Source organism: Oncorhynchus kisutch, linkage group LG10, assembly GCF_002021735.2.
Source record: "Oncorhynchus kisutch isolate 150728-3 linkage group LG10, Okis_V2, whole genome shotgun sequence".
Lineage (NCBI taxonomy): Eukaryota > Metazoa > Chordata > Actinopteri > Salmoniformes > Salmonidae > Oncorhynchus > Oncorhynchus kisutch.
Window position 1 is genome coordinate 6,457,701 of NC_034183.2, and position 70,468 is coordinate 6,528,168.

At 44.7% G+C, this 70,468-nt stretch overlaps 2 protein-coding genes across 4 annotated transcripts in view; one reads left to right on the plus strand and one right to left on the minus strand.

Annotated features, from left to right (window-relative positions):
• Positions 1-2,419: 2,419 nt before the first annotated feature.
• Positions 2,420-37,057, minus strand: LOC109898172 (anoctamin-9). The gene is made up of 24 exons (XM_031832952.1): positions 36,852-37,057; positions 33,468-33,560; positions 31,136-31,258; positions 26,872-27,008; positions 26,664-26,713; positions 25,383-25,441; positions 24,013-24,092; positions 21,865-21,999; positions 21,484-21,577; positions 16,646-16,706; positions 15,006-15,088; positions 14,692-14,796; positions 12,891-13,055; positions 12,511-12,547; positions 12,002-12,113; positions 10,454-10,511; positions 10,232-10,329; positions 9,109-9,305; positions 8,434-8,586; positions 7,738-7,885; positions 5,492-5,614; positions 5,083-5,176; positions 4,748-4,860; positions 2,420-4,317 (listed from the first exon to the last, which is right to left on the minus strand). The coding sequence occupies exons 1-24, from the start codon at positions 36,870-36,872 to the stop codon at positions 4,302-4,304; spliced, it is 2,355 nt and encodes a 784-aa protein (XP_031688812.1). The 5' UTR covers positions 36,873-37,057; the 3' UTR covers positions 2,420-4,301.
• Positions 37,058-59,830: 22,773 nt separating this feature from the next.
• The window catches only part of LOC109886375 (anoctamin-5), a 77,122-nt gene continuing 66,484 nt past the window's right edge, over positions 59,831-70,468 (plus strand). For 2 of the 3 annotated variants that reach the window (XM_031832953.1, XM_031832955.1), the window contains exon 1: positions 59,831-60,060. In XM_031832953.1, coding sequence (XP_031688813.1) covers positions 59,982-60,060 — 79 coding nt within the window. In that variant the 5' untranslated portion in view covers positions 59,831-59,981. The remainder of the gene's footprint in view (positions 60,061-70,468) is intronic. The other variant, XM_031832956.1, reaches the window with a different exon arrangement.

The following is a 70,468-nucleotide window of genomic DNA, read 5'->3' on the forward strand; positions in this document are numbered from 1 at the left end:
GGTCGACGTCGGTGAGATTACAGTATGAGAATTGGGTACTTTTTCACACGCGCTCCATACTACGTCGGGTCGACGTCGGTGAGATTACAGTATGAGAATTGGGTACTTTTTCACACGCGCTCCATACTACGTCGGGTCGACGTCGGTGAGATTACAGTATGAGAATTGGGTACTTTTTCACACGCGCTCCATACTACGTCGGGTCGACGTCGGTGAGATTACAGTATGAGAATTGGGTACTTTTTCACACGCGCTCCATACTACGTCGGGTCGACGTCGGTGAGATTACAGTATGAGAATTGGGTACTTTTTCACACGCGCTCCATACTACGTCGGGTCGACGTCGGTGAGATTACAGTATGAGAATTGGGTACTTTTTCACACGCGCTCCATACTACGTCGGGTCGACGTCGGTGAGATTACAGTATGAGAATTGGGTACTTTTCACACGCGCTCCATACTACGTCGGGTCGACGTCGGTGAGATTACAGTATGAGAATTGGGTACTTTTTCACACGCGCTCCATACTACGTCGGGTCGACGTCGGTGAGATTACAGTATGAGAATTGGGTACTTTTTCACACGCGCTCCATACTACGTCGGGTCGACGTCGGTGAGATTACAGTATGAGAATTGGGTACTTTTTTACACGCGCTCCATACTACGTCGGGTCGACGTCGGTGAGATTACAGTATGAGAATTGGGTACTTTTTCACACGCGCTCCATACTACGTCGGGTCGACGTCGGTGAGATTACAGTATGAGAATTGGGTACTTTTTTACACGCGCTCCATACTACGTCGGGTCGACGTCGGTGAGATTACAGTATGAGAATTGGGTACTTTTTCACACGCGCTCCATACTACGTCGGGTCGACGTCGGTGAGATTACAGTATGAGTCAAAAGTTTGAACACACCTTCATAAGGGTTTTTTATTTATTTTTACTATTTTCTACATTGTAGAATCATAGTGAAGACATCAAAACTATGAAATAACACATATGGAATCATGTAGTAACCAAAAAAGTGTTAAACAAATCCAAATATATTTTACATTTGTAACGGCTGGTGAAGACCAAGGTGCAGCATGGTACGTGTTCGTCATTTATTTTATTTAACTGAACACTGAATAACCAAAACAACAAAAGAACAACCGAAACAGCTCCGTCAGGTGCAAAACACACTAAACAGAAAATACCTACCCACAAAACCCATGTGGGCAACAGCTACCTAAGTATGGTTCTCAATCAGAGACAACGACAGACAGCTGTCCCTGATTGAGAACCATGCCCGGCTAAAAACAAAGAAATACAAAAACATAGAAAAAATAACATAGAATGCCCACCCTAGTCACACCCTGGCCTAACCAAAATAGAGAATAAAAAGCCTCTGTCTGTACTGTCTGGGTACTGTATGTGTGCTGTCTGGATACTGTATGTGTACTGTATGTGTGCCGTCTGGATACTGTCTGGGTACTGTATATGTGCTGTCTGGATACTGTATGTGTACTGTGTGTATTGTCTGGGTACTGTCTGTGTACTGTCTGTGTACTGTATGCATACTGTTTGGGTACTGTATGTGTACTGTCTGGGTACTGTCTGGGTACTGTATGTGTACTGTCTGGGTACTGTATGCATACTGTCTGGGTACTGTATGCGTACTGTCTGGGTACTGTATGTGTACTGTATGTGTACTGTCTGGGTACTGTATGTGTACTGTCTGAGTACTGTATGTGTACTGTCTGGGTACAGTATGCGTACTGTCTGGGTACTGTATGTGTACTGTCTGGGTACTGTCTGGGTACTGTATGTGTACTGTCTGGGTACTGTATGCATACTGTCTGGGTACTGTATGCATACAGTCTGGGTACTGTATGTGTACTGTCTGGGTACTGTATGCATACTGTCTGCGTACTGTCTGGGTACTGTATGTGTACTGTATGTGTACTGTCTGGGTACTGTATGTGTACTGTCTGAGTACTGTATGTGTACTGTCTGGGTACAGTATGCGTACTGTCTGGGTACTGTATGTGTACTGTCTGGGTACTGTCTGGGTACTGTATGTGTACTGTCTGGGTACTGTATGCATACTGTCTGGGTACTGTATGCATACAGTCTGGGTACTGTATGTGTACTGTCTGGGTACTGTATGCATACTGTCTGGGTACTGTATGCGTACTGTCTGGGTACTGTATGTGTACTGTATGTGTACTGTCTGGGTACCATCTGAGTACTGTCTGAGTACTGTCTGGGTACTGTCTGGGTACTGTATGCGTACTGTCTGGGTACTGTATGCGTACTGTCTGGGTACTCTATGTGTACTGTCTGAGTACTGTCTGGGTACTGTATGTGTACTGTCTGGGTACAGTATGCGTACTGTCTGGGTACTGTATGTGTACTGTCTGAGTACTGTCTGGGTACTGTATGTGTACTGTCTGGGTACTGTATGCGTACTGTCTGGGTACTGTATGTGTACTGTCTGGGTACTGTCTGGTTACTGTATGCATACTGTCTGGGTACGTGCCAGAATGTTGACTTAGTCAGCGTTCTCTTTTCGTCTCATTCAGTGTTTAAAATATAATTCCGTGTTCAAAATATAATTCAATAACTCCCACGTTTGACTTTCGGTCCAGCGGCTAGAATTACATGTGGATCCTGTACGTGTTGCCACGTGACCTCTCACCTTTTAGCAGGTTGGCATTTTTCATCATGAATGTTGTTCTGGAGGCAGCTCTGCAGAGTGGTCACTAGTTGGCACAGCCACAAAGTCATAAAATCTGATTTTAAACCAAACTTTAACCCTAACTTTAACCCTCACCTTAAATTAAGACCATAAAGCAACAACATTTTCTCATAATTTTTTTATGTTCGGCCTATAGCCAACAGTAGATTCGGCCTATAGCCAACAGTAGATTCGGCCTATAGCCAACAATAGATTCGGCCTATAGCCAACAGTAGATTCGGCCTATAGCCAACAGTAGATTCGGCCTATAGCCAACAATAGATTCGGCCTATAGCCAACAGTAGATTCGGCCTATAGCCAACAGTAGATTCGGCCTATAGCCAACAGTAGATTCGGCCTATAGCCAACAGTAGATTCGGCCTATAGCCAACAGTAGATTCGGCCTATAGCCAACAGTAGATTCGGCCTATAGCCAACAATAGATTCGGCCTATAGCCAACAGTAGATTCGGCCTATAGCCAACAATAGATTCGGCCTATAGCCAACAGTAGATTCGGCCTATAGCCAACAGTAGATTCGGCCTATAGCCAACAGTAGATTCGGCCTATAGCCAACAGTAGATTCACCAGAAGTGATGAATATACTGTATTAAAAAAAAGTAATGTGACTTGGCCCCCCTTTAAAAGGACTTGGCCCCCCATCCATCCAGGTACAAAGCGATGTTTAATTTAACATATTCATTTGATCCTTTATTTAACTAGGCAAGTCAGTTAAGAACAAATTCATATTTACAATGACAGCCTATCGGGGAACAGTGGGTTAACTGCCTTGTTCAGGGGCAGAATTACATTTTTTTTTTTTACCTTGTCATCTCAGAGATTTACTCTAGTAACCTTTCAGTTAGTGGCCCAACGCTCTAACCACTAGGCTACCCTGTAGGTCATTTGGTCGTATATTAATATCAACGGTGTCTCTTTCGTTAAGTTAAAGTTCATGTGTTATGTCTCATAAAATATATTACATTTCCTGTCCACAGTTGATAAACATAAGTATCTCACTATAACATAACATAACATAACATACCACTACATTGCATACCATGCCACAGCATGCCTGTACTGCCTGTACTGCCTTTACTGCCTGTACTGCCTGTACTGCCTGTACTGCCTTTACTGAACGTTAAAACAAGATGATTTAACAACAGCAAACAAAAAAATAGTGCAACTTCATGAAATATAAAATAAATATATATAACATCTCTGTTACCATTTAAAACAATATTTTATATATATTTTTCTCTCTTATAAGAAACAATAACTATATCTAGGGTCAGAAGTCACATGGCCAGCACTCTGATGTCATCTGACACAAAAAAACAAAACAAAAAAACAGGCGATAAGCGCTCCCTCTCTCTCTCCCTCTCTCTCTCTCTCTCCCTCTCCCTCTCCCTCTCCCTCTCCCTCTCTCTCTCTCTCTCTCTCTCTCTCTCTCTCCACACATGAACATGTCCTCCAACAGTACCGATAATCAGTCACATCTGAGCGGATACTGTGTCCAATGTGTTTTTTCAGACATCACTATGTCAACGTTAGAATTCTCCAAACACTGTGGCGATGTTGTCATACCTCCGATGAGCTGTAACAACCACAAGCACATTCATTCATTTTGAACAACATAGGAGGGAAATAGACATTTAGCGATAACAAATGCTGAATTTGACAAAAGGTTATATAGGGTAAGACTTCCTCTATATCCTCTTCAGAATGCATTATAAGCACATTTATAAGGCCTCATAAGGTATACATTGTGTATTAAAATGATATACATATCATCATTATATCACAGATAGAATCATTTATTAAATTATTTTTATATATTTTACATGTGATAGGGCCACACAGAGGGGACCAGAGACTATTACAGACACCTGTGTTAATGTGAAGTACTCAAAAGAATGTCTTGTGATAGATCATATAAAATCCTTGAAAGATACCATAATTATGGCAGTTTACTGGTAAACTTTGAACGTTTCCAGTAATATTCCCCCTCTCTTGTGAAACCTTACCTGAGCTCTTCCTTCAACCTGTTGAGTTTATCAAAAAGCCTTTGATTCTTGACATCCAAGGGAACGCTGGGAACAAACCAGGCTGTGATGAATTTACATATGACCACCACGTGCTGTAAACAGAGATTACGAGGTCAGGGATGGAAGAAAACATGAATATTCAATTAATAATACGCAATTGGAAATAATATATATATATATTATTTATTTTTTACAAATGTCTACGTTTCAACTATGAAATAAATGGCAAAGTTACTTCGCTCAATTTTTACTGTGAGTCGAGATAAGAAATGGTTTAAAAAAAAAAAAAAACGAGTTAAATATTTCTATCTTACCTCAAAGAGGATGACAAAAGCAAAGCGCACGGCTAAAATGAGCCAGAACTGAGGAGTCAAGCTGTAGTCTTCATTACTTCTATAATCTTTATAACTGGCGACAGAGAGAGAGAGAAAACGCAGACATTCAAATACCAAATCAATGACTAAGTGAAGAATCCTTGGAGAGATCAATGGAATTAACCAAGAACAAGTACTAAATATAAGCAAATGAAAAAATTTATTTTTATTTTTTAAATTATCATTCATTTCCTAGTATAAAGGCACAACTTATGCATATTTATTTTCTTTCCTTATTTCAATCAATTCTAGAAATAATACTGATAAATCCTCTGGATATCCCTGTTTTAAAAACGGACAACATGGACATCATTTTGGTGCTGATTAAGGGCTGGAAAGGGGTATGAACCTGCAGTAGGAGACATTCTGTCCGCTAGGCGTCACCATCTGGTCCGGTGAGAACTCCTTATAGATTCTCTGGTCGTTCATGTACACTGTGGACAGGCTGTTGTTGATGTAGCCGGCCATGCAACTATAGGACAAAAACAATATACAGGAAGAAATGCTATCACTGTTAGCTAACATGTAGCCTGAAGGGCTCACACAACTGGCAACATTTACCATATCTTTTTTTTTACACCTTTCTTTAACTTGGCAAGTCAGTTAAGAACAAATTCTTATTTAAAATTACGGCCTACCAAAAGGCAAAAGGCCTCCTGCGGGGACGAGGGCCTGGGATTAAAAATGAAAAATAAAATAAAATATATAGGACAAAACACACATCACAAGAGAGACACCACAACACTACATAAAGAGAGACACCACAACACTACATAAAGAGAGACACCACAACACTACATAAAGAGAGACAACACAACACTACATAAAGAGAGACACCACAACACTACATAAAGAGAGACACCACAACACTACATAAAGAGAGACACCACAACACTACATAAAGAGAGACACCACAACACTACATAAAGAGAGACACCACAACACTACATAAAGAGAGACAACACAGCACTACATAAAGAGAGACACCACAACACTACATAAAGAGAGACACCACAACACTACATAAAGAGAGACACCACAACACTACATAAAGAGAGACTCCACAACACTACATAAAGAGAGACACCACAACACTACATAAAGAGAGACACCACAACACTACATAAAGAGAGACACCACAACACTACATAAAGAGAGACACCACAACACTACATAAAGAGAGACACCACAACACTACATAAAGAGAGACACCACAACACTACATAAAGAGAGACAACACAGCACTACATAAAGAGAGACACCACAACACTACATAAAGAGAGACACCACAACACTACATAAAGAGAGACACCACAACACTACATAAAGAGAGACTCCACAACACTACATAAAGAGAGACACCACAACACTACATAAAGAGAGACACCACAACACTACATAAAGAGAGACACCACAACACTACATAAAGAGAGACAACACAACACTACATAAAGAGAGACAACACAACACTACATAAAGAGAGACAACACAACACTACATAAAGAGAGACACCACAACACTACATAAAGAGAGACAACACAACACTACATAAAGAGAGACAACACAACACTACATAAAGAGAGACAACACAACACTACATAAAGAGAGACACCACAACACTACATAAAGAGAGACAACACAACACTACATAAAGAGAGACAACACAACACTACATAAAGAGAGACACCACAACACTACATAAAGAGAGACACCACAACACTACATAAAGAGAGAGCTAAGACAACAACATAGCAAGGCAGCAACACATGACAACACAGCATGGTAGCAACACAACATGACAACAACATGGTAGCAACACAACATGGCAACAACATGGTAGCAACACAACATGGTAGCAGCGCAACATGGTAGCAGCGCAAAACATGGTACAAACATTATTGGGCACAGACAACAGCACAAAGGGCAAGAAGGTAAAGACAACAATACATCACGCGAAGCAGCAACAACTGTCAGTAAGGGTGCCCATGATTGAGTGTTTGAATGAAGAGACTGAGATAAAACTGTCTATTTTGAGTGTTTGAATGAATGCTTGTGTCCCAAAATGGGGTCCTACAGGCCCTGGTCAAAAGTAGTGCACTACATATATAGAATAGGGTGCCAATTGGGACGTACATAGCCAGTGACACATAAACCCCTCCCCTTTCATAACAGGAACCACCGATGGCTCAGTAGGTTAGAACCTGTAGTGTTATACATTCATGTATTTATTTACAATTTAACTAGGCAAGTCAGTTAAGAACAAATTCTCATTTACAATGACGGCAATATACCGGGCCAAACGTGCGCCGCCCTATGGGACTCCCAATCGCGTCCGGTTGTGATTCAGCCTGGATTTGAACCAGGGTGCCTGTAGCGACACATCTAGCACTAGAGATGCAGTGCCTTAGACCGCTGCGCCACTCAGGAATGGTTTACCAATGTATGTGGTGTAATAATGGAAATGATCTACGCACCAGGGTTAGGATCAATTCCATTTCAATTGAAAATTGGAATTTCAGATGACTTCCTGAATTGAAATGGAATTGAGCCCTAGCCCTGCCGCTGCAGTCATCGAGTCAGAATGGACAGACGTACTCCGTATCCGTGACCGTTCCATTGGCACACGGTCCATAATTGTAGCGGTATACAAGGCGAGGGATGAAATCTGAAGATATCCCAATAACCAGGCCGTTGGCGATGACTGCCAACACCCCAATAGCCTCCAACACATCTGTCCATACGCCTGAGGTAAGAAACAGATACATTGCAAAGTGAAATTATATAGTATACCTATACATGTCATGGTATTATATAGCTATAACATATAGTTCAAGATGACAGAAAAATATGCAATTTCCAAGCTAACAAGGAAATGGATCAAATGCTCATGGAAACATGTTTTTTAAACCAGATTATCAGATGTTCAGTACACTGTGAAGACCTCGTTTATATTTAACCAGATTATCAGATGTTCAGTACACTGTGAAGACCTCGTTTATATTTAACCAGATTATCAGATGTTCAGTACACTGTGAAGACCTCGTTTATATTTAACCAGATTATCAGATGTTCAGTACACTGTGAAGACCTCGTTTATATTTAACCAGATCGTCTGATGTACACTGTGAAGACCTCGTTTATATTTAACCAGATTATCAGATGTACACTGTGAAGACCTCATTTACATTTAACCAGATTATCAGATGTACACTGTGAAGACCTCGTTTACATTTAACCAGATTATCAGATGTACACTGCGAAGACCTCGTTCATAAACGTTCTGTTTCTCACCGATGTCGTTGGTCTTCTTGGGTACCATCCTGCGCTCCAAACTGACCATCTTGATGGCGTCGAGTCGTATCTCTATGATGTTGTTGATTAATGCCAGCAGGGGAGCCAATGGGAACGCAGCCACAAAGATGGTGGTGAAACTGAACTGGAGGACTGGGGAGGGAACAAAACAATAACATTTAGTCTCAAACTAACTAGGACTTCAATGACATGTACCCACAAAGCATATGGCCTCTGGTCCAATATTCACACTAACACACCACTTACAATGAAGCAATGTATTGGGCATGTGTAGCAGAAAGCATCACTACTGACTTCCTGAGACCCAGGAGGAGCACAGTTTCCTGTGAAATACCTTGGCTTTTCTGCGTCAGTGGTATTGATGGTGCTACTTGAGTGTGTTGTGTTGAACGATATGGGTGGAACTTCCACTCACCGACACATGCATTCTGAGCGGTCCTGTTAAGGTCATTTGGTAGAGAGCATGGCAACGCCAAGTTGGTGGGTTCGATTCCCGGCACCACCCATACGAATAATGTAAGACTGTAAGACTCTTTTGATAAAAGAGTCTGCTAAATGGTATATCATTATATACGCTATGCTAGTGTGGATATTAGAACATAACCTCTCAATAGGCTGAACCCTGACCCCTTGCCCTGGTCATCTGTGACATACCCATCTCCAGGAACTCATTGAAGAGGCTGAAAGAGTTCACGTCGTTGAGACGGTAGTTTCTTAGCCAATCACTGAGCTTGCAGATCTCACACAGCTCTTCCCACCGATTGGTCTGTTGGTCTGCCTTCTTGTAACAGTGGGGACACTTCCTCTGTAGCTTCTTAGTCCTCCGCCTCTTTAGCCACCTGTTGAACCAGCTGTACACAGAGACAGGAAACAGCTCTGAATGATGGACCTGGGCACTCCAATTGGACAGACCATTCGGTATAGGGTCCTGGTCTGGTTTAGTGGGAGCTCTGCCAACCCCTGACCACACACAGATCCTTGGTCTTAGCACTAACTTTATGTCTGTCCTGTTTCATTCATGTCTAACCCAAATCTGTTCATAACAATAAGATATGTAAATCAACTTTCCCTCATCAACATACACTGCAGCGATGTACTTGTGTTGATGTAGAATAACGGGCCTCAGAACTAAGAGATGTACTTGTGTTGATGTAGACTTACGGGCCTCAGAACTAAGAGATGTACTTGTGTTGATGTAGAATAACGGGCCTCAGAACTAAGAGATGTACTTGTGTTGATGTAGACTTACAGGCCTCAGAACTAAGAGATGTACTTGTGTTGATGTAGACTTACAGGCCTCAGAACTAAGCGATGTACTTGTGTTGATGCAGACTTACGGGCCTCAGAACTAGGAGATGTACTTGTGTTGATGCAGACTTACGGGCCTCAGAACTAAGCGATGTACTTGTGTTGATGCAGACTTACGGGCCTCAGAACTAAGAGATGTACTTGTGTTGATGTAGACTTACAGGCCTCAGAACTAAGAGATGTACTTGTGTTGATGTAGAATAACGGGCCTCAGAACTAAGAGATGTACTTGTGTTGATGCAGACTTACGGGCCTCAGAACTAAGAGATGTACTTGTGTTGATGTAGAATAACGGGCCTCAGAACTAAGCGATGTACTTGTGTTGATGTAGAATAACGGGCCTCAGAACTAAGAGATGTACTTGTGTTGATGTAAAATAACGGGCCTCAGAACTAAGAGATGTACTTGTGTTGATGTAGAATAACGGGCCTCAGAACTAAGAGATGTACTTGTGTTGATGCAGACTTACGGGCCTCCGAACTCAAAGACGTTGCTGATGGTTTGTTTCAGAACCATAATGATGGCCATCTGGATGAAAAGGTCTGTGAGGCAGCCACTGGGGTGGCACTGCATGGGGACGAGACAGGAACAACATAGAGCATTTAGCTAGCATCAGGTAAATTTCTACTCCCATTTCAACCGTATTTGTGAAGGATAATCAAATTGTTAGAAATGTTTCAGGATCCCTCACCTCCTCCAGCCTCCACTTCCCTGCTATCCGCACGTAGCCACCAGGGTGTCCATTTATCCTGAGAAGAGCAACCAACATGTCACTACTCTTAACATTGTCCAACTACTCTTAACTTCATCCAATATGTCTCTACTCTTAACTTCAACCAACATGTCACTACTCTTAACATCGTCCAACATGTCACTACTCTAAACTTCGTCCAACATGTCACTACTCTTAACTTCATCCAACATGTCACTACTCTTAACATCGTCCAACATGTCACTACTCTTAACATCGTCCAACATGTCACTACTCTTAACTTCAACCAACATGTCACTACTCTTAACTTCATCCAACATGTCACTACTCTTAACATCGTCCAACTACTCTTAACATCATCCAACTACTCTTCATCCAACATGTCACTACTCTTAACTTCATCCAACATGTCACTACTCTTAACATCGTCCAACATGTCACTACTCTTAACTTCATCCAACATGTCACTACTCTTAACATCATCCAACATGTCACTACTCTTAACTTCATCCAACATGTCACTACTCTTAACTTCATCCAACATGTCTCTACTCTTAACATGTCACTACTCTTAACATCGTCCAACATGTCACTACTCTTAACATCGTCCAACATGTCACTACTCTTAACTTCATCCAACATGTCACTACTCTTAACATCGTCCAACATGTTACTACTCTTAACTTCATCCAACATGTCACTACTCTTAACATCATCCAACATGTCACTACTCTTAACTTCATCCAACATGTCTCTACTCTTAACATGTCACTACTCTTAACATCGTCCAACATGTCACTACTCTTAACATCGTCCAACATGTCACTACTCTTAACTTCATCCAACATGTCACTACTCTTAACATCGCCCAACATGTCACTACTCTTAACTTCATCCAACATGTCTCTACTCTTAACATGTCACTACTCTTAACATCGTCCAACATGTCACTACTCTTAACATCGTCCAACATGTCACTACTCTTAACTTCAACCAACATGTCACTACTCTTAACTTCAACCAACATGTCACTACTCTTAACTTCAACCAACATGTCACTACTCTTAACTTCAACCAACATGTCACTACTCTTAACTTCAACCAACATGTCACTACTCTTAACTCTATTGACAAAGTGTTATATGTGTAACAGTATAACTTTAGACCGTCCCCTCGCCCATACCCGGGCGCGAACCAGGGACCCTCTGCACACATCAACAACAACGGGAACTACTACTTCAAGGTCTCAGAGCAAGTGACATCACCGATTGAAACGCTATTTAGCGCACACCGCTAACTAAGCTAGCCGTTTCACATCCGTTACATATGCACACCTATGTTTTATTCAGCTGCTCGGGGAGTGAAATCTGATCAACAAAAAGGAAGAAACTCCAGCACACCGTTGATCTTTAGGATGCTCCACAAACAATGTATTGGAACTGAAACCTCTCTGGCTCTTTCTGTCTCTTCTCTACGTTCATCAAACACTCTTCATCATACCAGATGATTAGACTGTGGAGATCTCACCTGCCCAGGAAGAAGGCAACGTAGAAGAGAGAGGAGAAGAGGGTGAAGAACTGGAAGGTGAACATCTTGATGGTGAAGCTTCTCTCAGAGGCAGCAAACGACTGATTCTCCTCTGAAAGACAAACCAAATGTGTAAATCGTAACTACACCACAAGATGACAGTCTACAAAGTAACTATCAAAATGCAGTCCCCCTCCAGGATTCTTGCGATTCTGTGATCGCAAAATGTTTTGCAAAACCAACAATTCCCCGCATATTATGCGAGGTTTGCAAAATTTGACAAATCACGGAACTATTTCCGCATAATATGATTTAATCAAGCCACACGTCAACAAACCTTTTCCCTTCATAAACGCATTTTCGCAAACAAATTGGACAAAATCCTTTTATATTGCCATTTAAAATATCCCAATTCCGCAGCAAATCAAAGCCTTTTTTTTGCACGCAAATAATCACAAAAACTCCCCGCGAACTGAAACGTACTTAGAATCATGTAAAATGTCACCAACCTATATCGCAGAGTTTCAGCGACACAATCCTGTTGACCTACAGGAAGAAGAAGAATACAGTCGGATAAAGGGTCAAGTTTAAAAAGGGTAAAATTACAAGCAGGATTACAGACAGGGAAATAGCCATGGGGGCCACACTCAACTGATCAATCTGTACACACACAGACACACACACACACACAGTCACACACACACAGACACACACACACACACACACACACACACACACACACACACACACACACACAGTCACACACACACACACACACAGTCACACACACACACACACACACACACACACACACACACACACAGTCACACACACACACACACACACACACACAGTCACACACACACACACACACACACACAGTGTGTACCCGTGTCATGATGGTGATGGTGAAGTAGTGTAGCACTGCCCCTAGTATCACAGCGGCCGTGTTGGAGTGGTCACTCAGGAACTCCCATGATCCTTCAGCCAACATCACCGTGGCAACCACCCGGAACACCACCAGGGCATGGGCCAGGCCGATGATCAGCAGCAGCTATGAAGACATTCTCTTTAGGAAATACTGCTCAGAACTGTCCCTGTACAGAGCTGTCTTGATACTGCTCAGAACTGTCCCTATAAGGAGCTGTCTTGATACTGTTCAGAACTGTCCCAATACTGCTCAGAACTGTCCCAATACTGCTCAGAACTGTCCCTATATGGAGTTGTCTTGATACTGCTCAGAACTGTCCCTATAAGGAGCTGTCTTGATACTGTTCAGAACTGTCCCTATACTGCTCAGAACTGTCCCTGTACGGAGCTGTCTTGATACTGCTCAGAACTGTCCCTGTACGGAGCTGTCTTGATACTGTTCAGAACTGTCCCTATAAGGAGCTGTCTTGATACTGCTCAGAACTGTCCCTGTACGGAGCTGTCTTGATACTGCTCAGAACTGTCCCTATAAGAAGCTGTCTTGATACTGCTCAGAACTGTCCCTATAAGAAGCTGTCTTGATACTGCTCAGAACTGTCCCAATACTGCTCATAACTGTCCCAATACGGCTCAGAACTGTCCCTATAAGGAGCTGTCTTGATACTGCTCAGAACTGTCCCTATAAGAAGCTGTCTTGATACTGCTCAGAACTGTCCCTATAAGGAGCTGTCTTGATACTGCTCAGAACTGTCCCTGTACGGAGCTGTCTTGATACTGCTCAGAACTGTCCCAATACTGCTCAGAACTGTCCCTATAAGGAGCTGTCTTGATACTGCTCAGAACTGTCCCTATACTGCTCAGAACTGTCCCTGTACGGAGCTGTCTTGATACTGCTCAGAACTGTCCCTATAAGGAGCTGTCTTGATACTGCTCAGAACTGTCCCAATACTGCTCAGAACTGTCCCAATACTGCTCAGAACTGTCCCAATAAGGAGCTGTCTTGATACTGCTCAGAACTGTCCCTGTACGGAGCTGTCTTGATACTGCTCAGAACTGTCCCTATAAGAAGCTGTCTTGATACTGCTCAGAACTGTCCCTATAAGGAGCTGTCTTGATACTGCTCAGAACTGTCCCAATACGGCTCAGAACTGTCCCTATAAGGAGCTGTCTTGATACTGCTCAGAACTGTCCCTATAAGAAGCTGTCTTGATACTGCTCAGAACTGTCCCTATAAGGAGCTGTCTTGATACTGCTCAGAACTGTCCCTGTACGGAGCTGTCTTGATACTGCTCAGAACTGTCCCAATACTGCTCAGAACTGTCCCTATAAGGAGCTGTCTTGATACTGCTCAGAACTGTCCCTATACTGCTCAGAACTGACCCTGTACGGAGCTGTCTTGATACTGCTCAGAACTGTCCCTATATGGAGCTGTCTTGATACTGCTCAGAACTGTCCCTGTACGGAGCTGTCTTGATACTGTTCAGAACTGTCCCTATAAGGAGCTGTCTTGATACTGCTCAGAACTGTCCCTATATGGAGCTGTCTTGATACTGCTCAGAACTGTCCCTATAAGAAGCTGTCTTGATACTGCTCAGAACTCTCCCTATAAGAAGCTGTCTTGATACTGCTCAGAACTGTCCCTATAAGGAGCTGTCTTGAGATGAAGCCAGATTCATCTTTAGACCATAAGTTGTGGGCCAGATGCGCCTTTCAAACTGGTTTCAAACAAGCCATTTGTATAAAAAAAAAGATGCACTCACTATAAGAGTGACCAGGATGAGGACCAAGGTGCTGCGTAGGTAGGAGTGCTTATGTTCCTTAGGCTCACATTCTGCATTGTTCACTATGTCCAGGATCAGCTCCTCCTACAGATAGGGGAACATAGGGTTATTATAACACCCCCCACCAGTTTCACAGGGCCCTATTCCAAGGGGTTCGGTCAGGACATGTACATATACAGATAGCTATACCTATTTCTATTTATTTTTATTGTATTTTATCTGATCTTTTATTTATTTTTTTGATCAGAAAACAAAGGTTGACCAAAAAGAGAATGTGTTTAGTGGGACCATACCTCCTCCTCACACCAGTCGAACACCTTCCATTCACATGTATAGGAGGCTCTGTGTCGTTTCCAGAACTCCAGGAACAAGGTGGCTGGAGAAACAACGACAGCAGTATTGTATCTCAGCGCTAAAACCACAACATATCTGTAAGGTACTACCGTATGCAAGACTACCCCATAACAACATATCTGTAAGGTACTACCGTATGCAAGACTACCCCATAACAACATATCTTTAAAATACTACCGTATGCAAGACTACCCCATAATAACATATCTGTAAGGTACTACCGTATGCAAGACTACCCCATAATAACATATCTGTAAGGTACTACCGTATGCAAGACTACCCCATAATAACATATCTGTAAGGTACTACCGTATGCAAGACTACCCCATAATAACATATCTGTAAGGTACTACCGTATGCAAGACTACCCCATAATAACATATCTTTAAGGTACTACCGTATGCAAGACTACCCCATAATAACATATCTGTAAGGTACTACCGTATGCAAGACTACCCCATAATAACATATCTGTAAGGTACTACCGTATGCAAGACTACCCCATAATAACATATCTGTAAGGTACTACCGTATGCAAGACTACCCCATAATAACATATCTTTAAGGTACTACCGTATGCAAGACTACCCCATAACAACATATCTTTAAGGTACTACCGTATGCAAGACTACCCCATAATAACATATCTTTAAGGTACTACCGTATGCAAGACTACCCCATAACAACATATCTTTAAGGTACTACCGTATGCAAGACTACCCCATAATAACATATCTGTAAGGTACTACGGTATGCAAGACTACCCCATTATAGCATAAAAACAACAACATGGGAGATATTTTAAAGACATTGATAGAATCATCCTAGCCTGGTCCCAGATCTGTGTCTGCTATCTGGCCAACACCTTGTCACTCATTGTCACACCGAACGTCAAGACAATTCCAAGAGTTTAGCAAGAGAGCAGAAACAACCTGGTAACCAATGATTCCTATTAGTACAGGTGTAGGATCTTAATTTGTTGCTGGGAATTTTCAGATGAGAAATGCAGATGAGCTACGTAATTTACATAAATTCAATGAAAACCCACACTAACACATGGTTATATTAACAGTATTCCACTTTTCATGTAACTTCATTTTGACCCGAACCACAGATCAAGCAACATTAATCGACTTAACGTTTAAAATCCTTTTTTGCTGCAAGATTATTTAGTTGCAACAATACAGGTCAAATTGAGATCCTACATCTGGGGTTTTCTCAGCACTGAAAATATAACGTGTCTTTTGGAAACTACTGGAGTATATAGGACTCACCCCATACTGCCATGAACATAGTAGACATATATTTAAGGTAATACCATATGTATAGACTCACTCCATACTGCCATGAACATAGTAGACATATATTTAAGGTAATACCATATGTATAGACTCACTCCATACTGCCATGAACATAGTAGACATATATTTAAGGTAATACCATATGTATAGACTCACTCCATACTGCCATGAACATAGTAGACATATATTTAAGGTAATACCATATGTATAGACTCACTCCATACTGCCATGAACATAGTAGACATATATTTAAGGTAATACCATATGTATAGACTCACTCCATACTGCCATGAACATAGCAAACATAACCGTCCCCTCGTTGTCAAATAGGATGCTGACCTGTAGAGAAAGAGACCACACGTGTTAGAAATCCACAACACATATTTATATTTATTATATTTCTTGTAGCAACAACACACGCACACCAGTTGTGGGTTTGGTGTCGAAAGAAGGATGCATAGACAGAAAAATAACCTCATACCTACTGTCAAAATATGGTGGTGGATGTTTGATTTAATGGGTCTTTTTGTTGTTGTTGTTGCTTCCACTGGTCAACGTCATCATGAACTCTACCAAGCACCAAGGACATTTTAGCCAAAAGAAACCCTGCTTGCCTCTTCCAGGAGGCTGAAACCTTTGGCCGCAAGTGGATCTTCTAGCAAAGACAAAAGCCCCCAACATCAAAAATATATAAAGAACATTTTGCAATGGCCATCCCAGTCTTCAGACTTGAAGCCCATTGAAAACACGGGGGTTTGAATTGAAAAAGGCAGTCAGTCCATAAGCACAAACCGAAGGGAATCCAGCCTCTGGAAAGATTATGTCTAAGATCCCTCTCACAATGTGAAAGAAAAAAATAGGGCAGACAGAGTGGGAGGGTCGTCACGTCTCCAATCTCATTAAAAAATACGGCAGACAGAGTGGGAGGGTCGTCACGTCTCCAATCTCATAAAAAAATACGGCAGACAGAGTGGGAGGGTCGTCACGTCTTCAATCTCATAGAAAAATAGGGCAGACAGAGTGGGAGGGTCGTCACGTCTTCAATCTCATAAAAAAATACGGCAGACAGAGTGGGAGGGTCGTCACGTCTCCAATCTCATAGAAAAATAGGGCAGACAGAGTGGGAGGGTCATCACGTCTCCAATCTCATATAAAAATAGGGCAGACAGAGTGGGAGGGTCGTCACGTCTCCAATCTCATAGAAAAATAGGGCAGACAGAGTGGGAGGGTCGTCACGTCTCCAATCTCATAGAAAAATAGGGCAGACAGAGTGGGAGGGTCGTCACGTCTCCAATCTCATAGAAAAATAGGGCAGACAGAGTGGGAGGGTCATCACGTCTCCAATCTCATAGAAAAATAGGGCAGACAGAGTGGGAGGGTCATCACGTCTCCAATCTCATAGAAAAATAGGGCAGACAGAGTGGGAGGGTCATCACGTCTCCAATCTCATAGAAAAATAGGGCAGACAGAGTGGGAGGGTCGTCACGTCTCCAATCTCAGATTTTTTTTTTTTAAAAGCTCAGTGTCGTTATCCTTGCAAGTATTGAAAACAGGAGTATAAATAAAAAAGATTTACCTATCCTTTTGAGAAATTGTTTCTATTACTTGTTTAACAAAATATCTTTCCCGGAGCAATTGTATCAGTACAAAAGAGTATAATCTTGAAAATATTTGGAGCATACAATATAGCTCAGTATTTGTAGCATTTATTTCACCCACTCATTTTTGCTCATCTTTGTGAAGGGCGGCAATACCTTTGGAGGTTACTGTATTTAAATATTGTGGTTTCTGCTGAACGGGCTAATCCTTTCCACATGAATCTGACATGTAGTTTCCTCTGTCATCACATGGTAATAAGCTTTCAAAAATAAAATAGACCCACTTAAGATTTGACCCACCCCAACAGATCCACAGATGATGAAATCTCTATTACACTCCACACTGCCCTTTCCCACCTGGACTAAAGGAACACCTATGTGAGAATGCTGTTCATTGACTTCAGCTCAGCATTCAACACCATAGTGCCCTCAAAGCTCATCACTAAGCTAAGGACCCTGGGACTAAACACCTCCCTCTGCAAATGGATCCTGGACTTCCTGACGGGCCGCCCCCAAGTGGTGAGGGTAGGTAACATCACATCCGCAACACTGATCCTCAACACGGGGGCCCCTCAGGGGTGCGTGCTCCGTCCCCTCCTGTACTCCCTGTTCACTCATGACTGCATGGCCAGACACGACTCCAACACCATCAAGTTTGCAGACGACACAACAGTGGTAGGCCTGGTCACCAACAACGACGAGACAGCATATAGGAAGGAGGTCAGAGACCTGGACGTGTGGTGCCAGGACAACAATCTCTCCCTCAATGTGATCAAGACAAAGGAGATGATTGTGAACTACAGGAAAAGGAGGACCGAGCATTCTCATCGACGGGGCTGCAGTGGAGCAGGTTGAGAGCTTCAAGTTACTTGGTGTCCACATCACCAACAAACTCTCATGGTCCAAACACAGTAAGATAGTCGTGAAGAGGGCACGACAAAGCCTATTCCCCCTCAGGAGACTGAAAAGATTTGGCATGGGTCCTCAGATCCTCAAAAGGTTCTACAGCTGCACCATCGAGAGCATCCTGGTTGCATCACTGCCTGGTATGGAAACTGTTCGGCCCCCGACCGCAAGGCACTACAGAGGGGAATGCGTACGGCCCTGAAGAGACTATAGATGATAGAGTGGACCAGAGTGGTGGTAGCCCACCACCAAGCAAGCAGGCCAGATGGGAGAAGCAACAGAGTACACCTGTACGTGAGAATAGAGTCTGAGGAGGTGTTTGATGAGCTCATGCCCAACACCCCAACTCTGAAAGGCCTGAGACAAGTAATTTCTGAAAGTACTATACTGCAGTAGTAGTAATGGTATAATGCAGTAGTAGTAATACTATACTGCAGTAGTAGTAAAATGCAGTAGTAGAAATAGTATAACGCAGTAGTAGTAATAGTATAATGCAGTAGTAGTAATAGTATGATGCAGTAGTAGTAATAGTATAATGCAGTAGTAGTAATAGTATAATGCAGTAGTAGTAATAGTATAATGCAGTAGTAGAAATAGTATAATGCAGTAGTAGTAATAGTAAAATGCAGTAGTAGTAATACTATACTGCAGTAGTAGTAATAGTATAATGCAGTAGTCTGCCTGTTAGTTCACAGCCTGATGTATTGTGTAACCACAGAATTCTTATCCACTGTGCTAAAACCACTTAGTTTCAGATAAACCCTGTCAACATCTTTCAGTTGAGTTAAAAAAAAAATCTTTGTACGTTTTTCCAACATTTCAACATTACTCTAGCTTTTCCTGAATGTGACCGGGAGCCCCAGGGGCAAGGCACAATTGGCCCAGCGTCGTCTGGGTTCGGGGAGTGTTTGGCCGGGGGGCTTTCCTTGGATCTAGCGACTCCTAGTGGCGGGCTGGGCGCCTGCAAGCTTACGTCTGTTGTCAGTCACTCAATTCAGGAAAATGGATCGATCTTACAGACAGTGAGCCACGTGACTGTGGCTTGCTACTGTATATAAAGCAGGCAGACAGGCATCAAGACATTCAGTTACAGTTGTATTAAACGATAGAATGGGCAAAACTAGTGACCTAAGCGACTTTGAGCGTGGTCTGATCGTCGGTGCCAGGTGCACCGGCTCCAGTATCTCAGAAACTGCTGCCCTCCTGGGCTTTTCACGCCCGACAGTGTCTAGGGTTTACCGAGAATGGTACGACCAACAAAAAACAACATCCAATCAGTACCAGTCCTGTGGCGAAAACAGCTCGTTGACGAGAGGTCGAAGGAGAATGGCAAGCTAACAGGCGAGCCACAAACAGACAAATAACAGCGCAGTACAACAGTGGTGTGCAGAACGGCATCTCGGAGCGCACAACTTGTCGATCTTTGTCACGGATGGTTATTACAGCAGACAACCACAGCAGGTTTCACTCCTATCAGCTAAAAACAAGAAGAAGCGTCTCCAGTAGGCACGCCATCACCAACACAGGACAATTTAGGAGTGGAAAAAACATTGCCTGGTCCAACAAATCCCAGTTCCTGTTACGTCATGATGATGGCAGAGTCAGTATTTGGCGTAAGCAGCATGAGTCCATGGACCCGTCCTGCCTGATGTCAACGGTACAGGCTGGTAGTGGTGGTGGTGTACTGGTGAGGGGAATGTTTTCCTGGAGCACGTTAGGTCCCTTGATACCAGATGAGCAACGATTGAATGCCACAGCGTATCTGAACATTGTTGCTGACCAAACCCAATAGAGTATCATTGTGATGAGATGGAACGGGCTGTTGGCAGCGTGACTGTACCACGGTCCAATCTGCAGCAAATGTGTGATGCCATCGCGTCAGCACGAACCAACATCCCTGCGGAACGTTTCTGACGCCGTGTAGAATCCAGGGCTCCCGAGTGGGTCAGCAGTCTAAGCCACTGCATTACAGTGCTGAGGCTCCACTACAGCCTGGGGTTCGATTCCAGGCGGTGTCACAGATGGATGTGACCGGGAGCCCCAGGGGCAAGGCACAATTGGCCCAGCTTCGTCTGGGTTCGGGGTGGGTTTGGCCGGGGGGCTTTCCTTGGATCTAGCGACTCCTAGTGGCGGGCTGGGCGCCTGCAAGCTGACGTCTGTTGTCAGTCACTAAATTCATGAAAAATTGCACCCCCCCACACCCCTAAAAAAAATGTATAATCCATGCACTGAACAATTCCGGCTGTTCTGGAGGCAAATGATTTGTATTGATACTTGTCGAGTTGCATTGTTTTTAGAAGAAAATATATATTTTTTACTAATGAGTGAGTGAGCACGTGAGTGCATGAGTGAGTGAGCGTGTGCATGAGCGAGTGAGTGAGCGCGTGTGTGAATGAGTGAGTGAGCACGTGAGTGAGCGAGTGGGTGAGCGCGTGAGTGAGCGCATGAGTGAGCGCATGAGTGAGTGGGTGAGCGCGTGAGTGAGCGCATGAGTGAGCGCATGAGTGAGTGAGTGAGTGAGTGAGTGAGTGAGTGAGTGAGTGAGTGAGTGAGTGAGTGAGTGAGTGAGTGAGTGAGTGAGTGAGTGAGTGAGTGCGTGAGTGAGTGCCTACCTTGGCGTAAAGGCAGGTATCGCTGAGTAGCCACACTTTGCATCTCTTGTCACACAGAGGACACATGATCGTGTTCGACTCACACACCTCCTTTCTACAAGAAAAAACATTATTAACCAGGTGGATGGTTATTACATAGTAATATTACACACACAGTCCACACACACACACACACACACACACACACACACAGTCCACACACACACACACACACAGTCCACACACACACACACACACACACACACACACACAGTCCACACACAGTCCACACACACACACAGTCCACACACAGTCCACACACACACACACACAGTCCACACACACACACACACTCACACTCACATACACACACACACACACACAGTCCACACACACACTCACATAAGTGGCGAGGTCTTGTAGAAAGCCAGCGCGTAGAGGAAGACAATGACCCCTAACAGAGCTGCAGGGAGCAACAGAAGGGTGTACCAGCCCAGCCATAGGTAATACAGAGCCACCTTCTCTCCAAAGTAGTTCCTGACAGGGACAAGATAAAGACAGACAGGTGTCAAGATATAGACAGACAGGTGTCAAGATATAGACAGACAGGTGTCAAGATATAGACAGACAGGTGTCCAGGTAAAGACAGACAGGTGACAAGATAAAGACAGACAGGTGACAAGATAAAGACAGACAGGTGTTGAGGTAAAGACAGACAGGTGTCAAGATAAAGACAGACAGGTGTCAAGATATAGACAGACATGTGACAAGATATAGACAGACAGGTGACAAGATAAAGACAGACAGGTTTCAAGATAAAGACAGACAGGTGACAAGATAAAGACAGACAGGTTTCAAGATAAAGACAGACAGGTGACAACATAAAGACAGACAGGTGTCGAAATAAAGACAGACAGGTGTCGAGATAAAGACAGACAGGTGTCGAGATAAAGACAGACAGGTGTCAAGATAAAGACAGACAGGTGACAAGATAAAGACAGACAGGTGACAAGATAAAGACAGGCAGGTGACAAGATAAAGACAGACAGGTGACAAGATAAAGACAGACAGGTGTCGAGGTAAAGACACAGGTGACAAGATAAAGACAGACAGGTGTCGAGGTAAAGACACAGGTGACAAGATAAAGACAGACAGGTGTTGAGGTAAAGACAGACAGGTGTCGAGGTAAAGACAGACAGGTGTCGAGGAAAAGACAGACAGGTGTCAAGATAAAGACAGACAGGTGACAAGATAAAGACAGACAGGTTTCAAGATAAAGACAGACAGGTGTTGAGGTAAAGACACAGGTGACAAGATAAAGACAGACAGGTGTCGAGGTTAAGACACAGGTGACAAGATAAAGACAGACAGGTGTTGAGGTAAAGACAGACAGGTGTCGAGGTAAAGACAGACAGGTGTCGAGATAAAGACAGACAGGTGTCGAGGTAAAGACAGACAGGTGTCGAGATAAAGACAGACAGGTGTCGAGATAAAGACAGACAGGTGTCAAGATAAAGACAGACAGGTGACGAGATAAAGACAGACAGGTGTCGAGATAAAGACAGACAGGTGTCGAGATAAAGACAGACAGGTGACGAGATAAAGACAGACAGGTGTCGAGGTAAAGACACAGGTGACAAGATAAAGACAGACAGGTGTCGAGGTAAAGACACAGGTGACAAGATAAAGACAGACAGGTGTTGAGGTAAAGACAGACAGGTGTCGAGGTAAAGACAGACAGGTGTCGAGGTAAAGACAGACAGGTGTCGAGGTAAAGACACAGGTGACAAGATAAAGACAGACAGGTGTCGAGGTAAAGACACAGGTGACAAGATAAAGACAGACAGGTGTTGAGGTAAAGACAGACAGGTGTCGAGGTAAAGACAGACAGGTGTCGAGGTAAAGACAGACAGGTGTCAAGATAAAGACAGACAGGTGACAAGATAAAGACAGACAGGTTTCAAGATAAAGACAGACAGGTGACAACATAAAGACAGACAGGTGTTGAGGTAAAGACACAGGTGACAAGATAAAGACAGACAGGTGTTGAGGTAAAGACAGACAGGTGTCGAGGTAAAGACAGACAGGTGTCGAGATAAAGACAGACAGGTGTCGAGGTAAAGACAGACAGGTGTCGAGGTAAAGACAGACAGGTGTCGAGGTAAAGACAGACAGGTGTCGAGGTAAAGACAGACAGGTGACGAGATAAAGACAGACAGGTGTCGAGATAAAGACAGACAGGTGTCGAGATAAAGACAGACAGGTGACGAGATAAAGACAGACCGGTGACAAGATAAAGACAGACCGGTGACACGATAAAGACAGACAGGTGACAAGATAAAGACAGACAGGTGACAAGATAAAGACAGACAGGTGACAAGATAAAGACAGACAGGTGACAAGATAAAGACAACTAATCTATCATCACTGATGGGTTGGCCCTGGAGACAGACCTAACTAATCTATCATCACTGATGGGTTGGCCCTGGAGACAGACCTAACTAATCTAACATCACTGATGGGTTGGCCCTGGAGACAGACCTAACTAACCTGACATCATTGATTGGTTGTCCCCGGAAACAGGCAGTCCATCTGGCCCAACTTTTCGTCAGTTCCTTCTGAGTTTCTCTCTGAAAGCACGAGCACAAAGTCAGGGACAAGAATCATTCAAATACACACACACACACATGCGCGCATACATACACACACACATGCATGCGCATACACACACGCACACACACACACACACATGACTCAATGTATTAGCATAACAAATGTTTTGACATTTTCAAAAATGAATCATCACATGGGCAAACAGATACTCAGTGTGTGTGTGTGTGTGTGTGTGTGTGTGTGTGTGTGTGTGTGTGTGTGTGTGTGTGTGTGTGTGTGTGTGTGTGTGTGTGTGTGTGTGTGTGTGTGAATGTCAGTTAACAAGAACAGAGGTGTCCTCCTCAGACAGTGAATAAATACTATGTTTTAACTCGGAGGGTGTCTCAGTAGTCTCTCAGTACGCAGAGAAACAGGGGAAAACAATGATATCGCTTCGACCTTTAGAGTCTTTATGGCAGCCATTCATTCACATACCTTTGACACAGAAACGTATTTTCCATCAGTAGTAGTGTGTAGTGGGTAGTGTCCAGTGGGTAGTGTCCAGTGGGTAGTGTCCAGTGGGTAGTGTGCTGTGGGTAGTGTGTAGTAGGTAGTGTCTAGTGGGTAGTGTCCAGTGGGTAGTGTGCTGTGGGTAGTGTGCTGTGGGTAGTGTGTAGTGGGTAGTGTCCAGTGGGTAGTGTCCAGTGGGTAGTGTGCTGTGGGTAGTGTCTAGTGGGTAGTGTCTAGTGGGTAGTGTATAGTGGGTAGTGTCCAGTGGGTAGTGTGCTGTGGGTAGTGGAGTAGTGGGTAGTGTGTAGTGGGTTGTGTGTAGTGGGTAGTGTCCAGTGGGTAGTGTCCAGTGTGTAGTGTGCTGTGGGTAGTGTGCTGTGAGTAGTGTGTTGTGGGTAGTGTCCAGTGGGTAGTGTCCAGTGGGTAGTGTCCAGTGGGTAGTGTGCTGTGGGTAGTGTGCTGTGGGTAGTGTGCTGTGGGTAGTGTCTATTCCAGTCCACAACTTTTGACGAGATCCACTATATAGGGTGTAGGGTACACGGTATAGGATGTAGGGTACATGGTACAGGGAATAATGTAGGGTACAACATCTTTGCAGAAAGCCAGCTACTTTTCTATCTATGGGCCACTACATGACTCCACTTCCTCATGGGGGTATCTACTGCCTACCTAAACCATGCTGTTCAGCAGAGAAGATAAGTCAAAAATCAGGAAGAGATCCACACACACCACTGAGACATAGGGATTTGTCCCAAATTACACCATATTCCCTACATGGTGCACTACTTTTGACCAGAGCAGCAGACTACTGTCTTTACCTCATGCAGGCAGAACTTTGCTTCAAACACTTTCTTCTTCAAGAGTTCAAACAGGTTCTCTGTAAGATTGGACAGATGAGGAGAGACCATTAGAAGAGGTCCAGTGTGTGTGTGTGTGTGTGTGTGTGTGTGTGAGAAAGAGGGAGGGAGGACTGGCGTGGGGGTGAGGGCACAGAGAGGGAGGACTGGCATGGGGGTGAGGGCAGAGAGAGGGAGGACTGGCGTGGGTGTGAGGGCAGAGAGAGGGATGACTGGCATGGGTGAGGGCAGAGAGAGGGAGGACTGGCGTGGGTGAGGGCAGAGAGAGGGAGGACTGGCGTGGGTGAGGGCAGAAAGAGGGAGGACTGGCGTGGGTGTGAGGGCAGAGAGAGGGAGGACTGGCGTGGGTGAGGGCAGAGAGAGGGAGGACTGGCGTGGGTGTGAGGGCAGAGAGAACGAGGACTGGCGTGGGTGAGGGCAGAGAGAGGGAGGACTGGCATGGGGGTGAGGGCAGAGAGAGGGAGGACTGGCGTGGGTGAGGGCAGAGGGAGGGAGGACTGGCGTGGGGGTGAGGGCAGAGAGAGGGAGGATTGGCGTGGGTGAGGGCAGAGAGAGGGAGGACTGGCGTGGGTGAGGGCAGAGAGAGGGAGGACTGGCGTGGGTGTGAGGGCAGAGAGAGAGAGAGGACTGGCGTGGGTGTCAGGGCAGAGAGAGGGAGGACTGGCGTGGGTGAGGGCAGAGAGAGGGAGGACTGGCATGGGTGAGGGCAGAGAGAGGGAGGACTGGTGTGGGGGTGAGGGCAGAGAGAGGGAGGACTGGTGTGGGGGTGAGGGCAGAGAGAGGGAGGACTGGTGTGGGGGTGAGGGCAGAGAGAGGGAGGACTGGCGTGGGGGTGAGGGCAGAGAGAGGGAGGACTGGCGTGGGACTGAGGGCAGAGAGAGGGAGGACTGGCGTGGGGGTGAGGGCAGAGAGAGGGAGGACTGGCGTGGGACTGAGGGCAGAGAGAGGGAGGACTGGCGTGGGGGTGAGGGCAGAGAGAAGGAGGACTGGCGTGGGGGTGAGGGCAGAGAGAGGGAGAACTGGCGTGGGTGAGGGCAGAGAGAGGGAGGACTGGCGTGGGACTGAGGGCAGAGAGAGGGAGGACTGGCGTGGGGGTGAGGGCAGAGAGAAGGAGGACTGGCGTGGGGGTGAGGGCAGAGAGAGGGAGAACTGGCGTGGGTGAGGGCAGAGAGAGGGAGGACTGGCGTGGGTGAGGGCAGAGAGAGGGAGGACTGGCGTGGGTGAGGGCAGAGCACTACTCACCTCCTGTATTCAGGAAGACATGACTCAGGATAAAGTGAACAATGCGGATCCTGAAATAAAGACGACATTTTAACATGGCTGACAAGACTAAGTATCTGTTTATGATTCCTTTTAAGAAGTTAACATGTTTGTCATGCTAATACGTTGAGTCATCAGACCGTGCGAGCGTGTGTGTGTCTCTCTGCATGTGTGTGTGTGCATAACTTACCTGGTGGAAAGAGGGACACTTCCCTGCTGTTCACTCCAGTTGCAGGCATCAGACACCTTCAGTAGATACCTGTACTTCTCAAACACTTCATTTGGAGCTTGGATACCGTAGAAGACAACAGTGTCGTCTATAATTTTCTAACACAGAAATACAGTACCAGTCAAAGGTTTGGACACGCCGACTCATTCAAGGGTTTTTCTTTATTTGGACTATTTTTCTACATTGTTGAATAATAGCGAAGACATCAAACTATGAAATAACAGATATGGAATCATGTAGTAACCAAAAAAGTGTTAAACAAAATGTATATTTGAGATTTTTCAAAGTAGCCTCCCTGTGCCTTGATGACAGCTTTGCACACTCTTGGCATTCTCTCAACTAGCTTCATGAGGTAGTCACCTGGAATGCATTTACATTAACAGGTGTGCCTTGTTAAAAGTTCATTTGTGGAATATATTTCCTTCTTTAATGCGTTTGGCCAATCAGTTGTGTTGTGACAAGGTAGGGTTGGTATACAGAAGACCCAGAGTTACCTCTGCTGCAGATAAGTTCAGTAGAGTTACCAGCCTCAGAAATCGGCAAGTAACTGCACCTCAGATGGCAGCCCAAATAAATGCTTCACAGAGTTCAAGTTGCTGAGACATCTCAACATCAACTGTCCAGAGGAGACTGCGTGAATCAGGCCTTCATGGTCAAATTGCTGCAAAGAAACCACTACTAAAGGATACCAATAAGAAGAAGAGACTTGGGCCAAGAAACACGAGCAATGGAAATTAGACTGGTGGAAATCTGTCCTTTGGTCAGAGTCCAAATTTGAGATTTTTGGTATCCAACCGCCATGTCTTTGTGAGACGCAGAGTAGGTGGACGGACAATCTCCGCATGTGTGGTTCCCATCGTGAAGCATGGGGGAGGAGGTGTTATGGTGTGGGGTGCTTTGTTGGTGACACTGTCTGTGATTTATTTAGAATCAGGGCCACTTAATCAGCATGGCTACCACAACATTCTGGTTTGCGCTAAGTGGGACTATTATTTGTTTTTCAACAGGACAAAGACCCAAAACACACCTCCAGGTTGTGTAAGGGCTATTTGACCAAGAAGGAGAGTGATGGAGTGCTGCATCAGATGACCTGGCCTCCACAATCACCCAACCTCAACCCAATTGAGATGGTTTGGGATGAGTTGGACCGCAAAGTGAAGGAAAAGCAGCAAAACAGGTGCTCAGCATATGTGGGAACTCCTTCAAGACTGTTGGAAAAGCAATCCAGGTGAAGCTGGTTGAGAGAATGCCAAGAGTGTGCAAAGCTGTCATTAAGGCAAAGATTAGCTACTATGAAGAATCTCAAATATACAATTTGTTTTAACACTTTTTTTGGTTACTACATGATTCCATATCTGTTATTTAATAGTTTTGATGTCTTCACTATTATTATACAATGTAGAAAAGAATAAAAAACAAAGAAAAATGGATAGGGGTTATTTGGTTTTAGTGGTAACGCAGTTGGTTACAGCATGAATGTTGACAGCTGAAACGCAGCCTATCCAGCCCCGACGGCACACAGCCCATATGCATACGGCACAAGAGTAGCCTAATGTGCTTTCGGTGCCTGTAAACTTCGTATTTAGAAACATAAAAGATTCATGTTGTTTTCTCATTTCATTTTATTTGGTTAAAAACCAAGCACGCCCTCCCCTCCTCTCAATTAAGGCTTTTTTTTGTTGTCCTGCCCAATGCAATCACGAAGTAGTCAAGAGTGTCAATAAAAGGTTTGGCTCCTGAGACCGCTTGGAAATCAATCTTTGTCACCAAGGCGTTGTTAAAATATAACATCTGAGAGCAGTAAAACAGCAGTGAACTAACATTCCCTTTGTATCTATGCATTGTAGGCAAGACAACATTATTTTAGCCATGCATGTTCCATTTTGGATGTGCGTAAAACCCCCTTGATGATGTAGGCTATTTCCATGCCCCATGAAACGAGAGATGGGAACCTCGGTGAATACCGGTGAATACCTCGGTGAATACCGGTGAGAACCTCGGTGAATACCTCGGTGAATACCGGTGAAAACCTCGGTGAATACCGGTGAAAACCTCGGTGAATACCGGTGAAAACCTCGGTGAATACCGGTGAACCTCGGTGAATACCGGTGAATACCTCAGTGAATACCGGTGAGAACCTCGGTGAATACCTCGGTGAATACCGGTGAAAACCTCAGTGAATACCGGTGGAAACCTCAGTGAATACCGGTGAAAACCTCAGTGAATACCGGTGAAAACCTGAGTGAATACCGGTGAATACCTCGGTGAATACCGGTGAAAACCTCGGTGAATACCGGTGAAAACCTGAGTGAATACCGGTGAATACCTCGGTGAATACCGGTGAAAACCTCGGTGAATACCGGTGAACCTCGGTGAATACCTCGGTGAATACCGGTGAAAACCTCAGTGAATACCGGTGAAAACCTGAGTGAATACCGGTGAATACCTCAGTGAATACCGGTGAATACCTCAGTGAATACCGGTGAATACCTCAGTGAATACCGGTGAATACCTCAGTGAATACCTCAGTGAATACCTCAGTGAATACCGGTGAATACCGGTGAAAACCTCTGTGAATACCGGTGAAAACCTCTGTGAATACCGGTGAATACCTCAGTGAATACCGGTGAAAACCTCGTACTCAGAAGTTATCTGTAACATGTAACAACTGCTTGTTTTCAGTTTTATATGTTCAAAACCCTTCCTTGGGCCTACTATAACGAAGGCTGGTTCAACAGCAATGTGTGCCTTTTTAAAAATGTATTCTGACGATTTTATGAGATAATTACTTTTGACATGGTATTTTATTCTTGTTGAATTGATTGGTTGTAAATAAAACTAAAGGAAAATACAAAGCAATCTTAGTAGAATGATTCACCTTCTGGGTTTTATGGTTACGTCTGTGGGCTGCATTGCAATGGAACTTTTTCTGATCTGTAAAATGGTCCCTATTATGTTTATAAACCAGTAGAACGGTGAGTGGACATTGTCCCTTTCACTTTATATTGGATCTCTGGATGTGTGTAAAAACCCTCCATAGTTTAAATGTTATGTGTCCACGGAAAGAAATCGTGGTGCCTGTAAGTGTGACATACTGTATTTAAAACAAGTTTTTGTTTTCGTTTTGTTTAGAATTAAAAAATATATATATTTAGACCTTATCAAAAATTAATTTAATCTTGCTTATTGACAATGTTTGGCTAGTCCATGCTCAACCATAATGCAATTTGCCGTAGGCCTAGCCCCTTTTATCAATGTGAATGTTATTGGGGCCATGCAATTACAATTACTATTGCAAAATGGATTCAAGTTAACGTATTTAGCAAAGATAGGTCTACATTTAGTTATTTTGTTTCTGTAAAGCCATTTAACAAACTATAATGGACAAACATTGGAATTGGAGTTGATTCCAAGGCCAAACATAAGAGACATTAAATACACAACTTGAAGCAACCACATATTTTCCCATGGAGCACGTTCTGATTGGCGAGTGTGAGACCAAGCCTCGACACACCCACAACTCCCCCCCCCCTCATCAAAACACATCCCTTTCGCGCCAACGCCAGCAAGTGCTTCAATAATTGTGATAGTAAAAAATAGCAAAAATATTTCTGACACACCCCTGAACCTATAGCGCTACCGCCTGTGCTTAGATTAACATTGTGTTAGGTTTGTTAAAATAGAGGCCTGATCCCTCGATTATCATTGTGTTAGGTTTGTTAAAATAGAGGCCTGAGCCTTAGATTATCATTGCGTTAAATTTGTTAAAATAGAGGCCTGAGCCTTAGATTATCATTGCGTTAGGTTTGTTAAAATAGAGGCTTGAGCCTTAGATTATCATTGCCTTAGGTTTGTTAAAATAGAGGCTTGAGCCTTAGATTAACATTGTGTTAAAATAGAGGCCTGAGCCTTAGATTATCATTGCGTTAGGTTTGTTAAAATTTAGGCCTGAGCCTTAGATTATCATTGTGTTAAGTTTGTTAAAATAGAGGCTTGAGCCTTTATAATGTCTTATAACAAAGCTAAGATAATCGACTAGGAAATAATGAGCAGGTAAACTCATTTTAGTTTAAGCCCACACAGACATGATTATACTTAAATTTGGTTTTAAAAACTCTTATAAAGATAATATGTATTTTACAAGAACAACAAAAAGGACGATAAACTAGCCTCGGCTTAAGAACAACCTAACTCTACAGCTTGTTAAACTGGTAATATAACTCACTGTTATCTTCAAGTTCTTCATCTTTAGTTTCTCGATAAAGGCCTCTTGCATCTTGAAGGTATCTTTCTCCGGATCATCCACTGTCTTAGCGACCAGGACATAGTCATATGACAGTGGAGTATGCTGAGGAGGAAAGAAGAACCACACACTATGCTGAGGAGGAAAGAAGAACCACACACTATGCTGAGGAGGAAAGAAGAACCACACACTATGCTGAGGAGGAAAGAAGAACCACACACTATGCTGAGGAGGAAAGAAGAACCACACACTATGCTGAGGAGGAAAGAAGAACCACACACTATGCTGAGGAGGAAAGAAGAACCACACACTATGCTGAGGAGGAAAGAAGAACCACACACTATGCTGAGGAGGAAAGAAGAACCACACACTATGCTGAGGAGGAAAGATTAACAACATAGTGTAGACTTGAGTGATTTGATGGATCCAATACTGAACATAAAGACGAAAATAAATCTATGACATGATGGTTACATACAGTAACTGATGTATCCCAGAGCATTCGGAAAGTATTCAGACCCCTTTCCCCACATTTTATTACATTACAGCCTTGTTCAAAAATTGATTTAAAAATAATAATAATAATCCTCATCAAACTACACGCAATATCCAATGATGACAAAGCAAAAACTGTTTTTTCAGCAAATCTATTAAAAATAGATAAAACAGAAATCCCTTAATTACATAAATATTCAGACCGTTTGCTATGAGACTCGAAATTGAGTTCAGGTGCATCCTGTTTCCATTGATCATCCTTGAGATGTTTCTACAACTTGATTGGAGTCCACCTGTGGTAAATTCAATTGATTGGACATGATTTGGAAACACACCTGTCTATATAAGGTCCCACAGTTGACAGTGCAGGTCAGAGCAAAAACCAAGCCATGAGGTTGGAGGAATTGTCCTTAGAGCTCCGAGACAGGATTGTGTCGAGGCAAACATCTGGGGAAGGGTACCAAAAAATGCCTGCAGCATTGAAGGTACCCAAGAACACAGTGGCCTACATCATTCTTAAATGGAAGAAGTTTGGAACCACCAAGACTCTTCCTAAAGCTGGCTGCCCGGCCAAACTGAGCAATCAGGGGAGAAGGGCCTTGGTCAGGGAGGTGACCAAGAACCAGATGGTCACTCTGACAGAGCTCCAGAGTTATTCTATGGAGATAGGAGAACCTTCCAGAAGGACAACCATCTGTGCAGCACTCCACCAATCAGGCCTTTATGGTAGAGTGGCCAGACGGAAGCCACTCCTCAGTAAAAGGTCCATGACCGCCCGCTTGGAGTTTGCCAAAAGGCACCTAAAGGACTCTCAAACCATGAGAAACAAGATCCTCTGGTCTGATGAAACCAAGACTGAACTGTTTGGCCTGAATGCCAAGCGTCACATCTGAAGGAAACCTGGCACCATCCCTACGGTGAAGCATGGCGGTAGCAGCATCATTCTGTGGGGATGTTTTTCAGCAGCAGGGACTGGGAGACCAATCAGGATCGAGGCAAAGATTAACGGAGCAAAGTACAAAGAGATCCTTGATAAAAAAAACTGCTCCAGAGCGCTCAGGACCTCAGACTAGGGTGACAGTTCACCTTCCAACAGGACAATGACCCTAAGCACACAGCCAAGACATTGTAGGGATGGCTTCGGGACAAGTCTCTGAATGTCCTTTAGTGGCCCAGCCAGAGCCTTGACTTGAACCCAACCGAACATCTCTGGAGAGACCTGAAATTAGCTGTGTAGTGACGCTCTCCATTCAACCTGACAGAGCTTGAGAGGATCTGCAGAGAAGACTGGGAGTAACTCACCAAACACAGGAGCTCCAAGCTTGTAGCATCGTACCCAAGAAGTCTCGAGGCTGTAATCGCTGCCAAAGGTGCTTCAACAAAGTACTGAGTAAAGGGTCTGAATACTTATGTAAATGTAATATTTCAATTTTTTTTGTTCTTAATAAATTTGCTAAAATTTATAGAAAACTTGTTTTTGCTTTGTCATTATGGGATATTGTGATGTTATTATGGGGTATTGTGATGTCATTATGGGGTATTGTGATGTCATTATGGGGTATTGTGATGTAATTATGGTGTATTGTGGTGTAATTATGGGGTATTGTGTATAGATTGATGAGGAATCTTTTTTTTAAATTCCATTTTAGATTGTCTGTAACGTAACAAAATGTGAAAAAGTTAAGTGGTCTGAATACTTTACGAATGCACTGTATGACTGTCCATGGACTATATAAAACAACCAGTAATGCACTGTAAATCTGGTTTTACATACAGTAATACAGTGAACTAGGCCAGTGTTTCATCAGTCATCTCTTACCACTGAGGGAAGTAGTGGTGATGTCTCAGGACTATCAAAATGGTTCCCGTTTTCCTTCACCACTCCCATCAGCTCCAGGAGTTCGATGCTGGCCTAAAACATGATGAGAACACAGGACCACACATCAAGGTGAGTAGGAGTTCGATGCTGGCCTAAAACATGATGAGAACACAGGACCACACAGCAAGGTGAGTAGGAGTTCGATGCTGGTCTAAAACATGATGAGAACACAGGACCACACAGCAAGGTGAGTAGGAGTTCGATGCTGGCCTAAAACATGATGAGAACACAGGACCACACAGCAAGGTGAGTAGGAGTTCGATGCTGGTCTAAATCATGATGAGAACACAGGACCACACAGCAAGGTGAGTAGGAGTTTGATGCTGGCCTAAAACATGATGAGAACACAGGACCACACATCAAGGTGAGTAGGAGTTTGATGCTGGCCTAAAACATGATGAGAACACAGGACCACACAGCAAGGTGAGTAGGAGTTCGATGCTGGCCTAAAACATGATGAGAACACAGGACCACACATCAAGGTGAGTAGGAGTTCGATGCTGGCCTAAAACATGATGAGAACACAGGACCACACAGCAAGGTGAGTAGGAGTTCGATGCTGGCCTAAAACATGATGAGAACACAGGACCACACAGCAAGGTGAGTAGGAGTTCGATGCTGGCCTAAAACATGATGAGAACACAGGACCACACAGCAAGGTGAGTAGGAGTTCGATGCTGGTCTAAAACATGATGAGAACACAGGACCACACAGCAAGGTGAGTAGGAGTTTGATGCTGGCCTAAAACATGATGAGAACACAGGACCACACAGCAAGGTGAGTAGGAGTTTGATGCTGGTCTAAAACATGATGAGAACACAGGACCACACAGCAAGGTGAGTAGGAGTTCGATGCTGGCCTAAAACATGATGAGAACACAGGACCACACATCAAGGTGAGTAGGAGTTCGATACTGGTCTAAAACATGATGAGAACACAGGACCACACAGCAAGGTGAGTAGGAGTTTGATGCTGGCCTAAAACATGATGAGAACACAGGACCACACAGCAAGGTGAGTAGAAGTTCGATGCTGGCCTAAAACATGATGAGAACACAGGACCACACAGCAAGGTGAGTAGGAGTTTGATGCTGGCCTAAAACATGATGAGAACACAGGACCACACAGCAAGGTGAGTAGGAGTTCGATGCTGGCCTAAAACATGATGAGAACACAGGACCACACAGCAAGGTGAGTAGGAGTTCGATGCTGGCCTAAAACATGATGAGAACACAGGACCACACAGCAAGGTGAGTAGGAGTTCGATGCTGGCCTAAAACATGATGAGAACACAGGACCACACAGCAAGGTGAGTAGGAGTTCGATGCTGGCCTAAAACATGATGAGAACACAGGACCACACAGCAAGGTGAGTAGGAGTTCGATGCTGGTCTAAAACATAGGAGTTCGATTATTGCACTTGAGTCATTCCCACAGTGAACGGCTAGGCCCGCTACGCTATGAAACCACAACACTATTGCAGAGACTTTAATATTACCAGCAGCAATTGACGTGCTGAAAACAATGTGTGGGGAGGCAGAGGCACAGAAACTCACAACAATACCTTTGTCAGTTAACACTGTTATTAAATGAAGAATTTACTGCCCCGACTCAAAAACTCCTCCAGCTTATGCTTTCCAAATGGACGTTAGCTGTGAGGGCCGCGATGCATTGACTTCTTTTTGCTATACATGTCCGGGGTGAAGAGTGTTTCTGCGGCAACAGAGGCGCAACGATAAGATCCAGTCAGTCTTCCTAGTTCTTTGTTCATGCTGAGAGTAACCTAGTAACCTAGTAACCTAGTAACCTAAACACAGTGTTTTATTTCTCATGTGTTTGTAGAAAAAATATATATTCAGTACCAGTCAAAAGATTGGACACACCAACTCATTAAAGGTTTTTTCTTTATTTTTACAATTTTTCTACATTGTAGAATAATAGTGAAGACATCAACACTATGAAATAACACATATGGAATCATGTAGTAACCAAAAAAGTGTTAAACAAAATCTAAATCTACTTAATATTTGAGATTCTTCAAAGTTGCCTTCCTTTGCCTTTGATGACAGCTTTGCACACTCTTGGCATTCTCTCAACCTGCATCACCTGGAATGCTTTTCCAACAGTCTTGAAGGAGTTCCCACATATGCTGAGCACTTGTGAGCACAGAATGCTGTGGTAGACATGCTGGTTATGTTTCACTTGAATTCTAAATAAGAATTCAAATCACAGACAGTGTCACCAGCAAAGCAAAGGACACATTTCCACCAGTCTAATGTCCATTGCATCGTGTTTCTTGGCCCAAGCAAGTATCTTCTTCTTATTGGTGTCCTTTAGTAGTGATTTCTTTGCAGCAATTTGACCATGAAGGCCTGATTCATACAGTCTCTTCTGAACAGTTGATGTTGAGATGTGTCTGTAACTTGAACTCTGTCAAGTGTTAATTTGGGCTGCAATCTGAGGTGTAGTTAACTCTAATGAACTTATCCTCTAGTTTTTGATGTCTTCATAGTTTTTGGTGTCTTCACTATTATTCTACAATGTAGAAAATAGTAAAAATAAAGAAAAACAATTGAATGAGTTGGTGTTTCCAAACTTTTGACTGGTACTGTTGTTCATAGTTAATCTAATTAAAGATATTACAAGTGACATAAACCCCGAGACACACAAACAACACACTTCTCTCGAGCCCCTAAAGACGCCAGAAGATGTGAATTGTATGTTGAAAAAAAACAAATTCCAGTCACTCCTTTTTTGTGACCTAATTTTTTAAAAGCGATGATTCACTATGTGCGGGTCAGGCTTCACGTTTCAGGGGATAACAGATACGTATCTGTCATTACAAGAGAACAGAATTATAATAGACTACAGTCCGCAGAGAGCAGCTCATCAGGCCATACATTATCCTAGAATAAGGTATATGACCGGTGTATCGTAGCGCATGTTGAGAGAAAGCGCATGGGCCCACTTATGTCAATGTGTAGCCTAAACCTAGCTATGCTACGCAAATAAAACAAAGTGGAATTATGCAATATTTGATCATGTAGCCTATGCAATCAAGGTCAATCACAGGATCATATTCCACTGCCCATTCATATATTTCTTCCTAGCCGTGAAATGAATCAATTTACCCACTATGTGAAAGACCACCACAAATATATACTCAACAGTAATCAATACAAACGTAGGCTTATGCCGATTATTTGTTCATGTATAGTTAGTTAGTTACAGTATGTAGGCTAAACGGATACTCAAACATCTTGTTGACATGCATGTGGATCCCCATTTAATCAGCCGTCTATTATAATAAAAATAGTTGTATCTACCTGTCTCCTGTGCCGCGACATGACAGCTGAATAGGTGTTCAACACAAACAGAGAGATCTCCGACCAAGCCACACCGCGCGCTCAAAGGACGATTCTTATTTTTTATTTTTTTTATTCAACATTTGCATGTAACATAAATAGCATTCAGTGCACCTGTCAAACCACTTCTTACGTACTTTCCCAAGAAACTCAAACACCGTGTTCGTTTCTCAGGCTCAGGAATGTAAAAGCGACTTTACCTGTTGCACAGTGATGTCACTAGGTGGTTTTACTACTCTCTTGGACCGCTGACAACCTTTGGAATCGGGATGTGTTGTGGTTTGAAATATCAGCAGAAATATATGCTAGCATACTACTTGGTTGGTTAAACTGAGTTATTATGCGTTATTATGTGTAAATAATTCCCTTGATAGTTATTCAATCTGGGCATCAAGAAGTTGGAAATCTCAGAATGATTGTGTACAGTACTTGCTGACAACCGACAGGTGGCGGCAGAGTACACATTTTAAAGGACCGCAAATAGGCAGCGCAGTTGTCAGGTGAGAAGACGCTGAAATACACTGAACTAAAATATAAACGCGACGATATAAAATGTTGGTCTCATGTTTCATGATCTGAATAAAAAAAGCTATTCTGTTAAATGTTGTGCTCAAATGTATTCACATCACTGTTAGTGAGCATTTCTCCTTTGCCAAGATAATCCATCCACCTGACAGGCGTGGCGTGGCGTATCAAGAAGCTGATAAGACAGCATGATAATTACACAGGTGTACCTTGTGCCGGGGGACAATAAAAGGCCACTCTAAAACGTGCCGTTTTGTCACACAACACAATGCCACAGATGTTTCAAGTTTTGAGGGAGAGTGCAATTAGCATGCTGACTGGCAGGAATGTCCACCAGAGCTGCTGCCAGATAATTTAATGTTAATTTCTCTACCATAAGCCGCCTCCAATGTTGTTTTAGAGAATTGTGTGGAGAATTGTGTGTTTTAGAGGATGGAGTGTCACCACTCCATCCTCCACATTCGTCTTCTTCACCTGAAGAATTGTCGGGGGGCCACCCATTGCTGCACCCCTGTCCACTCATGTCAAATCCATAGATTAGGGCCTAATGTATTTATTTCAATTGACTTATATCCTCATATGAACTGTAACTCAGTAAAATATTTGAAATTATTGCATGTTGAGTTAAACAATGTATTCAGTATTTTTTTAAATCACAGCACTTTGTAGCAATGATCTGGGTCAATTATTTCATTCAAAAATAACAACTGCTTTAAATATTTAAACTCCCCCCCCCCCAAAAAAAAAAAATAACAATCTAAGATGAATTTCTCATTGCGAATTTGGAGCGCTTTCGTTGGCCCTGACACCGATGCAGAGTATTAGGGAAAAGGCGCCTACTACCACGACTCAAACCAGGGTCCCTGTGACTGTCGGCACCAATACTGTGAAATTAAGAGATCTGCCAATATAGAGGAGCTGTTTACATTTCTACATACACTGTATGTTACAAGTCAGACATTGACCCAGTTTGATTGTCTATGAACCGAGACGTCCACTGTACGACAGAGAGGATAGAGAGGAGAGGCTGTAAGACAGAGAGGATAGAGAGAGGAGAGTCTGTACGACAGAGAGGATAGAGAGGAGAGGCTGTAAGACAGAGAGGATAGAGAGAGGAGAGGCTGTACGACAGAGAGGATAGAGAGGAGAGGCTGTAAGACAGAGAGGATAGAGAGAGGAGAGGCTGTACGACAGAGAGGATAGAGAGGAGAGGCTGTAAGACAGAGAGGATAGAGAGAGGAGAGGCTGTATGACAGAGAGGATAGAGAGGAGAGGCTGTACAATAGAGAGGAGAGGCTGTAAGACAGAGAGGATAGAGAGAGGAGAGGCTGTACGACAGATAGGGAGAGGAGAGGCTGTACGACAGATAGGGAGAGGAGAGGCTGTACGACAGAGAGGATAGAGAGGAGAGGCTATAAGACAGAGAGGATAGGGAGAGGAGAGGCTATGAGACAGAGAGGATAGGGAGAGGAGAGGCTATAAGACAGAGAGGATAGGGAGAGGAGAGGCTATAAGACAGAAAGGATAGGGAGAGGAGAGGCTATAAGACAGAGAGGATTGAGAGAGGAGAGGCTGTAAGACAGAGAGGATAGAGAGAGGAGAGGCTGTATGACAGAGAGGATAGAGAGGAGAGGCTGTACGACAGAGAGGATAGAGAGAGGAGAGGCTATAAGACAGAGAGGATAGAGAGAGGAGAGGCTATAAGACAGAGAGGATAGAGAGAGGAGAAGCTATAAGACAGAGAGGATAGAGAGAGGAGAGGCTGTACGACAGAGAGGATAGGGAGAGGAGAGGCTATAAGACAAAGAGGATAGAGAGAGGAGAGGCTATAAGACAAAGCGGATAGAGAGAGGAGAGGCTATAAGACAGAGAGGATAGAGAGAGGAGAGGCTATAAGACAGAGAGGATAGAGAGAGGAGAGTCTATAAGACAGAGAGGATAGAGAGAGGAGAGGCTATAAGACAGAGAGTATAGAGAGAGGCTGTACGACAGAGAGGAGAGGGAGAGGAGAGGCTATAAGACAAAGAGGATAGAGAGAGGCTGTACGACAGAGAGGATAGGGAGAGGAGAGGCTATAAGACAAAGAGGATAGGGAGAGGAGAAGCTATAAGACAGAGAGGATAGAGAGAGGAGAGGCTGTACGACAGAGAGGATAGGGAGAGGAGAGGCTATAAGACAAAGAGGATAGAGAGAGGAGAGGCTATAAGACAAAGCGGATAGAGAGAGGAGAGGCTATAAGACAGAGAGGATAGAGAGAGGAGAGGCTATAAGACAGAGAGGATAGAGAGAGGAGAGTCTATAAGACAGAGAGGATAGAGAGAGGAGAGGCTATAAGACAGAGAGGATAGAGAGAGGCTGTACGACAGAGAGGAGAGGGAGAGGAGAGGCTATAAGACAAAGAGGATAGAGAGAGGCTGTACGACAGAGAGGATAGGGAGAGGAGAGGCTATAAGACAAATAGGACAGAGAGAGGAGAGGCTATAAGACAGAGAGGATAGAGAGGAGAGGCTATAAGACAGAGAGGATAGAGAGGAGAGGCTATAAGACAGAGAGGATAGAGAGAGGCTGTAAGACAGAGAGGATAGGGAGAGGAGAGGCTGTCCAACTGAGAGGATAGGGAGAGGAGAGGCTATAAGACAGAGAGGATAGGGATAATAATATTTGTTGTTGTCCTGAGCCATAATGACGTTCTGTATCCTGATAGCAATCATGTATAGCCACTGCTGTTAACTTCATATGCAAACAACTGCAGGCTATTTTAGGCTTGTTGAGATGACCTGTATAATTTGTCCTAACTTTCATGTTGCTAAGCAACATAGTACCATACAATAAGTGCATAGCCTAGGCCCTCTCCCTGTTGCCAAGGACTACACATCTAGCTTCCAAATGGGCTCATTGTCCTCCATTTATTCCAACCCTTTACGGGACCAAAACATCCCTGCTTTCAATTTAAACCCGTCTGTTTCTTTTTCATCATGGCGTTCAACAGTGGAGCTAGTGAAACACTATTGTATTTGTCGGCGTTCATTATGGCGTTCGGGGGGGGGGGATTTTTATTTATTTTCAGTCATTATTATTACTCTACCAGTTCTGTGAATTTGAGGGGGGGGGGGAAATACAAATTCATACAAAATAATAATAATAAATAAATAATAAGGTTTAGGAGGATGTAAAGTAAATGATAGTTAAGGATCATGCCATGCCACACCCCCACATGCCACGCCACACCCTCTCATGCCATGCCATGCCACACCCCCACATGCCATGCCACACCCCCACATGCCATGCCACACCCCCACATGCCACGCCACACCCTCTCATGCCATGCCACGCCACACCCTCTCATGCCATGCCATGCCACACCCTCTCATGCCATACCATGCCATGCCACACCCCCACATGCCATGCCACACCCTCTCATGCCATGCCAAATGCCCACATGGTGGCGATTGAAAATGCTAACTTTAAAAGGTCACGCCCCTCACCCCCCAGGTGACCTATAGCCATGAAATTCATTACATACTGTAGGTTCAGTACATACTGTAGGTTCAGTACATATTGTGTGTTCAGTACATATTGTGTGTTCAGTACATACTGTAGGTTCAGTACATATTGTGTGTTCAGTACATACTGTAGGTTCAGTACATATTGTGTGTTCAGTACATATTGTGTGTTCAGTACATACTGTAGGTTCAGTACATATTGTGTATTCAGTACATACTGTAGGTTCAGTACATATTGTGTGTTCAGTACATACTGTAGGTTCAGTACATATTGTGTGTTCAGTACATATTGTGTGTTCAGTACATATTGTGTGTTCAGTACATACTGTAGGTTCAGTACATATTGTGTGTTCAGTACATATTGTGTGTTCAGTACATACTGTAGGTTCAGTACATATTGTGTGTTCAGTACATACTGTAGGTTCAGTACATATTGTGTGTTCAGTACATACTGTAGGTTCAGTACATATTGTGTGTTCAGTACATACAGTGCCTTGCGAAAGTATTCGGCCCCCTTGAACTTTGCGACCTTTTGCCACATTTCAGGCTTCAAACATAAAGATATAAAACTGTATTTTTTTGGTGAAGAATCAACAACAAGTGGGACACAATCATGAAGTGGAACGACATTTATTGGATATTTCAATCTTTTTTAACAAATCAAAAACTGAAAAATTGGGCGTGCAAAATTATTCAGCCCCCTTAAGTTAATACTTTGTAGCGCCACCATCTTACGACTCAGACCAATGCACTCAGTCCCTATAGTTCAGTCTCAGGTTATTTTATACCAGCAACTCAGGTTTCCAATACACTAATTAACCAGATGCTAAAAAAAATCCTCAATCAATCTATTTCAGAAACCTAGAGTAAAACGACATGCATGACTCTTTTATGACACGGGGTTTCAGAACAATAAAATAAATTCATTCAAAATTCCAGAAACAGACATAAAAAGTCCCAGCTCAATCAATCAATCAATAAATCAATAACACACATCAATAATCACACAAGCAATTATCCATGGATTGGATACCTTCAGCGCCCTTATCTAAAACCCCTATTAGGCTACCAATGCAATATTTGTTTTGCCTATTACAATTCTATGATAAGCACAGCAGTTAAAAACGAGACAGACGGTCTCTTACCGTCTACAACTATAAACAGTCTTTTGTCGCCCCCCTCAGGATGATCAGTCCCTCAGTTGGTGTTTAAAAACTAACAGCTACTTAAAATGTATATCAATAAGGTAACCTTAAGGATTCCTTCTAGAACTTTACTTTAACATTTTAAGAACACAACCAAGTATAATCCAAGTCATATATGAGCTTTTTTAGCTCATAGACTGTATATATATATATATATATGAGCTAAAAAGCTACAGTCTTCAACAGACAACAGGCTCTTCTAACAAGTCCAAAGACACTTTTCTTCACGAACAACATCCTTGTCCTAATAACACCTGCTGCCCAAATGACCTGTCTGTGGTCCCAACACTGCCCGGTCATGACTCCTCACCTACCAGCACTGTCCCTGTGGTCATTACTCCTCACCTACCAGCACTGTCCCTGTGGTCATGACTCCTCACCTACCAGCACTGCCCCTGTGGTCATGACTCCTCGCCTACCAGCACTGTCCCTGTGGTCATGACTCCTCGCCTACCAGCACTGCCCCTGTGGTCATTACTCCTCACCTACCAGCACTGTCCCTGTGGTCCCAGCACTGTCCCTGTGGTCATGACTCCTCACCTACCAGCACTGCCCCTGTGGTCATTACTCCTCGCCTACCAGCACTGCCCCTGTGGTCATGACTCCTCGCCTACCAGCACTGTCCCTGTGGTCATAACTCCTCGCCTACCAGCACTGCCCTTGTGGTCATGACTCCTCGCCTACCAGCACTGTCCCTGTGGTCATGACTCCTCGCCTACCAGCACTGTCCCTGTGGTCATGACTCCTCGCCTGCCAGCACTGTCCCTGTGGTCATGACTCCTCGCCTACCAGCACTGTCCCTGTGGTCATGACTCCTCGCCTACCAGCACTGTCCCTGTGGTCATGACTCCTCGCCTACCAGCACTGCCCCTGTGGTCATGACTCCTCGCCTACCAGCACTGTCCCTGTGGTCATGACTCCTCGCCTACCAGCACTGTCCCTGTGGTCATGACTCCTCGCCTACCAGCACTGCCCCTGTGGTCATGACTCCTCGCCTACCAGCACTGTCCCTGTGGTCATGACTCCTCGCCTACCAGCACTGCCCCTGTGGTCATGACTCCTCGCCTACCAGCACTGTCACTGTGGTCATGACTCCTCACCTACCAGCACTGTCCCTGTGGTCATGACTCCTCACCTACCAGCACTGCCCCTGTGGTCATTACTCCTCGCCTACCAGCACTGCGGTTTTGCTGACACCTCTACAAAATTCTTGCACCTGCATCTGCAAACCCTCTCATGACCCTTAAAGGGGCATTTCCAGCCAACCACAAACCACGCATTTTTTCTTACTCTAGGCTTTCTAAAACCACAGGCTCCCCGCCCCAGGCTCAAGCGAGCCGTGACACACGTAACCCCTAACCCCTCCATGAAGGATGCGCCGATACCAAATGTAACGAGCCTCATCTCATAAGGATCCGAGCCCCGTATCACTATGGTTACCTGACCTCCTTTTAGGTCTCTCCTAGCTAGTCTGACCTGGGGTTATTCTAGGTCAAACTAACATCCTTAATATATCCAGATAAACATCATCATCACTACTAGTTTTTTTCATTTTGATTTATTTAACCTGTATTTAACTGGGCAAGTCAGTTAAGAAAAAAAAAATTATTTACAATAACGGCCTATCCCCTGGCCAAACCCGGACGACACTGGGCCAATTGTGTGCCACCCTATGGGAAGTTACATTTTCAACAGTTAAATTTTCAACAGTTAAATCTTCAACAGTTTAATCTTCAACAGTTACATCTTCAATAGTAACACCTTCAACAGTTACATTTTCAACATCCCATCATCATCGTATTATTTCAACATTGTAAAATTTCACTATCAACCTCCTACAGGCCCTAAAGCAGTATCCTCCACGCCTGATAGACATCGTCCAAATGTACTGTCCCTTGAAACAAACACCTTCACCCTCTCACTTCTCTCTCCCCCCCTCTCACTTCTCTCTCTCCCCCTCTCACTTCTCCCTCTCCCCCCCTCTCACTTCTCCCTCCCCCCCCCTCTCCCTTCTCCCTCTCCCCCCCCTCTCACTTCTCCCTCTCCCCCCCTCTCACTTCCCTCTCCCCCCCTCTCCTTCTCCCTCTCCCCCCCCCTCTCACTTCTCCCTCTCCCCCCCTCTCACTTCCCTCTCCCCCCCTCTCTCTCCCTTCTCCCTCTCCCCCCTCTCACTTCTCCCTCTCCCCCCTCTCACTTCCCTCTCCCCCCCCCTCTCACTTCTCCCTCTCCCCCCCTCTCACTTCTCCCTCTCCCCCCCTCTCACTTCCCTCTCCCCCCCTCTCACTTCTCCCTCCCCCCCTCTCCCTTCTCCCTCTCCCCCCCTCTCCCTTCTCTCCCTCTCCCCCCCCTCTCCCTTCTCCCTCTCCCCCCCCTCTCACTTCTCCCTCTCCCCCCCCTCTCCCTTCTCCCTCTCCCCCCCCCCCTCTCCCTTCTCCCTCTCCCCCCCTCTCACTTCTCTCTCTCCCCCTCTCACTTCCCTCTCCCCCCCTCTCACTTCCCTCTCCCCCCCTCTCACTTCCCTCTCCCCCCCTCTCACTTCTCCCTCTCCCCCCCTCTCACTTCTCCCTCCCCCCCCCCTCTCCCTTCTCCCTCTCCCCCCCTCTCACTTCTCCTCTCCCCCCCTCTCACTTCCCTCTCCCCCCCCCCCTCTCCTTCTCCCTCTCCCCCCCCTCTCCCTTCTCCCTCTCCCCCCCCTCTCACTTCTCCCTCTCCCCCCCTCTCACTTCCCTCTCCCCCCCTCTCTCCCTTCTCCCTCTCCCCCCCTCTCACTTCTCCCTCTCCCCCCCTCTCACTTCCCTCTCCCCCCCCTCTCACTTCTCCCTCTCCCCCCCTCTCACTTCTCCCTCTCCCCCCCCTCTCACTTCCCTCTCCCCCCTCTCACTTCTCCCTCCCCCCCCTCTCCCTTCTCCCTCTCCCCCCCCTCTCCCTTCTCCCTCTCCCCCCCCTCTCCCTTCTCCCTCTCCCCCCCCTCTCACTTCTCCCTCTCCCCCCCCTCTCCCTTCTCCCTCTCCCCCCCCCCCTCTCCCTTCTCCCTCTCCCCCCCTCTCACTTCTCTCTCTCCCCCTCTCACTTCCCTCTCCCCCTCTCACTTCCCTCTCCCCCCTCTCACTTCTCCCTCTCCCCCCCCTCTCCCTTCTCCCTCTCCCCCCTCTCACTTCCCTCTCCCCCCTCTCACTGCTAACACATATTCAAAATACTGTCAAGACTCAACATATGCGAGAACAATTCAGATCGACCACACGGTGGCGCTATAACAGGCACGTGTTCATATCTCTTGATCGGTTTGACTCAGAATGATGGAATTTGACACACATGCTCAGGGATATGAGTCTTAGCAAAGCTGTAAAGTACTCTTCAGTTTGGCCACATGGTGGAGCTGTTGGATGGGGGAAGAAAAAAAAACATTCACGCAAGCTCATTGGCTCATCGAATCCATATTGTTTGAGCAAAAGTCTTGGAAAATAAAAGAGGTGTATCTGTAGATGTAATGTACCAAATTTGGTGCCGATCGGGTCCAGAGGCTCAGCAGAAAAATATGTTTGAAAGTAGATAACGTCATTGAAAATGGTCCAAAATACATCAAAAGCATAATATATTGCATGATCAGTTTGATTTTGTGTTCTGATATATGGCATGCATAGGAAACAGTAGCACAGTAACTCATCCCAAGGCAATGTGTCCAATTGGTTCTGATAGTGGCACAATGATTACTGAACCCCGGCATTGCTGCTTTACAGCTGTAGTCTGTCTGTGTTCTTGATACTGTGTTACATCGGTATTTAGGCTAAAACAAGTCCTGTGCATAGATAATCCATGGTCCGTTTATGTTTTAGCAGTGTGTCAACATCAACAACAGTTTTCCAAATAGAAAATCTACTTTTAACCTAGGTGCTAATCAGTCGTAGTCTATCGTTTCTGCTAAAGGGAGTCATGGCTCTGTTTTTAACCCAGAGGGTCTGAGTCATGTTTCACTGTTCGTTTTACACAAATAATTGTATATTTTCAATTATAAAACAAACTCGTATTTCTATGTGAATTTGGTTAAGAGTTTAATTTTGCAGCTTAACATTTTTATCTTAAATGGGATTGACGTCACAGGTGCATAATTGGTACGTCCCAAGGATAACACAGTCTGATTTAGGTTCTGTAAAAGGCACTGCATGGTCAATCTGACGTCTGCATTGGCCGTGCAGCATTTACAGTGATAAGGTGATATGGTGATACGGCCTCTGCAGAAGTCAGAGGTCAGAGCAGCTTAGAGCTGTCGTAAAGGAAGTTGTCAAGGAAGTGAGTTTGTGTTCATACAGGACTTCCTGCCCTCAACTACTGTCAACAACTCAGGTCAATGCAGAGGTATGCCGAGCCCTCTGCATCGTTACAACATTATTTGAGAGGCGCACGGCGATGTGGTACAGAGCTCAATTTGGCCTCTGCGTTGTTTCCGGAGACTATGCAATTGCGTCACACTATCCATACGGCGCCTCCGACCACAAATTTGGGTTAAAGCATGAGTTGGCTTTTAGAGAAGGGGGTAGTCGTAGGTAGCTACATCCCTGGAGTGACTCGTATAATGAGCGTGTTGAGAAAAGTAGGAGAGCAGTGCCAATTGGGCTGATTTGTTGTCACTCAAGACCGTTTTGAGGAGGAAGAATTGAGGGGAAAAGAGAGGGGGAGGAGGTCTAAGAGAGAGAGTGAAGAAGAGGGGAAAGTAGTGGAATGTGTTAATTGTAGAGGTGCCCATGGAGCTGGAGATCAGACATGAGAGAGACAGGTTGAAGTTTCCAGGGTTAGAGTAGAGCAGAAGTTGTCATATGCTGAGGCAGTGAAGAAAGTAGAGGGAAGATGGGTTAAAGGGGAGGAGGAGTGGTGAGAGTAGTAGAGATATACCAGTACAGAGGGAGGAGTGGGGAGGGTAGTAGAGATATACCAGGACAGAGGGAGGAGTGGGGAGAGTAGTAGAGATATACCAGTACAGAGGGAGGAGTGGGGAGAGTAGTAGAGATATACCAGTACAGAGGGAGGAGTGGGGAGTGGGGAGAGTAGTAGAGATATACCAGTACAGAGGGAGGAGTGGGGAGAGTAGTAGAGATATACCAGTACAGAGGGAGGAGTGGTGAGAGTAGTAGAGATATACCAGTACAGAGGGAGGAGTGGGGAGAGTAGTAGAGATATACCAGGACAGAGGGAGGAGTGGGGAGAGTAGTAGAGATATACCAGTACAGAGGGAGGAGTGGGGAGTGGGGAGAGTAGTAGAGATATACCAGTACAGAGGGAGGAGTGGGGAGAGTAGTAGAGATATACCAGTACAGAGGGAGGAGTGGGGAGAGTAGTAGAGATATACCAGGACAGAGGGAGGAGTGGTGAGAGTAGTAGAGATATACCAGTACAGAGGGAGGAGTGGGGAGAGTAGTAGAGATATACCAGTACAGAGGGAGGAGTGGGGAGAGTAGTAGAGAATATACCAGTACAGAGGGAGAGTGGGGAGTGGGGAGAGTAGTAGAGATATACCAGTACAGAGGGAGGAGTGGGAGAGTAGTAGAGATATACCAGTACAGAGGGAGGAGTGGGGAGAGTAGTAGAGATATACCAGTTACAGAGGGAGGAGTGGGGGAGAGTAGTAGAGATATACCAGTACAGAGGGAGGAGTGGGGAGAGTAGGTAGAGATATACCAGGACAGAGGGAGGATTGGGAGAGTAGTAGAGATATACCAGTAATAGGGAGGAGTGGGAGAGTAGTAGAGATATACCAGTACAGAGGGAGGAGTGGGGAGAGTAGTAGAGATATACCAGGACAGAGGGAGGAGTGGGGAGAGTAGTAGAGATATACCAGGACAGAGGGGAGGAGTGGGGAGAGTAGTAGAGATATACCAGGACAGAGGGAGGAGTGGGGAGAGTAGTAGAGATATACCAGTACAGAGGGAGGAGTGGGGAGAGTAGTAGAGATATACCAGTACAGAGGGAGGAGTGGGGAGAGTAGTAGAGATATACCAGTACAGAGGGAGGAGTGGGGAGAGTAGTAGAGATATACCAGTACAGAGGGAGGAGTGGGGAGAGTAGTAGAGATATACCAGAACAGAGGGAGGAGTGGGGAGAGTAGTAGAGATATACCAGTACAGAGGGTGGAGTGGGGAGTGGGGAGAGTAGTAGAGATATACCAGTACAGAGGGAGGAGTGGGGAGAGTAGTAGAGATATACCAGTACAGAGGGAGGAGTGGTGAGAGTAGTAGAGATATACCAGTACAGAGGGAGGAGTGGGGAGTGGGGAGAGTAGTAGAGATATACCAGTACAGAGGGAGGAGTGGGGAGTGGGGAGAGTAGTAGAGATATACCAGTACAGAGGGAGGAGTGGGGAGAGTAGTAGAGATATACCAGTACAGAGGGAGGAGTGGTGAGAGTAGTAGAGATATACCAGTACAGAGGGAGGAGTGGGGAGTGGGGAGAGTAGTAGAGATATACCACTACAGAGGGAGGAGTCGGGAGTGGTGAGAGTAGTAGAGATATACCAGTACAGAGGGAGGAGTGGGGAGTGGGGAGAGTAGTAGAGATTACCAGTACAGAGGGAGGAGTGGGGAGAGTAGTAGAGATATACCAGTACAGAGGGAGGAGTGGGGAGAGTAGTAGAGATATACCAGTACAGAGGGAGGAGTGGGGAGAGTAGTAGAGATATACCAGTACAGAGGGAGGAGTGGGGAGAGTAGTAGAGATATACCAGTACAGAGGGAGGAGTGGGGAGTGGGGAGAGTAGTAGAGATATACCAGTACAGAGGGAGGAGTGGGGAGTGGGGAGAGTAGTAGAGATATACCAGTACAGAGGGAGGAGTGGGGAGAGTAGTAGAGATATACCAGTACAGAGGGAGGAGTGGGGAGTGGGGAGAGTAGTAGAGATATACCAGTACAGAGGGAGGAGTGGGGAGAGTAGTAGTAGATATACCAGTACAGAGGGAGGAGTGGGGAGAGTAGTAGAGATATACCAGTACAGAGGGAGGAGGGAGGAGTGGGGAGAGTAGTAGAGATATACCAGTACAGAGGGAGGAGGGAGGAGTGGGGGAGAGTAGTAGAGATATACCAGTACAGAGGGAGGAGTGGGGAGTGGGGAGGGAGAGATATACCAGTACAGAGGGAGGAGTGGGGAGAGTAGTAGAGATATACCAGTACAGAGGGAGGAGTGGGGAGAGTAGTAGAGATATACCAGTACAGAGGGAGGAGTGGGGAGAGTAGTAGAGATATACCAGTACAGAGGGAGGAGTGGGGAGAGTAGTAGAGATAAACCAGTACAGAGGGAGGAGTGGGGAGTGGGGAGAGTAGTAGAGATATACCAGTACAGAGGGAGGAGTGGGGAGTGGGGAGAGTAGTAGAGATATACCAGTACAGAGGGAGGAGTGGGGAGAGTAGTAGAGATATACCAGTACAGGGGAGATGGGGAGAGTAGTAGAGATATACCAGTACAGAGGGAGGAGTGGGGAGTGGGGAGAGTAGTAGAGATATACCAGTACAGAGGGAGGAGTTGGGGAGAGTAAGTAGAGATATACCAGTACAGAGGGAGGAGTGGGGAGAGTAGTAGAGATATACCAGTACAGAGGGAGGAGTGGGGAGAGTAGTAGAGATATACCAGTACAGAGGGAGGAGTGGGGAGAGTAGTAGAGATATACCAGTACAGAGGGAGGAGTGGGGAGAGTAGTAGAGATATACCAGTACAGAGGGGAGGAGTGGGGAGAGTAGTAGAGATATACCAGTACAAGAGGGAGGAGTGGGGAGAGTAGTAGAGATATACCAGTACAGAGGGAGGAGTGGGGAGAGTAGTAGAGATATACCAATACAGAGGGAGGAGTGGGGAGAGTAGTAGAGATATACCAGTACAGAGGGATGAGTGGGGAGTGGGGAGGCGTAGTAGAGGTATACAGTAAAGAGGGGAGGAGTGGGGAGAGTAGTAGAGAATATACCAGTGACCATAGGGAGGAGTGGGGAGAGTACGTAGAAGTATATACGCAGTACAGAGGAGGAGTGGGGAAGACGTAGTAGAAGATTATACCCAGTACAGAGGGAGGAGTGGGGAGAGTAGTAGAGATATACCAGTAAAGAGGGAGGAGTGGGGGAGATAGTAGAGAATATACCAGTTACAGGAGGGAGGAGTGGGGGAGAGTAGTAGAGATATACCAGTACAGAGGGAGGAGTGGGGAGAGTAGTAGAGATATACGCAGGGACAGAGGAGGAGGTGGGGAGAGTAGTAGAGATATCAGCCAGTACAGAGGGAGAGTGGGAGTGGGGAGAGTAGTAGAGATATACAGTACAGAGGGAGGAGTGGGAGAGTAGTAGAGATATACCAGTACAGAGGGAGGAGTGGGGAGTGGGGAGAGTAGTAGAGATTTACCAGTACAGAGGGAGGAGTGGGGAGTGGGGAGAGTAGTAGAGATATACCAGTACAGAGGGAGGAGTGGGGAGAGTAGTAGAGATATACCAGTACAGAGGGAGGAGTGGGGGAGAGTAGTAGAGATATACCAGTACAGAGGGAGGAGTGGTGAGAGTAGCAGAGATATACCAGTACAGAGGGAGGAGTGGGGAGAGTAGTAGAGATATACCAGTACAGAGGGAGGAGTGGGGAGAGTAGTAGAGATATACCAGTACAGAGGGAGGAGTGGGGAGTGGGGAGAGTAGTAGAGATATTACAGGACAGAGGGAGGAGTGGGGAGTGGGGAGAGTAGTAGAGATATACCAGTACAGAGGGAGGAGTGGGGAGTGGGGAGAGTAGTAGAGATATACCAGTACAGAGGGAGGAGTGGTGAGAGTAGCAGAGATATACCAGTACAGAGGGAGGAGTGGGGAGTGGGGAGAGTAGTAGAGATATACCAGGACAGAGGGAGGAGTGGGGAGTGGGGAGAGTAGTAGAGATATACCAGTACAGAGGAGGAGTGGGGAGGTAGTAGAGAATCTACCAGTACAGAGGGAGGAGTGGGGAGAGTAGTAGAGATATACCAGTACAGAGGGAGGAGTGGGGAGAGTAGTAGAGATATACCAGTACAGAGGGAGGAGTGGGGAGAGTAGTAGAGATATACCAGTACAGAGGGAGGAGTGGGGAGAGTAGTAGAGATATACCAGTACAGAGGGAGGAGTGGGGAGAGTAGTAGAGATATACCAGTACAGAGGGAGGAGTGGGGGAGAGTAGTAGAGATATACCAGTACAGAGGGAGGAGTGGGGAGTGGGGGAGAGTAGTAGAGATATACCAGTACAGAGGGAGGAGTGGGGAGAGTAGTAGAGATATACCAGTACAGAGGGAGGAGTGGGGAGAGTAGTAGTAGAGATATACCAGTACAGAGGGAGGAGTGGGGAGTGGGGGAGAGTAGTAGAGATATACCAGTACAGAGGGAGGAGTGGGGAGAGTAGTAGAGATATACCAGTACAGAGGGAGGAGTGGGGAGAGTAGCAGAGATATACCAGTACAGAGGGAGGAGTGGGGAGAGAGTAGTAGAGATATACCAGTACAGAGGGAGGAGTGGGGGAGAGTAGTAGAGATATACCAGTACAGAGGGAGGAGTGGTGAGTAGGGAGAGTAGTAGAGATATACCAGTACAGAGGGAGGAGTCAGGAGAGTAGTAGAGATATACCAGTACAGAGGGAGGAGTGGGGAGAGTAGTAGAGATATACCAGTACAGAGGGAGGAGTGGGGAGAGTAGTAGAGATATACCAGTACAGAGGGAGGAGTGGGGAGAGTAGTAGAGAATATACCAGGACAGAGGGAGGAGTGGGAGAGTAGTAGAGATATACCAGTAACAGAGGGAGGAGTGGGGAGTGGGGAGAGTAGTAGAGATATACCAGTACAGAGGGAGGAGTGGGGAGAGTAGTAGAGATATACCAGTACAGAGGGAGGAGTGGTGAGTGGGGAGAGTAGTAGAGGATAGTACCAGTACAGAGGGAAGGATGTTGGAGGGCGAGGTGTAGAGGTCATACCCAGTACAGAGGGAGGAGTGGGGAGAGTAGTAGCGATATACCAGTACAGAGGGGCAGGAGTTGGGGAGAGGGCGTAGTAGTAGAGATATACCAGTACAGAAGGAGGAGGGGAGGGAGCTAGTAGAGATATACCAGTACAGGAGGAGGTGGGAGTGGGGAGAGTAGTAGAGATATACCAGTACAGAGGGAGGAAGTGGGGAGTGGGGAGAGTAGTAGAGATATACCAGTACAGAGGGAGGAGTGGGGAGTGGGGAGAGTAGTAGAGATATACCAGGACAGAGGGAGGAGTGGGAGTGGGGAGGAGAGTAGTAGAAGATATACCAGTACAGAGGGAGGAGTGGGGAGGAGTAGTAGTAGAGATATACCAGTACAGGGGAGGAGTGCTGAGAGTAGTAGAGATATACCAGTACAGAGGTAGGAGTGGGGAGAGGAGTAGTAGAGATATACCAGGACAGAGGAGGAGTGGGGAGAGTAGTAGAGATATACCAGTACAGAGGGAGGAGTGGGGAGAGTAGTAGAGATATACCCAGTACAGAGGGAGGAGTGGGGAGTGGGAGAGTAGTAGAGATATACCAGTACAGAGGGAGAGTGGGGAGAGTAGTAGAGATATACCAGTACAGAGGGAGGAGTGGGGAGTGGTGAGAGTAGTAGAGATATACCAGTACAGAGGGAGGAGTGGGGAGTGGGGAGAGTAGTAGAGATATATACCAGTACAGAGGGAGGAGTGGGGAGAGTAGTAGAGATATACCAGTACAGAGGGAGGAGTGGGGAGTGGGGAGAGTAGTAGAGATATACCAGTACAGAGGGAGGAGTGGGGAGTGGGGAGAGTAGTAGAGATATACCAGTACAGAGGGAGGAGTGGGGAGAGTAGTAGAGATATATACCAGTACAGGGGGAGGAGTGGGGAGAGTAGTAGAGATATATACCAGTACAGAGGGAGGAGTGGGGAGAGTAGTAGAGATATACCAGTACAGAGGGAGGAGTGGGGAGTGGGGAGAGTAGTAGAGATATACCAGTACAGAGGGAGGAGTGGGGAGTGGGGAGAGTAGTAGAGATATACCAGTACAGAGGGAGGAGTGGGGAGAGTAGTAGAGATATACCAGTACAGAGGAGGAGTGGGGAGAGTAGTAGAGATATACCAGTACAGAGGGAGGAGTGGGGAGTGGGGAGAGTAGTAGAGATATACCAGTACAGATGGCGGAGTGGGGAGAGTAGTAGAGATATACCAGTACGAGGGAGGAGTGGGGAGAGTAGTAGAGATATACCAGTACAGAGGGGGAGTGGGAGAGTAGTAGAGATATACCCAGTACAGAGGGAGGAGGGGGGAGAGTAGTAGAGACTATACCAGTACAGAGGGAGGAGTGGGGAGAGTAGTAGAGATATACAGGTACAGAGGGAGGAGTGGGAGAGTAGTAGAGATATACCAGTACAGAGGGAGGAGTGGGGAGAGTAGTAGAGATATACCAGTACAGAGGGAGGAGTGGGGAGAGTAGTAGAGATATACCAGTACAGAGGGAGGAGTGGGGAGAGTAGTAGAGATATACCAGGACAGAGGGAGGAGTGGGGAGAGTAGTAGAGATATACCAGTACAGAGGGAGGAGTGGGGAGAGTAGTAGAGATATACCAGTACAGAGGGAGGAGTGGGGAGAGTAGTAGAGATATACCAGTACAGAGGGAGGAGTGGGGAGAGTAGTAGAGATATACCAGTACAGAGGGAGGAGTGGGGAGTGGGGAGAGTAGTAGAGATATACCAGTACAGAGGGAGGAGTGGGGAGAGTAGTAGAGATATACCAGTACAGAGGGAGAGGCCAAAAAGTGATATAAGTTTCAGTAAGATTGGATTTTTAGCATTCATAGCAATGGTTATCAATTGTGCTGCAGGGGTGGAATGGAAGTCGCAGAAAATAGAGGTTGTGGTGGCAGCTGCAGAGAGCTATTTGGGTGTGTGAGACATGACATCAGAATAATTACAGGATGGGTTAAGCGGTGATGTCCCCTCCTTTCAGTATGATGGAATGAGGTAGAAATAAATACATTTAATTAGTGGAGTAGGGTGGTGATATTTTTTATTTTATATCATTTTGAAATTAGTGAGTGTAGTGTTTAGATGGTAGGGCATTTTATTCAGTACATTTTTCTAGAAAAGTATAAGGGAGTTTTACTCCAGTCTATTAGGTGGTGGTAATGCAACTAATTGGATGCCAACTGCCGTTAAACCTCATAGAAGAAGACCGTTTTGAGGGGCTGCTTTGGCCGGTGTGTTTCAAACTTTCAGTGCGTGTTCGGTAGAGATGTCGGTAGATATTTCAGCTAACGTAACATTTTTGCTACTCAGTTAAGAGCTCTGTATTTGGTGTAACGTTAGCTAGCTACCAGTATCTATGTTCTTCATAGATGTAGCTAGCTACTAGGTTTTTAATGATGTGTGACATCAATGTGTTAACTATATACCAAGCTAGCTAACCTAACGTTCGTCTGTTAAAGAAGCTAGCTAGCAACGTTAGCAGCTAAGTGTTAGCCACAGATTGACCTAAAGGCAAATTGTGTTTTGTTTTTGATCCGCTTCACCCAAGCTTAGAATTGTAAAGAATAGAGAATAAAACCTGACTATTTGACTGCTTCGAGACTCCTGGTTATACTGTACACCATATAAAATATTTACCTTTTTTTAAATAGGCAAGTCAGTTAAGAACAAAGTCTTATTTCCAATGACAGCCTACCGCGGAACAGTGGGTTAACTGTCTTGTCCAGGGGTAGAACGACAAAATATTTTTTCCCCCCAGTTGTCAGCTACGGGGATTTGATCCAGCAACCTTTTGATTACTGGCCCAAAGCTCTAACCATTAAGAACATGACCAAGCTAAACCTTGATGTGTGATTTGTGACTCCCTCTATCATGACTTATACCCTATGGAAAATCTGTGGTTCAAGATTGTTTAACTTTGTTCAGCTTGACTGGATAGGTGATATTACGGGTATTTGGCAGTGACAATCTATTTTAAAAAATGTGTCAGACTGTGAGAAGTGACGCTTTGCCCCAGATATATCCTTAACATATATAGCCCACCTAATCATGATTTTATATAATACATATAGAAATATACTGCACATGTCTTTATCAAATTGAACATGGGGTTCTCCTGTACGTACTGCCGTTTTTTAGTGTCACTAACGGGATGAAGGAGTGCAATCTGTTCAGTTTACAATGAGAAGCTGTTGCGTCTGCCTGAGGAGAGAAGTTTAAACTCTGGGTGGAGTACATTGGAAGATTATTTTATTTGTCTGTTCCACCTTGTGTAAATAAAAGGCCACTGTAAAATGTGCCGTTTTGTCACACAACACAATGCCACAGTTGTCTCAAGTTTTGAGGGAACGTGCAATTGGAATGCTGACTACAGGAATATCTACCAGAGCTGTTGCCAGAGAATTTCATGTTCATTTCTCTACCATAAGCCGCCTCCAATGTCATTTTAGAGAATTTGGCAGTACGTCTAACCGGCCTCACAACCACAGACCACGTGTATAAAGTTGTGAGGATGAGCGGTTTGCTGACAGAGTGCCCCATGGTGGCGGTGGGGTTATGGTACGGACAGGCATAAGCTACGGACCATGAACACAATTGCATTTTATCGATGGCAATTTGAAAGCACAGAGACGACGACGACCTAGAGAGGAGTGGCCATTCCTCTTCTGTCTGTGCCAGGTTGAGATTTAAGAGTACACATGGCCAATTATTCTTCCAACTGTCAGGGATGACTTGAGAGTTTGATTTTGAGCATGTTAACACAGTTTCAGTCACACTTTAACGCAGGAGTCATTAGGTTAGTCTTTTCATATTATGTTATGTTATCTACAGTGGATTTACGATGGATTTCTGGTAGGAGTAATATTGATGGATTTTTATTGTTGACCTTGTCATTGAATAGAATGACAATAGAATACAGAGACGTTGCCCAGCAGTTCCCATTCTAAACTGGTTTGCTGCCAGATTCTACCAAGAGTAGATTATTGAGCCAAAAAACTATTTTATTGTCATCCTATGATAATAATAAGGAAATATATTTACTGGTAAATGAAAAAAACTGTATAGTTTGTTTAGTGCCTAATAATAACCTACAACAGTTATTATAAAAAGCCTTTTTAACAAAAAAAACTATTTTATTGTAATTATATGATAGCCAAACAGATGTCATAATGAGTTGTAGACCTAATTTGTATTGGTAAAAAAGTAACATAAAATTGTATTTTAGTTTAGTTTATTTTAGGTCTTTATTTGTGTTTCGTTAACATTCAACTGACATATCAAGATCAAGATTAGACTATCCCAGTCTTGTTTCGCACGATAACACGCGTCCCCAGGCTGGCCGGAATTGACACACGATCGGCAACACCGCTCAATCAAAACCGCAACGAATCACAGAGCAACCATCCAACGCCTGATGTTCCCATTATCCTCCCATCAGTGCTCCTTATCCTCCCACTTGTCGCGACACGCCGATTAACAGAGTCACTCCAGCGATGGATGCGTCTACCTACATTTTAAAAATGACCACGTAGCTACGGCCGGCGACACAATCATGATGCCCTCCCTGTAGGAAGCACTTCACCAGAGCACTGGTGGTTTAGTATCGACTCGTAGTGCAGCCCAATCAGCCACGCAAAACGGTATTGAGTGACAACAAATCTGCCCAATTAGCTGATTCGCTTTCCATACACCCACTTCTTTCGACAAATCCACTCGCCCATACTCTGGTCTTCATAACGGGCTGCAGCTACACATACCGAAGATTTTTATAACTAACCCAAGATAGACCACAACTTGTCTTTCCAATGGGTGAAAATGAATCATAGTTGGGCAGAACAAGCACAAGCTAGCGAGATCCTATTGGCGTGTTCTGTTATATATTTACATATTGCAGTTAGGGAACGCCTACTCTGAAGTGCACGTGTACTATAACTCAATTCGACTTTGCGCTCCTAAACTGCGCGACTTTCTATTTAAATGACAACGTCTACAAAACTTTGTCAACTCTGTTCATAACGGATTGTAGTTTTGAGAAAAGAAAACTGTATTGAGATCAAATGTTTCATCAATGAGAAAATGTGCAGAACGGTGAGACAAAATTCCTCTCCTTCCATCTTCTCCCACTGCCGGCCACTGGGCTTCCTCTCATTACCATATTTGGTAGTGAGTGGAAACGCCCAAGCAGTGCTTCACATTTATACATCTGGTGAAATATCTGTCTCATTGTTCTATCTGTGCCCATACTTGTTCTGTAACAGAGAACAGGTCTAATAGATATAAATAGTAATGGTGTCTTGTTGTAGGCACTAACTGCGCCATGCTTTTGTTGGACAAAGCCTATGTGGAAATGAATGGCGTTTTTGAAGGGTTTATTGATAAACGCCTGAAAATAAGGTCCATGGTCAACACAGGTTAAGGAGATATAATACGGTTTAATCTATGAGATAATCTTCATCAGCTAACGTCACTTTTAGTGATTAAAAAAAATACAAAATGATGTAATAAAAAAAGCACATAATGGTTTGATAATCCATAAAGGTCATGTTAACTGACTCATATGATCTCATACAATGTATTATTTTTTACCTGTATTTTACTAGGCAAGTCAGTTAAGAACAAATTCTTATTTTCAATGACGGTCTAGGAACAGTGGGATTTTTTAAACCTTGTCAGCTCTGGGATTTGAGCTTGCAACCTTTATGGTTACTAGTCCAATGCTCTAACCACTAGGATACCTGCCCCCCCCCCCCCCCCCCCCAGCCCCCCAAACATATAAGATCTTCTAAACCTGTGTTAAACTCAGACCTTATTTTCAGGCGTTTATCACAAAACCATATTATTTCCCCATTCATTTGTGCCCATGGCTGAACGAACCAGAGGTAACTCATTTTGGGGTTTTAGGACTTTAGGAGCTCTGAGCACACATTGCTGTGAGCTGTTCCATAGGCATTTAGGCATTTGTTTTTACTTGTAAAAGTTTATCCAGCTAAAAGTTGTTGGGCTCCTGAGTGGCGCAGTGGTCTAAGGCACTGCATCTCAGTGCAAGAGGTATCACTACAGTCCCTGGTTTGAATCCAGGCTGTATCACATCCGGCCGTGATTGGGAGTCAGTGGGGCACAGTTGGCCCAGGTTTGGTTGGGGTAGGTAGTCATTGTAAATAATAATTTGTTGTTAATTAACTGACTTGCCTAGTTAAATAAAGGTTCAATTTAAAAAAATATATATCAAGACTTTTCAGTGATGGAAAAAGTATTCAATTGTCCTACTTGAGTAAAAGTAAAGATACCTTAATAGAAATTGACTCAAGTAAAAGTGAAAGTCACCCAGTAAAATACTACCTGAGTAAAAGTGAAAGTCACCCAGTAAAATACTACCTGAGTAAAAGTCTAAAAGTATTTGGGTTTAAATTTCCTTAAGTATCAAAAGTAAATGTAATTTGTAAAATATACTTAAGTATCAAAAGTAAATGTATAAATCATTTAAAATTCCTTACATTAAGCACCATTTTCTCGTTGGAGTATCCCAGGGGCACACTCCAACACTCAAGACATCATTTACAAACAGAGCATGTGTGTTTAGTGAGTCCGACAGATCAGAGGCAGTAGAGATGATCAGGTATGTTCTCTTGATAAGTGCGTGAATTGGACCATTTTCCTGTCCTGTTGAGCATTCAAAATGTTACGAGACATTTTGTACTCAGTACGTTTGGGTATCATGGAAAATATATGGAGTAAAACGTTTTTTTTGTTTTGTTAGGAATGTAGTGAAGTAAAAGTAAAAGTTGTAAAAAATATATAAATAGTAAAGTTAAGTACAGATACACCCCAAAAAACGACTTAAGTACTACTTTAAAGTATTTTTTACTTAAGTACTTTACACCACTGATCCTTTTCGGTTAGTGTGCATGTATTTGTTGTGTTTTTCCCATTTATTTGTTGTGATTTTGCCTTGTATTCATTGATGCCTACATTCTGGACATCCTGCCCTCCGGCACTTCTGAATAAACCGTTAGGCACTTAATGGCCTTTTTGCCTTTTTGTCACCATCGTTGCTCCGCTATTTCAGAGTTGTTTACTCTGTTGCAGAATACCGTGCAACGGGATTATAATAGAATAACTAAATGCCAATTCAGTTCCACTAAGATTAAATGACTAAAAGCTGTCCTATAAAGTCACTTTTTTTTGCCACATTAAAGCAGTAAGACATATTTTATGATCTTGTCCTTTGAGTTTCAACTTCCACCTGACTGTGCTGCTGCTCTAGTTTCAACTGTTCTGCCTTATTATTATTCGACCATGCTGGTCATTTATGAACATTGAACATCTTGACCATGTTCTGTTATAATCTCCACCCGGCACAGCCAGAAGAGGACTGGCCACCCCACATAGCCTGGTTCCTCTCTAGGTTTCTTCCTAGGTATTGGCCTTTCTAGGGAGTTTTTCCTAGCCACCGTGCTTCTACACCTGCATTGCTTGCTGTTTGGGGTTTTAGGCTGGGTTTCTGTACAGCACTTTGAGATATCAGCTGATGTACGAAGGGCTATATAAATAAATTTGATTTGATTTGATTTGAATCACTTTGTACGATGATTTTATAAAGTAGGCCAATCATGTGTTATACCGTCTGTAACGGTTGAACGTAACCAGCTCAGTGCCGACAAAGTTTATGGAGTCAGGCCCCTCCCCTTTAATGACGATATTTTTTGTCAGGGGACTTTGGGGCTTGGTGGTGTCTCTTGAGCGCAGTTTCAAGATTCATCTTGAGAAGGTAGCAGTACATTTACCGCTCAAAGTGAGTCCGAAGCCTAAGGCGTGGGCTTGGAGTCCTGACTCAAAAGATACCTCCTTGTTTTTACCGGGCCGAACGTCGTTCCGCAAGAGCTCGGCAAGATGAGTGACAGGAGTCGACTAACGGGAAAGATTGGAGATGAAACTTTGATTGAGATGAGCCAGAACTCCCTATGTGATGGTAAATTGTTCCGCTTACTTGTGTCAGACTAGTTAGGCAGACAGCGCCGCATTGAACTGGTTGATGTTCCATGCTCTTGCTTGCTTGTTTACAGCTTTATGATAATCAAATTAATAGGTTATTTGTCTTTAGGTATGAGATGCAGATTGATCTGTAGCTTATACAATCATATTGTTGCTTATAGGCCTAACGGTTACGCATTTAATTGTATTATATGCAGACCAACTCAACCGAAGGGACTGTAAACACGAGCTAGGCCTAATAAACACTTTGTCATGTACAAAAATAATATGTCCCAGACCCCGACAATTTCCCGTTTTATTGAATAAAGCCATTAATTAAGAAGTTGATTTACAGTAGATCTGTAGACTACTCAGATTGATACGGTTTAAAATATCAGCAACCTCTTAAAGATGTCTTAAAATACAGTAATCACATTACCATGCAGGAACATGGACATCGATAAGGTATCATAATAATGGTGTTATTCAATCTTTCCAGGACGTTGTGTTTTACCACCGGTCGCCGTTTTACTGTGTATTATCAGCATAGTCATTGTTAAATCAGTTTTTTTTGTCCGGAGAGTATAAACTGTCGGTTTTCAGACCTCCCCTTTAATACACTACCCAGGCTGCCTCATGGTCAGACCCGGACTTGTCGAGAATTCCTTTTTAGGCTTAACATGGTCATGTTGTTAGTAGGGAACCCCCCCCCCCTCTCTGATATGGAAGAAATTCTCTGCCTGCTTCAGAATACAGAATAGCATTTCATATACACAGGCTACAAGTAAACGTTCCCTACACCTGCTGAGCATAACTTTGTCAGCAAAGCAACGTTTTATAGCCTTACCATCTATGGTAATACTGTATATCAGATGAGATGGATTACTTTGAATGTACCCCAGTCTCCAGCATTCTTTTTAGATGACTGTCTGTCACCATGTTCTTTAGTTCAGTACTTACTGTAGAAGTTATAACAGAGAGAAGTCTTTAATACTTAAACCTAACCCGAACCCGAGTACAGTAGTTACTTAAGCAATAAGGCACCTCAGGGGTTTGTGGAATATGGCCAGCATACCCCAGCTAAGGGTTGTTCTTAGGCACGACGCAATGCGGAGTGCCTGGATACAGCCCTTAGCCGTGGTATATTGGCCATATACCACAAACCCCTGAGGTGCCTTATTGCATTTATAAACTGGTTACCAACATAATTAGTACAAAGAGTACAAACAAATGTTTTGCCATAACAGTAGTATACGGTCTGATATACCACGGCTGTCAGCCAATCAGCATTCAGGCGCTCAAACCACCCAGTTTATAATGTAGAAGTTATAACAGAGAGAAGCGTCTATAGTACTTAAACCTGAGATGTGAGTGAGAATGGCTCAGGCTACACCCTAAACAGCACCCTATTCCCCATATAGTGCACTACTTTAGACCGGAGCCCCATGGCACCCTATTCCCCATATAGTGCACTACTTTAGACCGGAGCCCCATGGCACCCTATTCCCCATATAGTGCGCACTACTTTAGACCGGAGCCCCATGGCACCCTATTCCCCATATAGTGCACTACTTTAGACCGGAGCCCCATGGCACCCTATTCCCTATATAGTGCACTACTTTAGACCGGAACCCCATGGCACCCTATTCCCCATATAGTGCACTACTTTAGACCGGAGCCCCATGGCACCCTATTCCCCATATAGTGCACTACTTTAGACCGGAGCCCCATGGCACCCTATTCCCCATATAGTGCACTACTTTAGACCAGAGCCCCATGGCACCCTATTCCCCATATAGTGCACTACTTTAGACCAGAGCCCCATGGCACCCTATTCCCCATATAGTGCACTACTTTAGACCAGAGCCCCATGGCACCCTATAGTGCACTACTTTAGACCAGAGCCCCATGGCACCCTATTCCCCATATAGTGCACTACTTTAGACCAGAGCCCCATGGCACCCTATTCCCCATATAGTGCACTACTTTAGACCGGAGCCCCATGGCACCCTATTCCCCATATAGTGCACTACTTTAGACCAGAGCCCCATGGCACCCTATTCCCCATATAGTGCACTACTTTAGACCGGAGCCCCATGGCACCCTATTCCCCATATAGTGCACTACTTTAGACCAGAGCCCCATGGCACCCTATTCCCCATATAGTGCACTACTTTAGACCAGAGCCCCATGGCACCCTATTCCCCATATAGTGCACTACTTCAGACCAGAGACTATATTTTTTATTTAACTAGGCAAGTCAGTTAAGAACAAATTCTTATTTTTAATAACGGCCTAGGAACAGTGGGTTAACTGCCTTGTTCAGGGGCAGAACAACAGATTTTTACCTTGTCAGCTCAGGGATTCGATCTTACAACCTTTCGGTTGCTAGTCCAACGCTCTAACCACTATGGCACCCTATTCCCTATATAGTGCACTACATTAGACCAGAGCCCCATGATACCCTATTCCCCATATAGTGCATTACTTTGGACTACTTCCCATATGAGCCAATGACTCAATGAAGAGTGTGTTGTTGATGGTGTTGGACAAGGTTCATGTGTCTCTTTTTACAGTCTATGTGGTATATCACCATGGTGATGGAGATTAGGATAGGGAAGAAGAGATTAAAGAAGAAGACCATCATAAAATGTCCAAAAGGACAGATAACACTGACACGGTGTCTTTGTTTTCCAACAACACAACAAGGCCAGTTTTATGGCCAGGCACCACAGGCTGATAATAAATATTTACATCTACCTAACACTTTTGATATGTTGTTGCTCTTTTGGTCCATTAACATCTTTATTGAGTATTTTCAATAAGTAAACAGTAAAAATGTAAAATACTTGATGAAAATGTATATTTTTCTTCAGTTTAACATTTGAATGAATTTTAACTCCGTTTTTTTGTCCGGAGAGTATAAACGGTCGGTTTTCAGACCTCCCCTTTAACACACTACGCAGGCTGCCTCATGGTCAGACCCGGACTTGTCGAGAATTCCTTTTTAAGGCTTAACATGGTCATGCTGTTAGTCAGTACCCCTCCTCTTTCTCTGAGCTGGAAGAAATACTCTGCCTGCTACTTCATCCATTGTCCAGAAAAATGTATTAATGCAATATGCAAATATGTGCATATTTAATTAGATATTGCATCATTTGCAGGAAATTTATAATACAATAAAGTTTGATGTTTGTGTCTACATTCAACTGGTAAAAGTTGATTGTGATGTAATTTAAAGGGGGAAAATTACTCTATGAGGGTGTGGTGCCTGGCCTTAAAACATAAACCGATTTATTTCAGACATAGGTCACATTTGGTACAAAGTTTAGTAGGTCTCTCTCTCTCTCTGTGTGTGTGTGTGTGTGTGTGTGTGTGTGTGTGTGTGTGTGTGTGTGTGTGTGTGTGTGTGTGTGTGTGTGTGTGTGTGTGTGTGTGTGTGTGTGTGTGTTAGTGATGTTTGGGTTGACTCACTGTATCTACAGTATAGGTTACATGGAGGTTTTATCTGGCGTTAGTGCCTAACCTACTGTAAACCTAAGCTTTAGGGCCTAACCTACTGTAAACCTAAGCTTTAGGGCCTAACCTACTGTAAACCTAAGCTTTAGGGCCTAACCTACTGTAAACCTAAGCTTTAGGGCCTAACTGTAAGCTTGCCAAATATACACCACATGCCAAAATACTTTTGGGAACATGGGCAGAAAATGTTAACGTCGATCCACTGAGGCAAAAAAAGGACAATGTCAGAGTTTAATTCAATAAGAGGAAATCTGTGAAATGGAGAGTTGAAAGTATATAGAAGGGAGATCCAGAACAGTAGTCTAATGTTCTAGAAGAGAGGACCAGAACAGTAGTCTAATGTTCTAGAAGAGAGGACCAGAACAGTAGTCTAATGTTATAGAAGAGAGGACCAGAACAGTAGTCTAATGTTCTAGAAGAGAGGACCAGAACAGTAGTCTGTTATAGAAGAGAGGACCAGAACAGTAGTCTAATGTTCTAGAAGAGAGGACCAGAACAGTAGTCTAATGTTCTAGAAGAGAGGACCAGAACAGTAGTCTAATGTTCTAGAAGAGAGGACCAGAACAGTAGTCTAATGTTCTAGAAGAGAGGACCAGAACAGTAGTCTAATGTTCTAGAAGAGAGGACCAGAACAGTAGTCTAATGTTCTAGAGGAGAGGACCAGAACAGTAGTCTAATGTTCTAGAAGAGAGGACCAGAACAGTAGTCTAATGTTCTAGAAGAGAGGCCCAGAACAGTAGTCTAATGTTCTAGAGGAGAGGACCAGAACAGTAGTCTAATGTTCTAGAAGAGAGGACCAGAACAGTAGTCTAATGTTCTAGAAGAGAGGACCAGAACAGTAGTCTAATGTTCTAGAAGAGAGGACCAGAACAGTAGTCTGTTATAGAAGAGAGGACCAGAACAGTAGTCTAATGTTTAGGAAAGATTTGGTCAAGTGGTGAAAGAGGATGATAGCAGTGTTATGATGTGTGATGATTGTGAGGCGCTATAGAAATTTGACAGTCACGAGGCGGGACTTCAAAATGGCGCATCAAGGGAACTGACTGTTTAGATGGGTTAAGTGGAATAGTAGCCTGACTTAACTCTGGACACTGATTCTAGGTCTATAGCCTCTGACATCGCCTCTAACTGAACTCTGGACACTGACTGTAGGTCTATAGCCTCTGACATAGCCTCTAACTGAACTCTGGACACTGACTGTAGGTCTATAGCCTCTGACATAGCCTCTAACTGAACTCTGGACACTGACTGTAGGTCTATATCCTCTGACATAGCCTCTAACTGAACTCTGGACACTGACTGTAGGTCTATAGCCTCTGACATAGCCTCTAACTGAACTCTGGACACTGACTGTAGGTCTATATCCTCTGACATAGCCTCTAACTGAACTCTGGACACTGACTGTAGGTCTATAGCCTCTGACATAGTCTAATATAATATTAACTCCTGCAGAAGTAAGCATTTCTTGCAGTAAAATGCTACCCTATATGTAAATTCTTACTTGGGAACAGGAGCGGAGAAATATGATTTCTCTAAACTTCCCTAAATTTCGATGCGAGAGAAGCAGAGATGAAAGAGAACTTTACAGATGTCGACTAAAATTGAATCATTCATGCTATCATTTATGACAGGGCTGTCCAACCCTGTTCCTGGAGAGATACCCTCCTCTAGGTTTAACTCCAACCCTGTTCCTGGAGAGCTACCCTCCTCTAGGTTTAATTCCAACCCTGTTCCTGGAGAACTACATCTGATTCTAATAATTAGCTGGTTGAAAAGCTAAATCAGGTTAGTTACAACTGGGGTTGGAGGGTAGTTCTCCAGGAACAGGGTTGGAGTTAAAACCTACAAGAGGGTATCTCTCCAGGAACAGGGTTGGAGTTAAAACCTACAGGAGGGTATCTCTCCAGGAACAGGGTTGGAGTTAAAACTACAGGAGGGTATCTCTCCAGGAACAGGGTTGGAGTTAAACCTACAGGAGGGTAGTTCTCCAGGGACAGGGTTGGGCAGCCCCGATTTATGACATTATTGTGGTGAGCAAGGGTTTATTTAGTCTACTTGGGAAACAAGTAGGATAATGACAGAAGAAAAGCTGCATGTATCTAATTATAGACAAGTTGACTAACAAAAAGCCAACCAAAATGTTGGATATTATAATCAGAAACATAGGCCTATCTAAAAAGGCCTGTCAAAAGAGGTTTGGCCTAGTCCCAACGCGCACTAGCGACTCCTTGTGGCAGGCCGGGCGCATGCACGCTGACTTTGGTCGCCAGTTCTATGGTATTTCATTGGTGCGGCTGGCTTCCGGGTTAAGCGAGCAGTGTGTCAAGAAGCAGTGCGGCTTGGCAGGGTCGTGTTTCGGAGGACGGGCAGCTCTCGACCTTCGCCTTTGAGTCCGTACGGGAGTAGCAACGATGGGACAAGACTGTAACTACCAATTGGGGAGAAAATGGGGTAAAAAGTTGAAACAATAATCACACAAATAAATAAAGGATAGTTCTGCACAAGTTCTATATTTGTGGGTTTGGGTCGTGTGCAGGCCTCACATTGTCACTTTATCACATATAATCGTGCGTTTGTGGATGGGTTATTAGCAATTGCGGGTGGGTGCGGGTGAACAAACAGTTGCCCCGCCTATCATTAGCGTGCGTGCGTTGGGTCTGGTGTATGGTAAGTATCTGCCCCTCCTACAGGCAGCAGGAAGTTGCATCTGTAGTGTGACCACAGCTTGTTAGCTGCTCTAGTCGGTAGAATAGGACGGGGGGGAAGTTTCCTGTCACAGGAAAGCAAAGCAAACAAGGCTACGTCTTCGAGAACAAAGTTATTTGACAGGACCGTGACTTGTCTCAAAACAAGTGCACTACTTTGGTCAAAGGTCGTGTACTATACAGGTAATAGAGGGCCATTAGGTTGAGCTAAGTCATAGAAAAGTAGGATACTGTTTACCGTCGTCTCCCTTAACAACCTGGAGATATGGGGTCAATGACATGACATCTTGGCCACTTCAAAATACATTTATCATTTTATATCTCATTACAGTTGAAATTGTGTCTGTAACTGATTTTGTACTTGGTACTTTAGAGATAACCTGGAGATAGCCACAAGGAGACAAACACCACATTTAGGCCTATAAGCCCTGTGTATTAGCTCACCTAAAGGGGAATTGGACATACTATCAAAACCTTTGAGTTATTGGATAACTACCCCGTAGATAATTCTGCATGTATTAAAGAACTGCTTTTTTCCATTGTTAGCCTATAACCCACACCTGTCATCTCCTTCACTATCTGAGCCTATAGCCCACACCTGTCATCTCCTTCACTATCTGAGCCTATAGCCCACACCTGTCATCTCCTTCACTATCTGAGCCTATAGCCCACACCTGTCATCTCCTTCACTATCTGAGCCTATAACCCACACCTGTCATCTCCTTCACTATCTGAGCCTATAGCCCACACCTGTCATCTCCTTCACTATCTGAGCCTATAGCCCACACCTGTCATCTCCTTCACTATCTGAGCCTATAACCCACACCTGTCATCTCCTTCACTATCTGAGCCTATAGCCCACACCTGTCATCTCCTTCACTATCTGAGCCTATAGCCCACACCTGTCATCTCCTTCACTATCTGAGCCTACAGCCCACACCTCACATCTCCTTCACTATCTGAGCCTATAGCCCACACCTGTCATCTCCTTCACTATCTGAGCCTATAGCCCACACCTGTCATCTCCTTCACTATCTGAGCCTATAACCCACACCTGTCATCTCCTTCACTATCTGAGCCTACAGCCCACACCTCTCATCTCCTTCACTATCTGAGCCTACAGCCCACACCTGTCATCTCCTTCACTATCTGAGCCTACAGCCCACACCTCTCATCTCCTTCACTATCTGAGCCTATAACCCACACCTGTCATCTCCTTCACTATCTGAGCCTATAACCCACACCTGTCATCTCCTTCACTATCTGAGCCTATAGCCCACACCTGTCATCTCCTTCACTATCTGAGCCTATAGCCCACACCTGTCATCTCCTTCACTATCTGAGCCTACAGCCCACACCTGTCATCTCCTTCACTATCTGAGCCTACAGCCCACACCTCACATCTCCTTCACTATCTGAGCCTATAACCCACACCTGTCATCTCCTTCACTATCTGAGCCTATAACCCACACCTGTCATCTCCTTCACTATCTGAGCCTATAGCCCACACCTGTCATCTCCTTCACTATCTGAGCCTATAGCCCACACCTCACATCTCCTTCACTATCTGAGCCTATAACCCACACCTGTCATCTCCTTCACTATCTGAGCCTATAACCCACACCTGTCATCTCCTTCACTATCTGAGCCTATAGCCCACACCTGTCATCTCCTTCACTATCTGAGCCTACAGCCCACACCTCACATCTCCTTCACTATCTGAGCCTATAGCCCACACCTGTCATCTCCTTCACTATCTGAGCCTATAGCCTACAACTCTCCTCTCCTTCACTATCTGAGCCTATAGCCCACACCTCTCATCTCCTTCACTATCTGAGCCTATAGCCTACAACTCTCCTCTCCTCCTTGGCTGTGTGGTATTTTCTGAACAGAGAGTTATGTCTGTTGACAAAGTCACGCCGGTCCCTATACATTCCCCTCTCCTATCCTCGATGTTGATCAGAGAGTCCCGAGAGGCCTGTGTCCTCGTGGTATTTCCCCCCAGTAATCAGCTGTCCTCTGTATGCCAACAGCAGTTGAATTGTTCTAGTCTTGCATGGATTAATCAAGGGTGGAATTTCCTGCTTATGTCCTGTTGAATCCGAGAATCTTGCTACCAGGATTTCTGGAAAAGTAATCAGATTTAAGGGTCGGGTTTCACTGTTCCACTGTACTGCACTGTTCCACTGTACTGTTCCACTGCACTGTTCCACTGTACTGCACTGTTCCACTTTACTGCACTGTTCCACTTTACTGCACTGTTCCACTGTACTGCACTGTTCCACTGTACTGCACTGTTCCACTGTTCCACTTTACTGCACTGTTCCGCTGTTCCACTTTACTGCACTGTTCCACTGTTCCACTTTACTGCACTGTTCCACTGTTCCATTTTACTGCACTGTTCCACTGTACTGCACTGTTCCACTGTACTGCACTGTTCCACTGTAATACACTGTTCCACTGTACTGCACTGTTCCACTGTTCCACTGTACTGCACTGTTCAACTGTACTGCACTGTTCCACTGTTCCACTGTACTGCACTGTTCCACTGTTCCACTGTACTGCACTGTTCCACTGTACTGCACCGTTCCACTGTAATCCACTGTTCCATTGTAGTACACTGTTCCACTGTAGTGCACTGTTCCACTGTAGTGCACTGTTCCACTTTACTGCACTGTTCCACTGTACTGCACTGTTCCACTGTACTGTACTGTTCCATTGTAGTGCACTGTTCCATTGTAGTACACTGTTCCACTGTAGTGCACTGTTCCACTGTAGTGCACTGTTCCACTTTACTCCACTGTTCCACTGTAATCCACGGTTCCACTATACTTCACCGTTCCACTGTTCCACTGTACTGCACTGTTCCACTGTAATCCACTGTTCCACTGTAGTGCACTGTTCCACTGTAATCCACTGTTCCACTGTAGTGCACTGTTCCACTGTAGTGCACTGTTCCACTGTAGTGCACTGTTCCACTGTAATCCACTGTTCCACTGTAATCCACTGTTCCACTGTAGTGCACTGTTCCACTGTAATCCACTGTTCCACTGCAATCCACTGTAATCCACTGTACTGCACTGTTCCACTGTAATCCACTGTAATCCACTGTTCCACTGTAATCCACTGTATTCCACTGTACTGCACTGTTCCACTGTAATCCACTGTTCCACTGTAATCCACTGTTCCACTGTAATCCACTGTTCCACTGTAGTGCATTGTTCCACTGTAGTGCACAGTTCCACTGTAATCCACTGTTCCACCATACTGCACTGTTCCACTTTACTGCACTGTTCCACTTTACTGCACTGTTCCACTGTTCCACTGTAGTGCACTGTTCCACTGTACTGCACTCTTCCACTATAGTGCACTGTTCCATTGTACTGCACTCTTCCACTGTAGTGCACTGTTCCACTGTACTGCACTCTTCCACTGTAGTGCACTGTTCCATTGTACTGCACTCTTCCACTATAGTGCACTGTTCCATTGTACTGCACTCTTCCACTGTAGTGCACTGTTCCATTGTACTGCACTCTTCCACTGTAGTGCACTGTTCCACTGTACTGCACTCTTCCACTGTAGTGCACTGTTCCATTGTACTGCACTCTTCCACTATAGTGCACTGTTCCATTGTACTGCACTCTTCCACTGTAGTGCACTGTTCCACTGTACTGCACTGTTCCACTGTAGTGCACTGTCCCACTGTAGTGCACTGCACTCTTCCACTGTAATCCACTGTTCCTCTGTACTGCACTGCACTGTCCACTGTTCCAATGTACTGCACTGTGCCACTGCACTGCACTGTTTCACTGTAGTGCACTTATCCAATGTACTACACTGTTCCAATGTACTGCACTGTTCCAATGTACTGCACTGTTCCACTGTACTGCACTGTTCCACTGTTCTGCACTTTTCCACTGTAGTGCACTGTTCCAATGTACTCCACTGTTCCACTTTACTGCACTGTTCCAATGTACTGCACTGTTCCACTGTAGTGCACTGTTCCACTGTAATGCACTGTTCCATTGTACTGCACTGTTCCACTTTACTGCACTGTTCCACTGTACTGCGCTGTTCCACTGTTCCACTGTAATGCACTGTTCCATTGTACTGCACTGTTCCACTGTTCCCCTGTACTGCACTGTTCCACTGTTCCACTGTAATGCACTGTTCCATTGTACT

Coding starts and splice junctions, on each gene's coding strand:
- LOC109898172 (XM_031832952.1), bottom strand. CDS start 36,872: ATGTCGCGGCACAGGAGACAG. Junction 12,548..12,890: donor CCATCACCATCATGACACGG/GTACACACTGTG, acceptor TTCTTCCTGTAG/GTCAACAGGATTGTGTCGCT. Junction 10,512..12,001: donor GTTGCCTTCTTCCTGGGCAG/GTGAGATCTCCA, acceptor TGCTCTTCTCAG/GATAAATGGACACCCTGGTG.